Below are 72,089 nucleotides of genomic sequence, written 5' to 3'. Positions count from 1 at the left end.
TAGTAACTCATACTCTGTTAGGCACTTTCCTCAGGTCAAGTGCTAGACAGGAACCAGTATCCCAGGCTGTGCATGAGACTTCAACTCTCCATGTCCCAGCTTGGAGGACTAGGGACAGTTGCTTACCACACTGTCTCCTCCCTCTTCCTATGAGGTAATAGCAATGAGACTCACCTCCCAGAATTCAGAGAATGTATTGATCAGTGCAAGCAAGACGTTAAAGCACAACTTAGCATCGCACCTATGTATGGAAAAAGCTATTGCCCATAGGTTTTTATTTTCATCAGCTGATGCTCAACAACATTGATTATTAGTGAGAAACTGGCATTCAGATTAGCTCAATTCAAAGCAACTCGGTACATCAGCTGTAGGCGATAGCATGGAGGAAATGAAACTCTCATACATTGCTGATGGGAATGCAAAATGGCTCGATTGCTTTCGAAAGTAATTTGGCAATTTCATACAAAACAAAACAAAACAAAACAACACTTAGCATATGTTGCAACAGCTCTGCACAAGAGGGATGAAAAAGTATGTCCACATGAAAGTTTGCATAAAAATATACATTTGTGTGTTTTTACAAAAGAGAAAAAGGAAACAGACCAAAGGCTATCAACAGACAACAGACAAATTGTAGTACATTCATACAACAAAATAGTATTTTATAACTGGCATAATGCTATATGACTGTAATTCAGTACTCAGGAGATGAGAGAATTGTGAATTTGACGCCAGCCTGGGCTACATAGTGAGAGCATGTCAAGAGAAAGAGGTGGGTGGAGAAAAGTGATAAGAGATGAGAGAGCGGTGGGGGGGAGGCAGAGACAAAGAGAAAGGAGAAACAGAGATAAAGTGAGAAAAGGAGTAGGAGGGGCAGATGAACAAATGGACAGAGGGGGGGTATGGAAGAAAAGAGAAAGAGAAAGGAAGAGACAGAGACGGAGAGAGACAAAGTTAACCAGGAAGAATCTGAAAGCATTGTGCTAAGCAAAGAAATGTTGATATAAAAAACACATACCGTGTGATTTCGTTTGTACAAAGTCATTGAAAGGATAAATCTTTTTAAAGGTCAGTGGCTGTCTAGTCAGGGGTGGGATAAACTGGGGGTGGCAAATACCAGAATCATGCATGCTGTGCTACAGTTAAAGTGGATGTGCTGTGACATGTGTAAACTTTAATCTCAGTACAGTTGAATTTTAATTCCCAGTCAGGTAATGAGATGAGTATGTGATTTGTATTAGATCCTGAACCAGAGAAGAAAGGAAGGAGAGAGGGAGAGGAGTCTGAATGAGGCTTGTGGATTAGGCACATTTAAGTACCTGGGATTGGCATTACAAGGATGAGCAATGGGAGTTCACTGATCTTGATATTTATACTAGGAAGATACAGAAAAGTTTCTTGTTTTGAGGAAATGTTTTGAGGTAACAGAGCAGCGTGTCTACAATTATTAAGTGAGTCATGGAGAAACAGAATGAATAGCACAGTATTTGTGGTAAATAATGTAATTTGAAGAATTAAGATGAATGTATATGGGAATTCTTCAGACTATCATTGCAAATTTTCTAGGACAGTAATAGGAAATTATAAAAATCTGTTTAAGCAATCTTTAGGTAGTTGGAATTTTTAATTTCAGTTATAATTTCTCTTCTTAACTTATACAAATGAATGGGAGTGTCAAATCAAATTTATTGAACCCAAATACATAGAATACATAAATACTTGAGCCCCAGGCTGACTTAGAGGCAAGCCCAGGGGTTCCATGGAGGTAAAAAATAAAAATAAATAAAAATAAAAAACAGGGCAAGCTGCTGGTCAGAATTTGAAAACATGCCCTGTCCAGTAGATAAGAATGAAGGTGTAAACTCTGAGAAAGTCATCTTCTGGCAGAGCTGAGCTTCTGAGCTCCAAGGAAGTCACAGTTGCTTCGGAATCCTCCCACCAGTCTTGATATGCTGTCTCTCAGAGGTGCAGAGAAATCTTGCTTAAATAATAATAATAACTATTATTATTATAATGAGGAGGAGGAAGAGAAGAAAAAGAAGATGAAGATGATGACAAAGAAGAGGACTAGTTATAAGAATAATAATAAATATCTGTAACCAAAAACATGTCATTCCAGGAAAACCCAGAATACTCTCTTCATATAGAATAGTTTTGGGTTTTCTCTTCATTTTCTTATACTTTAAAGCATGCCTCAAATAAGAGTTTCTACAATTTTTAATTTTAATTTGTAAATTTAGTGATAATAATTTCTGGGCTGGGGAAATGAAATGCTTGCAAGCATGAAGACTACCTAAAATCCAGGATCAGTAGTGCACATTCAGCACCAACCCTAGGGGATGGGGTCCAGTCGTTTGCAGAAGGGTGAGCCTAGGTTCAGTAAGGGTGTCAAAAACTAAGATGGGAAGAAATAGAGGAAGAACCCAATGACCGACCGACCACCTCTGACCTGTGCAAATGCACACACTGGAGTGCACAGCTGCACACACATATCCACACCCTTGAAATGAATTTCCCACTCTGATATTCCTAAAGTCGATGGACTCTTACCTACCAATCAGAAAGAAATGAATGAGCATGATGCCATTTGTTTGCATTTCTGAATGGAAGGTTGTTTTACTCATCCAGCTCATACTAAAGTGGTTGGGTTGTCACTTAATCAGCAGGTCCAAGGAAGATGTTTAAGTGATCATGCATACATCAAAGTACAAAATGATAGCCCCAAAATGAGCAAAGGATTACCGTTTCTAGTAACAGAAATCCAGAAAATCTACTCAACCTTTCCACAGAAAACCCTCAGAAAACAAGAGCTGGAAATTTATTTTAAATGGTCTGCATGAAAGAACTGAGCAGAAATGCAGGACCTCTCAAAGTCCTAAGGAGACAACCAGAGAGGTAAGCTGCAGATTGATGCTATTTCCCAGCGTTTCCCATTCAGAAGGGATGACCGAGAGGGGGTCTCAGTGTCCATCCCAGCATCTCAGGGTCTCCCGAGGATGGAAGTGAAGGACTATGGAGCCAGCAACCATTGGGACCAAAACTGTTTTATCCTTGATGATTCTTTTGTCTATAACTCTTTTGCTATTCTAAGGCCAAAAGGTGTTGACTTCTGGTAATTAGCTCCTGATGTTAGCAGAAGAGGATTAAGACTTAATTACTTTGGTCTTTTTCTATATAACTCAGACTTCTCTCTGGCCAAGCAGGAGGCTTGGAGTTTCTTAACTCTTTGTGAGCCCGAGAGAAAAGAAACGAGAAGGAAAGGAAACGAAACGAAAGGAAACAAAAGGAAACACAAAAGGAAAGGAAAAAGAAACAAATGTACCGGATAAAACTGAAGAAAAGTGCATCACCATTTTTTGTCATTCTTAGTTCTTATACTTTCTCATGATAATTGATCACATGATTTTCCAAACACCTTTACAGTCCATAAGTTCATAACAAGCTCAAATTCATGTCATAAAATGACAGAGTTTACATGTTTACATGTCTGTCCATTACAGCTAGTACCTGACCAAACACTCATTATCTTTTACTAACTCCATAAGTTCATTGCAAGTTTAAATCAATAATTCTTATGTCATCAGCATGATTTTGTCAAAAAACAAATCATCTGCCTAGTTTTGAAGTTTTGGATAGATAAACCAGTTACTATTTTATTTTCTGTCCTCGCACCTACAATTAATTGTCCATTCTCAGTTTGTGATCTTTGTTTACCAGATAATGACCTCACAGATAACCTAGAAGGAATGTTTTCTCTTATGGTAAATTTGTCCCAAGCCTGCTTTCTTATCCTAGTGCAATCACCACATGACACATGAAGGTTTTCAGAGCCTTATCTGCAGCTTTTAGAGGTCTTGAAATTACTTGTATAAATTTAGGAATGTTATAAAATCATTATTCAGAATTATGAAATCACTAATTCACCTACACAGCATTGCTACATGAGATTACATCATCATGCTAACCTGCAGAAACTCTGCCCATTAGGGTGTGCTACTTCCCAGGAATCGTTAGGCTATGTAACAGTGAAGGGAAAGGCGTAACAGCAGCAAGAATCGATCCTGGGATGAAATCTCTTGGGGTCTTACCTCTGAGCTCACCCATCACAGGCCATGGAAAACAATGGGCCATCTCCAGAAAAGTCACTTGTATGCCTTTAGCCTTTCCTAGGTGGGTTCTGACAAGGGGGAGTAGCAACTGTGACTATATCACAGGGAGAATAGAGGGACTGGGCTTCTTGTGGGTAAACACCAGCCTGGTAAACTTTCCAGGGTCTTCTTTGAATCCACAAAGGGGAAAATCTGAAGGAAACATTCGTTGGGGCTTCTACGCCCTCTTACAGGGACTACAGATGAGCCTGTGTTACTCAATTTGTGACACACAAGTGCTGTCCTCCAGTGAGACAGTAGTTTTACATGCTTAGGAGAAGCAGACCTGCATCCTTTCTGGAAGACGGTATCTGTTTGGGAAGCCTCACATCTAATCAACAAATTCTCAACATGAAAATGGGTATGCAGTGGAAGAACAAAAGAAATAAATGACCTTGCAGGCTAGTAACAGACAGCATGAATAAGAACAAGATGATCAATAATTGAGAGAAAAGCCAATAGATCTATTGCTATGGGCATGCCAAGTCCAATCCACTGAAAACCTAAATAGAGTAGAGAGACTAGGTGCAAGAGTGACCCTCTCCCATCCATCTGACCCTTTGAACTGTGACATCTAAAAATTCTCCAGCCTGGATTCAAATCCAGACGGTGCATGAGACACCAGCTTCCAGGTTCTTACACTTGGAACACAGACTAGAATTATACTTTCAGCTCTGTGGCATCTTAAGATTGCTAACTAGAGATCTTGGAGTCCCTTAGCCTTCATAAATGCGTAAGCTAGTTCCTTATATTAAATACATGCATATCCCCTATTGGTTCTGCTTCTCTGGAAAATATAGTCTACTATGGATTCTGGTACTGATATCTCAGGATTTGCAGTAGCAAATACCTAAGTTCAAGGAAAATCTCTGGACCTGTGTACTGAACAAGGGTTAGAAGCTGAAAGAGTTCTAAGGTGCATGCTACAAAGATGGACATTAAGACTCAGAATAGTAAGGTCTCCAATGGACATGCAGAAAACACTATTAGAAACTGCAAGAAGTTTACCTTTACCACTGTGCCAAAAATATTACCTGTCCTGATTTTATGATCTACTGTTTCAAAAAGTAAAAGTTCTGAGCAATGAAATTAAACATTTAGCTAAAAAGTATTTTCAATGGGATGTTGAAAAGCAGCTTTGTTTCTCGGGGTTTCTTAGAGTAGAATAGAAGAAAAAGAAAGAGAGCAAGAGACAGACAGATAGACAGACAGACAGTGAGAGACAGAGACAGAAACAGAGATAAGACAGAGACAGAGGCAGAGAGAGGAAGAAGGAAGGAAGGAAGGAAGGAAGGAAGGAAGGAAGGAAGGAAGGAAGGACAGATAGACAGGCACGCATGAATTACAGGGGAGTTAAAGAGAAAAGAGCCAGAACTTAGACACTGATTATTTCAGACCTTTCTTATTGTTTATATAAAGAAAACAGGAGAAAGTAATGTTCTGAAGGAAACACCAACAGAGAACTGAATGGCCATTCAATAAAACACTTGTAAAGTTATGTGAGGAAAATGCTGATAGAGTAGTAGAAGGTGGAGACAATATGAAATAAAGCAAGTTGGAGACAATGTGAAAGCAAGACAATAATAAAGCAAGTCTATTGAGCTTCTTCAGTTTGATTAGATAAGGTAGACTTAGCTGTGGGAGTATGGCATTATTCAAAAGGAAAGACAATTCAAAAATACGGTTCATGTAACCATATAGTTAATTCTGAGATTACTACCCCAATGCCAGCAAGTCAGACAGCTTCTACCTGGAGGCTTTACTCTAAGACCACCCCCATGTCCATAGAATTTGAATTCCTACCTATACTATATACACAAAAATCTATTCAAGGTGGGTCACATCTTAAACACTGGGGCAACACTATCTAAAATCTTGGACTACAACAGAGATCTAAATCTCTGTAGCCTTGGATTAAACAACACTGCATTAGATATGACATCAAAAACACAAGCCATAGGAAAAAAATTGATTTTATTGCAGTTAAAGTTTTATGTTGAAAAAGACACTACCAGAAAACCAAAAGAACACCCAGAGAATAGGAGGAAATATTTGAAAAATCAGATAAGGAAATTGCATGTAACATACATAGAGTCCTTACCTGTTGACAATTTTAAAAACCAACTTTTTATATGCTAAGGATTTAAATAGACATTTGTGCAATAATTACCAATGGCCAATAAGCACACAAAAGGATAATGAAGAATCCCTAGTCATTGGGGAAATAATCACAAGAGATCACCTTACAGCTATTAACGTGGTGACAACGTAAAAGACAGATATAGTATGCATGCTAGTGACTATGTGGAGAAGCTGACACTCTTATATTTGTAGTCACAAATAAATAATGCAACTGCTTTGTAAAAACAGTACGATATTTCATTAAAATGCTAGACACTGAGTTGTCACTTGACTCACCAGCTTCATTCCTCATTATACACTCCCAACATGAAAACTCGTGTCCCTGAAAACTCACACATCAATTCCCATAGCAGCTTGTTCAAATGTGTCTGGATGCGTCCGTGGATAGAGACAACATGGTACACCCATACAATGAAGTACTATTTCAGCCTTAAAAACAAATCTAATCTGATACATGCTACAATATGGATGGTCTTTCAAAGCATTACAGTAGGTGAAAGAAGCCAGAAAGAATAGACCGTATGGTGTACAGGTCCCTTTATACACAATTACGGACTGTCAGTGAGGTTCTAAAGAGAAAATAAAGTAGAATACAAGGAGGTCTGCAGAGCAGAAGCTGGAGGGGTTGGCACATAGGGCGACCTTGTTAAAACACTGCTCATCATGGTAGTGGCTGGGGGAGAAACTCACAGGAAGCATACACACATTGCAGACATGGTTTCTTTGTAATTATGTATCAGACCAAAGTAAGCATCTCAGTAACACTGGAGATCTCATTCCATAATTCTCTTCAAAAACCAGAAACTTGGATTCTTAGTGCCTCTGTCAAATCTCACATTCGCTATTAAAATAAAAACTTCTGTATTGTGACTTACACTGTGAAGTTCACCCAAAAAAATATTCTGTACAACTTCAGGAAACATTTATGGTCCCTGTATTTAGCTGAAAGGATTCCTTTCTTAATCCTTGAGTCAATGGAGCAGTGAATGGGGCATTTAATGAGAGTGAACAATCGCCCCCAGGAATTGGATGTGTTCTGTGAGTAACCATGAGTAGGTTTAAGGCTCTATAACCTTGCCGACACTTACATAGTCCAGCAGCTGATGTCATCATAGGCAACGGAAACAAGAGATGACCAGACTGTTGTTATGGCCCTCTACAGAGGATGCTGGGGAGAGAGGCTGGGAGAGAGCTTACTATATCAACTGTTCTTTTCCATCTTTACTAATGAACTAATTTTCACAAAGACGCAAGATAATTGAACTTGGAGAAACAAGAGGTACTTGTGCCAGGAGATCCCCTGCAGGCTGGAACAGACTGTCTTTTACTATTCCAGCCACAGCAAGTAGAAGTCACTAGTGTTGATGAGGGAGACCTCATTGTTTCCTCATAACCAGCATTCCTCATAAACACTAAATTTACCCGCTGGCAAGGTTGCATCCAACGTATTGGTCATTCAACCCATCACAGGCATGCTTTTTAAGACACATGATGAGCAGTAAGCTTCTTTTTCCAGAACAACCCTCAGCAGGAGGCACTAAGATACACAGAAAGGCATAGCAGAGAAACCACCAGCACTACAATACTCATCCTTAGGTCAATCAGCAACTTCTCTTAGCCTGTATTTGCAAAGCAGGAATAACTATATGAGACCCATAGAATTATTACAAGGTTTTGATAGACACTTTTAGCTGTGTGTAAACACTGCATTCAACTGGTTGTCAACATTGTTGTCGAGCCGGAATCCTGCCTATCCTGACTGCATGTTAGCATCGTTGCAGAACATTTAGCAAATCCAATTCTCAAGCACTTACTTCCCTCAAACTCTGACCTGGGGTGGCATCCAGGCATCCTTAGTTTTTAAAATGCTTCTGGGTGACTGTAAGTAGCAGCCAGGGTTGAAAAGAGCTGGATAGAAGAGGTCTCGAACTGAGACTTGAAAATGGTTTCAACAGAATCACCTAGAAAAACTGAAATGAGCATTAATGGCAGGACCCCACCCAATCCTACTGATTCGGAATTTCTGGGAGGAACCCTAAAATCTGCATGAACAATCCCAAGTAATTGGAGTATATTATAAAACTTGAAACTAGGGAGGGAGGGAGAAGGTCATTGGAAACCAGTATGTTCTAAATCTGGTTGAAAAGACAGATCTCTGGATGCATGCCCAGAAAGGAGCATCTCTTTAAATACCATTTACTCTACTCTGTGCCTGGACTCAGGAGGACTATTTGTGTTGTTTCTGCCACTGCTACTTGATTAAATAATTAAATGTATGATACGTGGCCAAAAATCAGGGTGTATATGCTCATAAACCAACTTGCCTTCCACATTTCAACAACTAAAAACAAGATTATGGAAACTCAGTAGCTCATTCAATCAGGAAGAAACATAGATTAATAAGGTGTTGAATTCCCTATCTTCTCTCCTCTCCCTACCCCCTTTAAACTTCTTTCACAGCGTTGAGGAAAGTTTAAAAGGAAGATTCAGAGAGAGAGACAGAGGGGGGGGAGGGAGGGAGGGAGGGAGGGAGGGAGGGGGAGGGAGGGAGGGAGGGGGAGGGAGGGAGGGAGGGAAGGGGAGAGGGAGGAAGGTGTAAAGATTTTACTTCAAAAGATACTGTTTAGAGAGCAGCAGGGCCTTTCAGTGTCCAGTGGGCATGGCTGAGTGCAATTGAAAGACAAAATCAGGAAGTGTTGAATGCACCATAGAAACAGCCTCTTCTCATTTTTAAGGAGCCACACATATTCTTCTTCAGATAAGACACTGAGGGACTGGGGTAAAATCTTTGTATAACACTCACTCAAGGCACACAATAAGGTTGCCAACTCCATTCATCTTGTAAAGTTTCTGGAAAGCATTACACTTCTGAAATCCTATTATTTGTCAAGGATGCCTTTGATGCTTGTTTGTTTATTTGTTCATTTATTTATTTTACATCCCAATTGCTGCCCCGTTCCTCGCCCCCCTTCACACAGTCCCTCTGCCGTCTCTCCCTCCCCTTCCTCTCTGAGATGGCCCCCTCCCATCCTTTAACCCTAGCCCAACTGCAGGGCCAGGTGCATTGTCTCCCACCGAGGCCAGACAAGGCAGCCCAGTTAAAGGAACAGATTCCACAGACAGGCAGCAGCTTTAGGGACAGCCCCCTCCAGTTGTTGGAGGACCCACATGAAGCCTGAGCTGCTCATCTCCTACATGTGTGCTGGGGGCCTCGCAGGATTTGGCTGCGGGTCTGTGCTCTGGTTCAGTCAGCTGCTGAGTGGAGCCTCTCGGAGAATAGCTATGCTCGGCTCCTGTCTGCAAGTATAATAGAGTATCATTAATAGAGTTAGGGATTGGTGCTTGCCTATGAGATGGATCTCAAATTGGGCCCATTATTAGTTGGAGATTCCCCTGTCCACTAAAAAGATCACTAAAAGGCTATGCTTCTGAGTAATGTGTTATTAGTCTCCAGGTAGCATCTCTGCCTTGTGGGTTATGATTACAACAATTGCCTAGCATACTTCTTGAAGGACTTGAAGATCATTTTGACAAAAACACCAACTGTTCAGTTGGCCTACATGTATGGAGAGGGTGAAAAGGCTCAGTCTCTCTGATGTCATAGTCTCTTCTTCATCACCATGAGTTTCTATACTCAACTCTGTAAGCAGAACACTGGGTATTTGATAAATGTATTACCCAGTGTCGGCGCCTGCACTGCCAGTGTGTGAATATCGGGCATAGGTCTGCGGGATTGAAGGAAAACACGTACATGGGTCACCTGTACATGGGCTCATTGATTCCACTTCACTATTCCTGCTGCTCTTGTTGGTCATCCCATAGTACTGGCATCTCCATCACATGGGGGCTTTTCACTGCAACTAGGCTACCAATAGCCTCCCATCGGCTCCCCTCATGATACCAAGCCTCAACTTCTTTGCGTGATGCCTTCAGTCCTGGGCTGTCAATTGCAAACAAGGCTGTTCTTTTACCTATGGCCTTCCCTGGCCTCTCACAATGTCAAACCTCAGCTGCAATCCATGAACCCTTCATGCCTTCAAAACCAGTATCACCTGGGTGACTCTTACTCATTACTAAGTACAGTGCAGCATAAGTTACAACCTTGGTCAACTCTGGAACACAGCTTCTTTGTGCTCTTAGAAAAGACTTCCCAGAAGATTTCACCTCTGTAGTGGTGCTCTCTTCTTAATCACTGCTAATCTCTTAGCTCCAACTAACCAGCATTAATTATTCCAGTCATCCCTTCTATTCCTGACTCTAAAGCCAGAGCTACATGGCTGAAACTGCTGAGTTCAGCTGCTTCCTAGAGCTGAAACATGGCCCCCTTGTCCTCTTAGATTATCGACAGCTTTCTGTTTTCCAATTTCTTCATTGCCTAAGCTTGGCTGTTCTGGAACTTGCTCTGTAGATTGACCTTGAACTCAGAGATCTTCATTGCTCTATCTCCTGGGATTAAAAGTGTGAACTACCATGCTTAGACCTAAGCTTTTCATGGCCACTATACCTCAAGATCCAGATCAAAAGCCTGTGGATTGTAGTTCATTCCAGATTAAAATTCCAGATGAAAACAATAACCAAGTAAACAACAAGCCTAGCTGATGGAAGCTTGCCCCAAAGTCACCACTCCCTTAATCTGTTTATCCCCTCAATAGAGGAGGATTTAGCTACATTGTGATTCTGGTGCCCTTTTATTACTTGAACCATGCGTTTTGTATTTTTTTCTTTCTAAGCTTGCCAGCCTTCATCAGAAGACTCTTCATAACACTAGACCACAGCACAGAGTCTAAACTGGGTTGTTTTGAGACTTCCTTTGTCAATGCAATTAATTCAACTCTCTTCCTCTTAACCTTCGGCAGACTCTTCAGACAAGAGCAAAAAGCAGCCACATTCTTCATGAAAGTATCACAAGAACAGTCTTTAGGCCACATACTAAAATTCTTCTCCACTGAAACATCTTGGGTCAGGTCTGCACAGTCCAGAGCACCAATGTCTTCCAAATTCTTACTAGGATGGCTCATTAAGACTCACTTAAACTATTCCACTGATTTTCAAATCCAAAGTCCCAAACTCCACATTTCTCCAAATAAAATGGTCAGGCCCATCACAGCAATAACCCCACTCTTGGTACCGACTTCTGTCTTAGTTAGGGTTTCCATTGCTGTAAAGAGACTCCATTGTAGGATGATGTCATTCCGCAGGTGAAAGCAAGTACAAGATAGAACAAGACCTATAATTAGACAAGAAGGGAGGATGGGCCAGAGAAAAGTTTTAGAGAGAGGAGGAGACTGGAGACTGGAGAGAAGCAGCAGAGAGAACATGGAGGTGGATATTAAGATTGCTTTCTGCACATTTATAAGTTGTTATGAATATTGTCAAGGAACGGATGTGTACCGGGCTTTGTATGTCTAGGTAGGCAATTATATCTTATCAGTTGGATTAGAGGTTGTGTTGTGTGTTCTTTCATGTGGCAATTTAAAGAGTATGTGGTGGCTAGAGACACTAAGCTGCCACGGAATTGAGATGTATATTTCTGGCATTGTGGCAACCTACCTTGGGGACTAGATGGGTAGAGAGAAGCCATGAGCAGTGTGATATGGGATGGAGCAAAGCAGGTGGGAGGCTTTGCTGACTGAGATGAAGATATCCACCAGATACCTTGGGGTGCTGCGGTGCCAGATCTAGTGTGGGATAAAAGACAGTCCATTTTTTATAATTTTACAGCAACACTCCATGACCAAGACAAGTCTTATAAAGGATAACATTTAATTGAGTCTAGCTTAACCGTTCAGAGGTTCAGTCCATTATCATCAAGGCAAGAAACATGGAAACACCCAGGCATTAGATGGCACGGCACTGGAGAAGGAGCTGAGAGTTCTACGTCTAGGAGAAGATTGTCAGCTAGGAGGGTCTCAGAGCCTACCCCAACAATGACACACTTCTTCCAATAAGACCACACCTCCCAACAGTGCCACTTCCTATGGGCCAAGCATATTCATCCACCATAGTCACTAATTTGAAATTTATTCTCATACACCCATAGTACTGATTTATATTTGCTTAGAATCAAAATATGTGCTGGAGAGAGGACTCCATGGCTAGGAATGATTACAGCCCTCTCAGAAATCTCAGTTTGGTTACCAGCACCCACACTAAGAAAAACAAAAGATGTTTTTCTCTAATAAATACCAGTGAGGGTTTGCACCTCTTTTTCTGGGCCATTGTTCCTCTCTTACCCAGTCAAGCCTGGTTCCATAAAATATCTAAGAAGTCCATTGATTTCCTCATCAGACAAGACATTTGGCTGCACGATACAAATGGAACTGGACAGGTTCTCTGCCCAGGGACTGGGCATAGTTCCAAGTAGGGTTTGTTTCCAAAATGGCAACACTAACAAGCGCCTACATGAGGACCTCTATGGCTGGACTCTGAGAACGAATGCCTCTCTGTCACACAGTGCCCACACTCTATCTTCAGCAAATCTTGGCTCAAAAAGAGAGGCTTGCACTTTGAGAAGAATAGGGAAAGAATTATAGGGCCCTTAAAAATGGTTCATATTTCAGGTCCTTGGTCACTCCGAGTTACTGAATGGGAACCCTGAGGAATACAACGTAAATATTTGAATCTGTCATCATGGCATGGACCTTACCTTGGGGATATATTTTATGTTGCAATAAGAAAGAAAGTACATATGCACAAATTTTTAGAGATACATTTACAGCTCACAGAACTAGAAGCAGAACTACATGTTTCCCAGGGGAGTCTTTTAAACTTCCTCTCAACGATGACTCCCAAGCTGGTTATTGCCAATGAATGACATAATTGCTATCTCATTCTGACAGCACTTTTAGAGAAATTACTCAGATTGGCCCAGCAGACAGACAAGACTGGGAGTAGGGGAAAAGTATAACTCCTCTAAGGTACTATGTGCTCTTTTTTAATATTGTCAAATGTGTAGGCATTTATTCAAAGTTAAAAAAATTCACTACTCAATAATTAAAGTAAATAATTATAATGACATAGATTTCAACCTCAATACTCTTAATTGAATGCACTGAAAAATGAATAAAAATAATTTTAGGCTTGTAATACAAACCCTCCACAGGAAAAAAGGTAAGTCTTGTTTTCCCTGAATCCGCCACTTCCCAACTGGGCTCAGCTCCCATGGGTTCAGGTTCTGCCTCCTAAGCATTGTAGATGCAAATCCCTGGCCCTGACCATTCCTCTCCCCTGACCCCCATGCCCACGTCTTCATCCCGAGCAACTCTAGCTCTCTCTGAGATCCGCATGATGTTTGCCCACTTCCCACCTCTATGCTCCTTTCCAATCTCATGCTCTTGTGAACAGAGTACAGAGACTGCATTTGGTGGTGTGTATTGTTAGCTGTCACTTCTGCGCCCTGTGTGCAGGTTTCGTTTACACTCAAGGTCTCTCCTGTTAGCCTTAGCATGGCCAGAATTGACAAGACTGAAAAGCAGAAACTATCAGAAAGGGAAGAGGATAGAAAAGCCTCAGTTCTAGCTGGTATGTTAGTTCAGAAAAAGTTCAGTTCCATTTCAGACAGTGAAAAGAACACCCTTTCTAAACAGCATTGGCCTTGGCTTACTTTTGCTCTTCAAATTATAGACAGACCTGAGGACACACTTAGGCAATACAGAGAGGAGAAGCCAGAAGGTTCTCAGCAGAGGAGATCAGGAGAATGGGACATGAGGATAATGTTGGTTAAGATTCTTAACAAATCACATTAACTTCAGCTTCTGGGAGGCAACCAAGGGAATGTCTAGATTATTTTGGAGAGTTTCTCGGAATCCCCTTGACCAACAACTTGATGGGAGGCTTTCCATGTCTGGTATTGGGGTTTTGATAGACAGTCCATGGCTCTAAGAAGCATGGGGAGTGCATTATCACACTACTTGATCCTTTTAAACTACCTGTGTGTGTGCTCACGAACATGTGAACACACACAAACATATTATATATGGATGGATATTTTAAAGCAAGTTTACAAAGTAGTGTGTTTCCCTATAGCTTTTTCAAACATCCTTAGCGCGCTCGCTCTCTCTCTCTCTCTCTCTCTCTCTCTCTCTCTCTCTCTCTCTCTGACCCTGAGTTGTTATCCTTCCTCCTCACCTCTCCCCCACACCCTCACCCCCACTGCCACCACAAGTTAAAGTCTCCCTCCCCCCCCCTTTAAGGATATCCCATCTCAACTCCTTGGCCCTGCCCTCTGTGGGCACTTTCTACTTTCTTTCCTCTACACTTGATTTTAGGTGTATGCCCAAATCTGTGAAGATACCACACACTTGCAACACAGAACTTAGAACCTGGAGCTGGAGCTGGAGCTGTCTGGAAGACCCCACCCTCAGAGCTTGTCTGCACAACATTGGAAGGCGCTATTCAAACTGCAAGGGAGAAAAGCAATCTGTTATGCTGCCCTGGTCTAAAGCCCACAAACCATAGCAATGGCCAGTCTGGCAAGACATCCCCAGTGATGTGACTGATGGCATGTTTATCTGGGTGGGGAGACCCAGATGTCTAACTGGGCTCAACAGAGGTAAATTCATGCCTACTATAAACCTAGCTGCCTACCCTGGCTGCTGAGGCAATGGGCCCTGGAGCAGAGCTTACCTGTTATTTTTCCAAGCTGGTTTAGTTTTTAACTGCATTGAAATGCTTATCCTTATACCCACAGATAAGAGTAGCTCTCACCTTTCATCAAGAAGTCCCTTTGTAGGCTCTAGGGATCTCCAAAACACTGGTCAAAATGCAGAAAACAAGTGGCCACACAGTGGGGAATGGGGAGACACACAAAGTATGGATAATGCCACCCTATATCTGGGGCCCAGAGAGCATTGTGGAAGAGGCGGTGGAAAAGCTGTTAAGGCCAGAGGACCAGAACATCTGCTAAATAGTGTCTTCCAGAAGTGATAGGGAAGCTGTGCCCATGAAACCTCAACAGTATGACTGTCTAAACAACACCTGCAAAGCACCAGTCAGCAACACCTGCAGCAGCACCAGTCAGCAACACATGCAACAGCACCAGTCACTCAGCAACACCTGCAAACAGCACCAGTCACTCAGCAACACCTGCAAACAGCACCAGTCACTCAGCAACACCTACAAACAGCACCAGTCACTCAGCAACACCTGCAAGCAACACCTGCAAACAGCACCAGTCAGCAACACCTGCAAACAGCACCAGTCAGCAGACCCACACTAGAGGAAGAGCTCTAAGCAGTGAGGTGATGATAGCTCGCTCATACGTTTAATCCCAGCACTCTGGAGGCAGAGGCAGGCAGATCTGAGTTTGAGGCCAGCCTGGTCTATGGAGGGAGTTCCAGGACAGTCAGGGCTACACAGAGAAACTCTGTCTCAAGAAACCAAAAGGAAAAGAAAAAGAAAAGAAAAGAGGTCCAAGCAGTCTGTGGCTGCTGAGAGGAAGAATTAACCTTCTCCTTGCCCCTCATAGGCTGTCTGCCTCCTCCAAGGGGTCAGACATGAACACTCAGAATGGGCTGTGTGTATGTGTGAAGCAATAATTGTAGTTGAGGTCATGAACTTGGAAGGGAGTGGGGGAATCGAAAAGACGAGAGAGAGAGAGAGGTATGGGAATTATATAAATATAACACTCATGTATGAAATGCTAAAAAAAAATTAAATAAAAGTTACCCAGGTAAGTGTGGAGCGAAGGTGAGCCTGTCATGAAAGTCTATGATGAATTTTGGTGAGGTAGCTTTCTGACTGCCAGCATTCCACACCCACAAACTCCCGAGTGTATAATTCTTTAGCGCTCATCACTCCAGTCATGAGCCGAGAGAGCAGATGGCTGCAGCCTGTCATGGGAGAGTAGTAGGACCAGAAGATGCATACAGCCGTGTAAGCACGTGGAAGGATCAGGCCTGCGGGCCAGGGGGAAGGGTGAGTACGTCGAAGAGGCAGGCTGGAAAGGGAGATGGACAAATCCTTCCCTTCCAGAGTGAACAGCGAAGAGCTCAGCGGTTCTCAAGCTTCCTAATGCTGTAATACGGTTCCTCGTATTGTGATGACTCCCAACTATAACATTACTTTTGTAGCTACTTCTCGACTGTAATTCTGCTACTGTCATGACTTCTAATGTAAATATCCCATATGCAGATCTCACTACCCACAGGTTGAGAGCTGCTGGAGTAAGTGATGGGTGGAATTTACTTACCTAAAAGCAGAAGTGGAGCGTGTCATTTGGACACATGGAAGTTCTGTGGCAACTGATTAAATGTGATGAAAGTCCCTCAGAGAGGGGGAGAGGTGGAGAGAAGGAAGACACACAACTCAGGCGTCCCCGAGAAGACTAGTAAATACCCAAAACAATTCACTAAAACATTTACGTTGAAAGTGGCAAGGCTGAAGAGAGAGCTCAACAGTTAAGAGTGTGTACTCCTCTCACAGACGACCCAAGTTTCAGAATCCCCATGGGTTGGGGGATGTCATGGTGGGAGGTGTGGGGTAGGGAAGAGAGAGAGTGAGAAGCTTACCTATAACTCCAGCTCAGCTCCAGAGGGAGCCTCGGGTCTCTATGCCCACACATTAAAAGTAAAGTAAATCTTTGGAATTGGTGTATGATATTCATCCTGTGTCGATGGCATACTGTTTTTTAAAGCCCCCTTTTTATAGCTTGGTATTGCTATTACTTTTCCCAATGTGACAAGACCATATTGGACAACCACAGCCAGTCTCCTTCTGTATCTGTAACTTCCGCTTTAGTTAGAATCTACTTCTGGGTTAGAAGACAAAAAAGAAACAAACGTCCCACAATTTCTTTTAATTAGATTCAACAAAAGTCCTTAAAAGAAAAAGATCTTCAAAATCAATAAGAAACATAGTTAGGTTCATTTTTATTTTTATTTTAATCCACTATATACATTATTTCATTTATACACAGACACGTGGCTGCTGGCTCCAACCATGGAAAGGCTTCGGAAGGAGAGATGTAGGCCCATCCAGCCAACAGGTGCCTGGCATCCAACACCATGGTTTCCCCTCAATCCCATGGTTCAGTTCCCATAAATGCAAGGACTGGCCCAGAACTTCCAACGTCTGAGATGTGACTCAGTGGCAGAGCTCCTACACAGAATACAGGAGGCATTGTGTAGTAGCCCCAGCACCATAAAGCAAGACAAAACAGAAGCTTGAATGCTTAAAACTCGGAGCATGTAATGTCACATACCTTCTGGATCCATGATTGAACTCTTGCTCCGCCAGCAAGGATACAAGGACACATCAAACTTTAGGGTCTGTGGATGGTAAATTGTAAAGCTATGAACGGGATGTGCTTTGCAAGGGCAGCTTGCTGTCGTCAGTTATACACTGTCCGATACGGAAGCTGCTAGCTCCAAGGACCACTGCTCACCTGGATATGACTAATCTTCACCAAGATGAGTCATATGGAGGAGCCACGTGCCAGACGTCAAAGTCTCTACAACAGAAGACGTAAATACCTTCTCTCTTCTTATTATGACACAGCGTTGGGAGGGTAACATGGAAACATAGGTGAATTTAAAAAATCACTGAAATTAGTTTGGCTGGTTTGGTTGTTCTTTTGACAATGCTGGGATGAACCAAGGCCTTACAAATATTCCCCAAATGTCTCACCACTGAGCTACACTACGCTGCCTGTTTTTACTTTTTAAACAATGTAGTTTTAATTTTAATTTTGCATATGGTTTGTGCTTTTGTCTATGGAGAAACATTGTTCAGTTTCTGACTGCACTCAAGGAGCCATGGCCAGACATAACTCCCATCTTGTTGTCTAACTTGCATTTCTGCCCTGCTATTACCACCTCTGACGATTTTCTAGTTTTCTTTCCTTCTTGATTTTTTGACGTAGTGCTCCTCTGTGTAACGCTGGCTGTCCTAGAACTTACTTTGCAGATCAGGCTGTACTCACACTCAGAGATCCACCCGCCTGAACCTCCATAATACTGGGATTAAAGGCGGATCCCACTATACCTCTACAATTTTCAAGGAACCACAACTAACTACTCATTTTGAAATCTTTGAGATTTGGGAATAGAAAGTTGTAGTTTCTAAATTTTGCCAGTAGATGGGGCCATTACCACACTTGACTGAAACCGGAAGCCGCCAATTAGCACAGTTTGGAATTCTGTTTTGAACCAATTCGAGATTGCTCTTTAACCGACAAGTGAACAAAAAATGAGAAAGTGAAGGTAATTCGTACTAAATGAGATAATGAATTTCTTTAAGCTTTAGAGATGAACCCAATATTGGGAAACTGTTTTCATAAGCCTATAAATAACGAAAATGAAAATCAATATTTAAGCGATTTTACTTTTTTCTGGAACATCTTCTGAATTATAATTTAAAATTTTATAAAATTATTTAAAATAATAATTTGAGTACCTCTTCCTGATCGCTAGACACTGATAAATAAAATTACAAATTGTCCTGATGTTATTATTTATAAAGGAGCTTCGCCCTGTCATTTGTATAAAATATTTATAGCCAGGGAAGACTTGGTTGTCAATATTTAATGCTCTATCATAGTTATTGCAATTACTTGTATGAAGTTAATTGTTCCCAGATTCTGGTTCTTTTTGGAACCTTCTGGAATATTGGGATGATAAATTTGTTTCCTTTGAAATATTGCTGTTACTCGGAGCTCTTGCCCTGCTGTTCTTATAATAAATTGGGGGGAACTTGGGCAAAGAGACTCACTTGCTCATGGGATGTGGTGGTGAGAGAGGCAGCGATATGTCAGGGGTTATGGGTGAGCATCAGACGGACACAAGGTTGGTGTGCCTTCAGAGAATTTGAGTTTGGCCAAGTTGATGTCTGACATCAGACTTCCACCCTCTGAGAGAATGTCTCTTCTGTTTGAAGCAATCCTAAGATACTGAACTCTTTGTCCCCGACTAAGGAAAGGAAGTTTAAAAGAGTGGAAATCACTCACTCATGACACTTTTCTCTTTTAAGCATCAATGCACTTGACAAAGTATCTTTTTGTTTATTAATTTAGAAGTTCATTTGGGTCTGCAGAGATGGCTCAGTAATTAAGAACACTGGCTGCTCTTCCAGATAACCAAGGTTCAATTCTCAGCACCCACTTACAGCTCCCGATCTTTAAATCCAGCCTCAGGGGATCGGCCACAGTCTTCGGCCTCTGAAGGCGCTGCAGGCCTGCAATGCCCAAGACATAGGTGAGGAGCAGAGCACCCGTGCACATAGAACGAAAATAGATTTTCTTTTAGGTTATTTTCAACCAATCACAGAACTATTCCAGACTAACGGAATTAGGAAACTTACAAATCCATTGCAATTTCATTTATCTCCACATGCACGTAAGTGAATTCTTACATGATCAATAAAACCACAGAGATGAGGACGGCCCCACCCTATCTGCCATATCTCTATCTGCCTGGAGCTGACCGAGAGACCGGCCTCGCGCTCATGACAAGCTGCTCCCAGTGGCTTCCTGCACCCCTGCCTACTGCTCACACCAGCTTCTGCTGTTGGCCTGACCGGTTCAGGAAAACTAGACAGCACATGGTCCTCTTCTCACACTCGCTGTCCAGCGCCCCACGCTGGCTTTTTCTTCTCCCTGTTAGCCTTAACAAGGGTATTCCCAGCAGAGACGAACTTCTGGACTGAGTGATGGGGCAAAACGAAATGAACACTAACTTGAACGGTCTCCAGGGAGAACCCGTTCAGGCCGCAACCAGCACCCGCCTGCCCTACACCTGCACTCCACAAGCCGCGTCTGTGAACCCCGGCGTTCATGTGATCCTCTAAACTACAGATGCATCCCACCCCACGCAGCTCTTGTTTAGCGCCTCGTGTCTATGTTTTCCTTACCATGCTACCTATATCTTAAGTAACCTGCTATTTTAAATCGGTCCCTCAAAGCCAAACGTGGTTACAGTACTTGAGATCACCATGCATGACAGAGCTTTAGGCTTGACTCTTGGGGACCTAAATAGGGACAAAAGTCTTGGTGATTTTGAAGTGAGACTCAAGGACGACCACTTCAATGCTTTCAAATGTACTCTTACTTTAAGGCAAGATCAGTAACTCCTTCTTTATAAGGCTACTGCAAAGATGAGAGACAATTGGCTGGGTTTTGTAGCCTGGAGTGGAAGTTCAGTGAATGGAGGGGAGAGCATTCCACCTCTACTTTTACCTCTATGAAATACTTACTAGCAAGGGATAGCATTTTGTTCCTAGGAGAAAAATGCAAAATATTTTACAGCAATGGGCCAAGGGCAGTGATTCTCAGCCTTCCTAATGTTGTGACCTTTTAATATAGTCCCTCTGGCTGTGAGGACCCCACCCATATCATTTTATTAATGATTTGTAACTGTAATGTTGCTGTTGTGGATCGTAATGTAAAATTCTGATGTGCATGATGTCTGCTATGTCACACACACACACACACACACACACACACACACACACACGGGGGTCGGGACCCACAGGTTGAGAACCAGTGGCCTAGGGCACCAGCATGTCTAACCCAGTCTTTGATGGAGACTGTTGAGCATAAAAGTGTAGGGAGACTTACTCCTGGCCTCTGTTTGGAGAGCATTATTTTACTCAGGTACATGGAACGATGCGTTTGTGATGTATTGCAGGCAGATCTTGCCGTTATTTCTAGCCAATAACACACTTGGGTCCCACGGGTGTTTAGTTCCCACAGGCTCGAGCTAGTGCTGTGTTGTTGACTGAATGGGGCTTCTTCCGATCAGCACGTTCTTCTCATAGTTTAGGTTCCTCTTTGTAATCATGATTCCTGCTCATCATGGCCTTAATGCTCTGTGCTTCTGCATCTTTACCACATTATGGATTCTGTTGGAGGCTTCTTCTTTCTTTTAGTAAAACAGAACAGCAGGCACGGGTGTCCCATCTCTTGATCTCCTGGGTACCAGCATGACTCTCCGAAAGTTGTAAAGCTCCCATGTCTTGCTAGCTGGGTTTGCTTCTCAGGCTGACTTCTAGCCAAGTGATTTACCCCTCGTCAAGTTCACTCCCTGGTTTGGGAACTAGAATTTATTGTTGTCACTTCCAAGTCCTTTTAGAAGTATATTGTCTTAATACTTTCCCTAGCACCTCCATATCTACTCTCAATTCCTGTTCTCAGAGTTCATAATCCATCCCTAGTGTAAGAAATCAATGTTATGCAATAGTCTGTGACAAGAGTGAGCAGAGTGGTCCAGTGACTAGTGCCGGGATGGGCTGGCTACTCAGAGGAATCAAATCTTGAGCTGCCTTCTGTACCTGGGAGTGCAATGGAAACTGAGTTTTCATATTGTAGCTGAGTTCTGAGGTGGGGTGTCCTTTCAAGCACACCCCTTCTAACTCTCTAAGAAAGGCTTTGGGCTATCAAATTAAAGTCTGGATTCAAACCTAGAACTTGAGGATTCTAAGCCTAGAGAGACCCCTGTCCATCACTCCACAGTGAACAGGCATAGCATATAAAATCACATCACTGTTATTTCTAAGATATATTTGTATTGTAATACCCATGGGTTACATGATCCATATACAGTGCTTCTCTTTCTCCTTTGAGAAATTTAGAAGGACCTTGGAGGGTTACATGCTTCTCACATAATAATCAACCTAGTATACATCTCTTAATAGACATGTTGGCCACTTGGATCCATTACAGGATACTTTATACTCTGTGGTCTTTGAAGAGATCCGGCTTATGAATAAGCTAATGTCTCCAACCCCCTCCAAAGTATATATCTTGACCTAGATCTGCCATTTTGGGGGCTCTTATAATATCCATTTTCTAGAGTTTCTCACTTGTTTCTGGCACAGTAAAACTTCTTTGTGTTGGGGCATTTCTTCCCTTAATAGGGATAGTATACTTTTTCTTTTAAGAGGGAACTTGAACCTTTTGCTTTCATTTAAAAGATAGGTCCACAAACACGAGAACTGAACAGTGCTGTACTTTCGTGCCTTTATGTATAATGCTTCTAGGCCTGGCATCCCAAAACTGTGTGTTTAATAACTATGGACACCTCGCCAGAGTAATGTATAGAAAGCATTTATGATTAACTCTAGGAGCCTCTGTGTGTGTGTGTGTGTGTGTGTGTGTGTGTGTGTGTGTGTGTGTGTTACATGTGTTTGTGCGGGAGCATGGGATCATGATATAGAGATCATCTGTCTTCTCACTGAACCTGAAGGTTGCTGATTCAGCAAGAATAGCTGACCAGGAGACTCAGGGACCCGCCCATCTGTGCATCCTCAGTGCACCAAACCACACCTACAGTTTTATGTTACTGTTACGGATCTGAATTTCAGTAAGCAAATTATCAACCAAGCCATCTCCCTGGCCCACACATAATTTTATAGACCTGAATTTCTCTTTACAAAACCTATTGGCAATGTTGCTTTTCAGACTACTATCTACTGTCATTTACAGGTCACTGGATGTGTCTTGTGTGATACTCTTTGTGCTGGTCCTTTTTTGTACTAGTTTGGGTAAGCTGTAGAAATATCAGGGTACCAGGAGCAGAAGTGGGTTTTTTTTCTATGAAAAAACACAGCCATTTTGCAACTTCAAAATATATCATTGGCCAGGAATTCCCCTTGGGGATAGCGTGCTTGGCATCAGATACCTTATTTTCCCAGGATGACCCTAGGATATAATTTGGTAATGAGATCATTTGGCAACTTGGGCTTTAATAGTGAAATTAGATAATTGAATTGGCATTGGTTTTTAACTTACACTTAGTTCACCATCGTGGACTTTGGCCAAGATTATGAATAAACATTTGGGCTTTCAGAACTTCCATTTTGTCATTGCAATTTGAATAATAGGAGAAGAAAGCTCTCCTTGGTAGCACTGAGTGTCTTTATGTGAACAAGTAAATTCCTTCATTGTGCCCACTCTGCAGCAGGCACAGTTCAGGGCCAGCCTTTTCTGGAATCATTAAATCTGGGCATTTCTCACCACTTGTTTTTAACTCCTTAAAGCATCCACTTTGTCACTTATCTGGGGATGCAAAAGCTGCTTTCTGCTTGGTTTTTTTCAACTGTAATGCAGATTTTCAGAACAACAAGACCACGTTTGACTTCTCTTTGGTATCTGTTGGATACCAAATTCAACTGCAGTGTACCCATCAGCATCTCAAACAGCACTGGCTGGCTATTTAAAAATTATCACTGGTTCAGGAATAGCTGTGTTACCAACTCTGATGTGTGTTCTTGGAGTCCTTTCCACACTGAGCACTCTCCCTGGCCTGGAATATTTCCTTATAGGTCACATGGGTGTGAGCACTGCGACTACCTAAGATTGACCACTGGAACCCACAATGGATATAGAAACCTGCCTCCTACAAGAGCAGAAGCATGTACATGCACACATACACACACACACACACACACACACACACACACACACTCCTACAGATACACATATGCACACACATTATGCATTCATGTACATATAAATGAAATATATTTAATATGATTACATGCTACATGCTTTGATCTAAAATCCAACCTAATTACGGCTATCATAGGAACAGTATTAAAGCCTTCCTAAGTTAAAGCCCTGACCGTAAAGTACACTAAAACATCTGCTTCGAACAACCTTAAGGTTGTTGGTTTGGAGTTTTCCATCTAACCTGTCTTCAAACATTTTTTCTAAGATTCTAGTTTTGTTTTTCATCATGTGAATCTACTTGCATGGGCATGTGCCTGCAAACGCCGGGGACGTGTGGAGGTAAAAAAAAAAGGCACTGGATTTCTCGGAGCTGGAGGTACTGGTGGCTTGGAGCCGCCTGGTGTGGGTGCAGGAAACTGAACTTAGATCTTCGGCAAGAATGGTACTCATTGCTTGGTCGTCTCTTCAGTCCCGCAAATCTATCTTCACGTGTTACACACAGAAACTGAGAAGTCATGAACACACAGACCGCTTGTAGTCCTAGGTTTCATCAAGTTGCTGTTTGCCTCAGGGAGCACTCCTCTATCTTCCTATCTCCTCAGCCTAGAAGAGTATCCTCACTTAAAAAGTTACCAAAGGGGCTCCTTACTCAGTGCTCAGCCAATGAAGCCTCTTCTCCTGTTCTCTATAAACTACAGTCAGTTTGTGCTTTTCATGGGAATAATTAAGTCATTTTTAAAAAATGTTTATAGCTGCTGGAGAGATGGCTCAGTGGTTAAGAGCACTGACTGCTCCTCCAAAGGTCCCGAGTTCAATTCCCAGCAACGCATGGTGGCTCACAACCATCCGTAATGGGATCCGATGCCCTCTTCTGATGTGTCTGGACAGCTACAGTGTACTCACATAAAAATGTTTATAGTTGAGGACTGGGAAGATGACTCCGTGGTCAAAAGTGCTCGTCGTTTTTGCAGAGGACACAAGTTCAGTCCCCAGTCCCCAGGTCAGACGGCTTATAACCACTTGGAAGTGCAGCACCAGGAGATCAGCCTCTTCATCTTGCCCCCTGCACACACATGCACATTTCCACATGCACGAACCCCATGAAGTTGATTTTAAAAATCAAACATCATACCCTGTCTCCAAAAGACAGTGTTTACAGAGTCAAGAACTGATATGTGTTGATCGACTTTAAAAGCAAAAGGGAGAGGTCAGCACAGCCCACAGTTGGACAAAGACTTGCTTGGCGTGGATACAGGAGATCTCCTGAAAGGAGATCCAGGGCTGCACTGCTTTAGAAAGCCAGATTTTACTCTTTTCTGGTATACATATAACTGCTACTCTTATGTTGTGTTAACTTTACTTCTGCTTAACCCTGTTGAGGTGACCTGGTTTAAAAACCGAATAGAAACGTGAATCAGTAACATGTACTACAGTTCCTAGAAATGTTCGCTAAGCTCAGATAACAATACACAAAATTGTGTTGCTCACACAAGTAATCATTAGCTTAGAGATGACACTGTCACTATCTGGACAGTTGTGCTATCCAGTGCCGGAACATTCTATGACTGAACCTAGGCTCCACTTCTAAAGCTCTACGCTAAACCATATGTGGAAGTTGGGGCTTTTTAACTAAAAAATTATTCCATCCCAATATCTGTCCCAGTTTCTTTCCTGGGGTTGTGACAAAATAATCAATAAAGGAACCTGAGGGAGAGGGGGTTCTGTAGGCTTAAAGTGCAGAGTCAGCAGCAGAGGCTGGAAGCAGCTGCTCACTTGTATCCACAGTCAGGAAGAAGAAAGCAGGGAATCCTTGTGCTTTGCTCACTTTTCTCTTTAACTGTTCATACTCTGAGCATAAGAAATGATGACACCCACAGTGGGCGGGTCTTCCAACCTCAATTAACTTAATGAAGACCATCTCCACAGGCATGGGCGAGGCATATTTCCCAGGTGACTCTAGATCTCATTCTGTTGACAACTGGGATTAACCATCACACGCTCTCAATCCACAGCTTTATCTTGAGATAGTGACAGTTACCATAGTGAATTTTCACCTGTATAAAGACAACAGGAAAAGTCACTCTGAAGGTGTGCTCAATAGAAAATTAAAGCTCCTTTGTCCTTTTTTTCCCTGATATACAACTGCCAACCACACCCCTATACAAAACCCTAATAAACTTCAGTAGGCAACACACTAACACACACACACTCTCTCAAAATATATTAAAGTAGAAAAGAGGCTATTGGGAAAAGGAAGTGGGTGTAAACATGATAAAATATACACTACATACATATATGAAAATGTCATTGTGAACTCCCTTGTTATAATGAGCATATTTAGTGGGAATTTCGGCTACTCTGCTTTATGCTCCAGCAGATTGCACATGCACACCTGCCCATGAGCTATTTTTGGATTTTCAAATGAAACACGCACACACATTAACCTATTTTTAAAATGCTACCTTGGGCTGGAGAGATGGCTCAGCGGTTAAGAGCACCCGACTGCTCTTCCAGAGGTCATGAGTTCAATTCCCAGCAACCACATGGTGGCTCACAACCATCTGTAAAGAGATCCGATGCCCTCTTCTGGTGTATCTGAAGACAGCTACAGTGTACTTATATATAATAAATAAATAAATCTTTAAAAAAAAAAGAAAAAGAAAAAAAAATAAAATGCTACCTCAAAGGCCGGTCACTCCTAAACTTCCCCTGCTACCTAAAGCCCAATCGGGGAAGTGGCCGGCAGCCACTGACAGGGCTGGTTGGCTTTATCTCCTGCCGCTGCTGTGTCCCATCTCCCTTCCCTGAGTCATGGTGGTTCTGTGCTGTTCCTCTCTGAGTCCTACCAGAGTAACTCTAAGTGCCTTGCCCTGTGCCTGGTCACTGGCCATTGGCATCTTTATTGATCAATCAAAACCAACTGGGGACAAGGGCCTCCAATGTCTGGACATGCAGATTACCAATTGAATCAAAGCATTTGAACCAATCTCCAACAAATAAATGTTAATTAAATATTTGAAAAGCATTTTTGAACTTCTGTGTGGGCTGGAGAGGTTCCCAGCACCTTCATCAGGTGACTCCCAACAGCTGATACTGTAGCTCCAGAGACTCAAGTGTCCTCTTCTGCCCCCACGGACCCCTTCACACACAGAAACACACGCATGTAAGTAAAAAGAAATGCTTTTTCAACAATGATAGGTTGATCACAAAACCCATCCCTCACCTCCCACGCCTCCTCTGGCTGCATAAGAAAAAATGAGGGCCTGGAGAGATGGTGCAGAAGTTAAGAGCACTAGCTGCTCCCCCAGAGGATCTGGGTTCAATACATCCCAGCGTCTGTATCACAGTTATCTGTAACTGCAGTTCTGGTGATCTGACACCCTCTTCTGACTTCCACAGGCATCGGGCAAGTATGGAATACACAGACACACATGCAGACAAAACACCCATCTGAGTCAATAAAATAAAATACTTTACAAAAATAAAACAACCTAAGTGAGAGACGGCTTGGCTTTCCCAATACTTTAGTGTATTCAGAAAAGTATGCCACTCCAAGTGGGCCAACAGGTTTCCAGCCTGAGAATGCAGGTGAGTCACCTCGTTCACAGACCAGCCCTGCCAGCACTTGGCCTGTTTACTAGTTCTATCCCCAGCCATAGATGAGATGGAAATTCAGCAGGCAGAGACCTGACTCCTGGGTATACATGGATGACTGTGCTGGCTACAAGGAGGGTCTTACTGTTCTGTGCCTCCTTTAAATCTTTGCGTTCAGCCTAAAATGAATTCTCTCTTTATGAAACTACGTTTCCTGTAGAAGTCCTTCAAGGGCTGAATCCACAAAAGCCACCCTGAGCTCCCCCATTTTCCAAAATCCTTACGTCTAAAAGTGTTTCTCTGAAAGGTTTCCCTTGAGGGAGGGGAGTTTCTATGTGCAATTAACATTAAGTAAGCACACAATCTGTAGGTATATGTCAATGTAAGGGCAGAGGGAGTTACAAGACATGGAAGGTTTAGTGCCCAGGGGATGGCAGTCTAAACCAGGGACTTTGGAGATTTTGTGCCTAGAAAGGTAGGATATTGTACCAAAGTGAGAGTAACAGATTTTTCTTATTTGTGATATACAAGCTCTTAATGCACAACATCTAGGGAATTCAAGTGCCAACATATAGTGAGAATGAAGATGTCCCCAAGGTGTCATAGGACATGACACTGGAGCAGGTGCTTGAAGAATCTTTGTGTGCTTATTTAACCAGCTGAGTTAGTCAAAAGCAACTGAGGAACATGAGCTACTATTAACCAAAGTTCTGCCCATGAGTCAGGGCAGAAGGTCTGTACTCCAGGAATGGGGAGTATCCTATTGGCTCTATGGCCCCTTTCCTAAGGTGTAGAAACAAGACGCCTATTCATCCTATTACCCACTTTCTCTTGGTTCATTCTACAATCCCTACATCCATCTTCATAAAGCCAATATCCCACAAATCACAACTTCACCAGAAAGAGAAGGACTACCAAAGCAGGGCTTCCACAACCCCAACGACCTTGAGGAAAAGCCTAGCACAGGAAGCATGAGGCGCTAAGCACTCACCAGTGCCTGCTGATATATTTCTAGTTTAATTGCCTGCCACTCTTTTTCCAAAGTATTTTTGCTTCCTGCGTGCCGGCCTTCCACAAACACGTTGGGTGGCTTTCATCTGTTGTGCATTTATTCTTGCTTTGACTGCTGTCTGAAATGGCCTGGTCTGTGGAAGTCAGTTTAAGAATTTGAGATTCAGCTCACACCTCTCTAGGGCATCCTTGCCCACGTGATCAGAACTGAGCCTCCTCTCCGGGGTCAGGGTTCTTTCAACCTCTACTTGTTTGCTGCAGTTCTCAGATGAGATTGCCCTTGCGGATAAGTGACCTGAGTTTATTCTCCAGCTGTGCAATACCTTCCATCACCCATTTAGCTTCATTTATAAAAATCAGACACATTTCTCACAGAATTCAGTAAGATAGAATATATAGAGAAGTATTCTGTAAACTTTTAAACACATAAAGAATTTCATTTCCATCTTACTTTGATTGAAAAGTTTTTCTAAACACTGTATCTTGACTATGATTTCTCATTCCCTAACTCCTCCCAGGTCCCTTCCACTCACTCATCTCTAGGTTCCGCTTTCTCTCTTTAGAAAGTAACAGGCAGAAAAAGAATCCAGAGAAATCCACACACACATTCTATAAAAACACAGAATTAGAAACTGTAGTATACAGGAAAAAGACAAGGTAGAAAAACATGTTTAAAGTATGAGACAAAAAGTCTACAAAAATACCACTGTGGGCCTATGGCCTGTCCTTATGTGTGGTTTATATACCCAGTAAGACTTCATTGAAGAAAATTAATTTTTCCTTTGCAAGTGGGCATCAGTTGCAGACAGCTTCTTGCTTAGCGGTGGGAGCCCACGTCCACTTCCCCCTGTCAATGCTGGGACTCCATCTGACTTGAACCCTGTGCGTGCTGACCTGGTGTCTGTTTTACGTGCCTCAGTCCTTTTGTGTTTGGAGACCTTGCTTCACTGGAGTCATCCAACTCTGGCTCTTCGTCTTTCCTCATCTTCTAAATAGATTCCTGTGTCCTGAGAGGAGGGGCGTGACGAAGGGAGTCCATTAGCTCTCTCTGAACACTGACTATTCAGTTGTTAGCTCCCATACACTACAAGGGGAAGCTCCTTGATGATTGGAGAGTGAATCACTGATCTATGGGTGTAGCAGAATGTTGTTGGAGTCATTTTTATTGCCATGTTCTTTTATCACGACAACAGTATTTAGTTTTCTCCTAAGACCGTGATTATCCAGTCTAAAGTCCATGGCTACCCAAGCAGTTCGAAGCTTGGGTTCCATCTCATGGAGTGGGCCTTCAATCCAATCAGAGAGTGGCTGATTATTCCTACATTTGTACTAGTACTGAACTAAGAGATCTGCAGGCAGTTCACCATTGTAGGTCCCACGGTATGTAGCTGGCTCAGTGGTTACCTTTCTCCTCTGGTACTGTGCAAAGTACTTCCCAGTACCGTAAATACTAGTGAGAGGTCAAATCTTTTAAATTCAGACTCCATTTAGAGAACCTGACCTAAGTTTAAACTCAGGGAAGTAACAGGCTGGTACCTACCATTAGTCTCCAAGTTGCCTCCCTAGCTCAAGGCTAATCTCCAACAAGACCAGCGTTTCCAGGTTACACCCTCAACAAGACCAGTGTCTCCAGGTTAGTCCCCCAACAAACCTGTACCCCCAGGTTACAACCCCACCCCCTGCCTAATGACCACCAATGCAGAGGGAAACAGAAATTAAGTTTATGATATGACTCTCAGAACCAGCTATTTATGTCAAAGGCCACAGTAGCTTTCCAATTAGAAGCTCGGACATGTACTCCCTGCCTGCTGCTTACTACAAAGCCTTGTCCTAGACACTCCAGCCCCCCACTCCGGTTCCCCTTCCCGCCACATACACTATGGTGTGCTGGGGATGGGGGTGTGTGTGAATAGAGCTAGCGCCAATAGAGTAAAGACCCTTCTGCGAGTTGCATCAGATTGGCTCCTGTTTTGCGGGGGCGGGGGGGGGGGATCACTAACATTTCCCTGGCATTATACTAGTCAGTAGGGGTGAACGTTCCATTTACATTATATATGCACAATAAATATTTTATTGTGTTAGAATGTAAGGAGCAGATAGCAGTTATTTCAAAAAGAAAACATAGTTTGAAGTGTTTGCAGGAGAGTTGCAGAAAATTAAAGAATTCCAACACATTTGTCACTCAGCTTTTTCTACTAGCATCTTAAATGACTGCAATATGCTTATTAAAGCTAAAATGTTAATACCAGCTACATTAGCTGAGCTACACACTTTTCTCACACTTTTATCCGTTCTAACTACCAATGTCCCTTTCCTGCGCCAGAATTCAATCCGGAATCCCAAACACGCGTCAGGCCCGACTTCCGCACCGTGACTTCCTGATCTCATTTCGCGAGAGCTCATTTGTGGCGAAACGCATCCTGGGTGACTGGTTAGCGCGTGTGCGGATGACGAAGCGGAAGTGCCCGGGCCGGAGGCGGGACCAGAGCCCTAGGGGCTCGGAATTACGGAAGTTTTGTGAGGAGGGTCTGGTGGCTGCTGGAGTTCCTGGTAGATTTACTGCTCTAGAGCTGGGACTGCCGCTGGGGGTCTCAGAGCCGCCAGCCTCCGGAGCGTTGCGGCTGTGACCCGGGCGCGACTCGACGGCGCTGCTGCGGGCCGGCCTCGTCTGTAGGGGACCCTTTGGATCTCCACCATGGCGTCCACGAACACCAACCTCCAGGTACCGCGGCCCTTCTGGGCCCCTCTAGAGAGCCGGAACCCGCGGGGAAGGGGTGGGGGCCCGCGGTGGGCGGAGAAGCGGCCGCGTCCCTCTCCTGGCGGAGGAGGGCGGAGCCGCGCAGACCCGACCTGGGCGAGGGGTACTTACCAGGAGTGGCCGGCTTTGGCATCTCCTCAGTCTCACAGTCTGTGGAACTCTTGATTTGCTTGTGACATTGGAAAACAAAACAGCGGAGTTTGGAACTGGGCCTGTCTCCCCAATCAGGAAACTCTCCAGTCTCTACCAGGAAGAAAGGAAAAGCTTAATTTTTTTGTTTTCAAACCACTACTCTGGACCAATTTAGAATAAGGTGCTCTTCTCGGTTTGTTATGCTGATGAACAAAGACGTCCAGGTACCTAGTGAAGAGAATAGTCCAAGAAGCTTAGGTTAGAGCGGGCCAGTACACCATCCCGGTGAATTCATTAAGAATATGTCCTTGTGTATATTCTCCCAAATTACTGTATTTAAGATCAGGTTGTATTTTAATCTGTATCTTCACTTTCCCGCCCTCATCACAAAAGAAAAAAAAAAAAAAAGCAGTGTTTTCTACATTCGTTTGGGATTCCTAAGAGCTAATGTTAGAAAAAGGTTATTGCTGCTTTGTGGAACGATGTTCATTGACAGATGTTTGTGACTGTCTCCATCGTCCTTGGTTGGTCAGTGGGGTCCAGAAGGTGGCTGGGTATCCCAGACTTCTAGCGCAGTAGGTTAGTTAGTTTGTTACCAAGATGTAAAACAAAGTATCCTTCAATGTTGGTCTTCTGGTAGTCAAATAGGTATTTGTTCAGGGTCTAGTATAAGTAACAATGATAATGTTAGTGTTGATTTAAGTGCGTTTTTTCTCCATAAGCCTTTTCAGCTTTATCAATCAGGAATTTTAGATGAAGAATTATTAAATGAGTAATTTCCCCAAGGAATAAAGCAGAAATCTTTGTAAATTTGTATGCTTTTAATCTAATACAGAATGTGAATAACTAAAAAAGACAACAAAATCCCACCACAATTTAAATACAGTTCCATAAGCTTATAACAGAGTCAGAGGTCAGTGTGAGCTAGCATCCAGGAAGGGAATAGCTCACTCTTCCAGGGATAAATAAGGCATGTTTCTCTGAGGTGATTCATCTTAGATAAAATGAGCCCTAACTGTAATTGGCTCAGTGTTTGATGTGATCTCATTGACTCCTCAGAACAGTTCTTCAAGGCCAGTGGTACTCCAGTTTCACAGTATTAGAAACTCGATCTTATTGAGGGGGTGATGTGCCCAAATCATGCTATAAGTCAGTGTTGGTGTTAGTTTTGAATCCAGCTCTGTGTGCTTATAAGCTTGTGGTTTTCTTTGACTGTAAAATTCTGTGTACTTGCATATGAATGCGCGCGCTCTCTCTCTCTCTCTTTCTCTCTCTCTCTCTCTCTCTTTCTCTCTCTCTCTCTCTCTCTCTCTCTGTGTGTGTGTGTGTGTGTGTGTGTGTGTGTGTGTGTGTGTGTGTATACATGAGTATGTGCCATAGCATTTGTGGGTGGTCAGAGGACAACTTCGAGGAGTTTGTTCTCATTTTCTGTTGTATGGTTCCCAGGAATGAAACTCAAGTCATTAGTCCTGGTGGCAGGTGTCCTTACCTACTGTGGCATCTCACTAGCCCCATGGCTCTACTCTTTCCCAGTCGGAGTGTTTATGTTCTTTATTATGTATGTAAAATAAATTACAGTGTATTTTATTTTATGTGTATGGGCATTTTGCTTGCTTTACGCCTATGTTCCATGTGTGTTCTTAAGGCCCATGGTGGCCAGAAGAGGACATTGAGTTTCCTGGAAAAGGTGTTGTAGATGATTGTGAACTACCATGCAGGTGCTGGGAACTGAACCCAGGACCTCTGGAAGAGCAGCCAGTGTTTTTAACTCCTGGGATATCTCTCCAGCCTCTAAATTACAAAGCTTAATCAAAGTTTTATTTTGAAAGCCAGATGGAGGCAGGCAGATCTCTCTGAGTTCCAGGACAGTCAGGGCTACACAGAGAAACCCCATAAAAAAAGTTTTATTTTGAGATAACATGCAGTTTTCAGAAGTGAAGAGAAATATCCAGTGGACCCTTCCCCCAGTTGCATGTTGTAAAACTGGTACATTATCATATCAGGATGTTGATGTTGACACCCTCTGCAGTTCTTACTCATCCCCCCAGTTTGACCTGTACTTCTGTATGTATTTGTGTGTTTTCCGTGCAGTTTGGGAACAATTCAGCCATGAAATCACTGAAGGCTGTCCGCAGCATTCACGTAGGTACAGGTTTTGTGCTAACATAAATGTCCCTTTTCTAGAGGATTGTCTAGGAGTGCAGTTCTTTGTTTATATTGTTAGTAACATATTTTGTTAAGTAAATACGTGCTAGTTCTTCAGATGCTAAACCATTATCCACCAGCATTGATGTTGTCACTGGTTTTAATTTTAGCTGTTGTGATGGGTGTCTGCTTTTTTCACTGTGGTTTTAATTTGCATTATCCAAATGGCCATGTATATGGTCTTGTTGGTGAAGTGTATTAGTTAACTGGGTTGTTTTTAAAATGTGTGAGGGCAAGTCAGAACAGCTTACAAGAGTTGCTTCTCTTCTACTGTGAATCAGTCTCCTGTTCATTCTTCTTCTGTTGAATCAATTAGGCTGGGCAGCAAGACCCTTTATCTGCTGAGCCATCTTCTTTTTAAACTGTTCTGTCTTCAGGGTCCCTTTATGTGTTCTAGTAGATGTGTCACAGCTTCTCTTGGTCTGTACTATGTCCTTTCATCATTTTATCAGAATCTTTCAGAGAACAATCTTTTTAACTGACATCCTCCGTGTTAACATCTTTTCATTTTACACATTATGCTTTTGGTATACTTTTTTGGGGGTTTTGTTTTCTAAAGGTTTTATATTTAAGTCTGCCCATTTTGAGTTAGTTTTAGCTGGACATATCAGATTAAGGTAAGATTCTGTTTGTCCTCTCATGGATGTCCCTTTGCTGTACCCCTTTAAAAGCCTATTTCCTCATTGTAAACTTGGTTCTCTATCATTTTTAAATAGTTGCTTGGCTATATTTGTATAGTTGGTTCTGTTTCTGGGAAGTCTTCTTTTTTAAATCCCTACAGAAGTTCTTACCACAGAAGATGTGAAAAGGTTGAAAATAAATCCAGATCAAATCATCAACAGATGCCCTTCAGATACTTTCCATGTTTCTAAAATTTTATAATATTATTTTAATGGCCTTTTAATATTATTTAATGTGATAATATTTTGTTTTATTAATGTCTTTGCTCAGTATAGTTTTGGGAACCTTTCAGCGTATTAATATCACATTGCTCCATTGTTTATGCTTTAGGCAAAGCAGCACCAAGGTTTTTTCAAATGCTTTAGGTTTATGTGTATAGGTCTTGTGCCTGCATGTTTGTCTGTGCACTGTATGTGTGCTTGGTGCCCACAGAGGCCAGTCGAGGGTGTTAGATTCCTTGAACTGGAGTTATAAAGGTTTATGATCTGACATGTGGGTACTGAGAATTGAACCCTGGTTTCCCAAAAGACTAGCCAGTGCTCTTAAGCTCTAAGCCATGTCTCCAGTCTACAGCACTTAACTTTTGACACTTTCCCTAACTATTTCTTTGTAATTAAATCTACTCTGCTCCCCCACCCCCACCCCTTTATGTGGGTTAGGGGATGTCATTTGCTTCAAACTTAAGATTTATGCTTTCATTTTAAGTTTATTGTTTTGCTTCCCACACACAGAAAGCAATAGATCTTGCAAGCAAAGCAGCCCAGGAAGACAAAGCTGGGAACTATGAGGAAGCTCTCCAACTCTACCAGCATGCTGTTCAGTATTTTCTCCATGTTGTTAAATGTAAGACGTGCTTCATTTTATTTAAACCTGTACACTGAAAGGGGGAAATGTTACATTTCTAAAAGTTGAAATACAAAGCCACGAGAATTCTAAAGATTTAAACCACCATTAAAAAGAGACTCCTTTCTTCTAGCTTTTAGTACTATTACAAATGTGCCAGCTGTTGTAATTATTACTTTATATACCAGTATTTTGTTGTGCATTCAGTAGAGAGAACGTTATTTTATGGGTAGATAATCTAGCTGGATTATATGATTTGAACAACCATTTTCTAAGCATATGTTGAACATTATTTTCTTGTAAAAATAGGTTGGGAGGTATTAAGTTTATTTAACAAATGCATATTTGATGTTTATTATGGGCCACGCTTTCTTCTGGGGACTGGATATTCAACACTGAGAAACAAATGCATGAAAACCTGTAAGGTCCATCACCAATCTTAGTGCCACTGGGTTATTTGATGTTTTTAATTTGAACATTTCCTATTTAATTGTGTGTGGGGGGCTGTTAAAATAAAACTGAGAATGAAATACAGCACGTAAGGGACATGAGGACAGTTTTATGTGTTGCCTGTATTGCTGAAGTCCACATTTCAAAATAGCTATGTAATAAAGTTACTTTGTTGGTAGTCACATAATGTATGCAATTTCCATTACTTTGTATACTTCAAAATAAAGCAGAGAAAGATGTTAATGGAAATAGTTAACTACTGCTTATCATCATCTTTTACATCAGTACTTTATTCACTTCTGTTGATTTCCTCTATCAATATATGCAAAAAGTATACAGAGAGCAAGTCTAGCTTCCACTTTCCTAATCCTCCAATTCCCAGCTTTTAGTACTCCCTACTGTATGTACATTCAGAGTTCTGTTGTTTCTCTTGTGATTGGTTTTATGTGAGATAAACAGTGTTTAGCTGTCTGCAAATGGTTAAGGGAAGAATTTGAAACCTATAGACTGTTACTGTATTGTCACTATTATATAATATTAACTTAAAATATCTACTATTTTGCTGTGATTTTTTTGTTTTGTTTGTAAACTCAAAACTCAATGTTGGCCTCCAACCCTGAGTAGAAAGGAATAGAAAAGGGTTGATGATCACTGGATACAGTGAATTAGAGAAGCTTTGTCCTCCCTCTTCCAACACAGAAGTTGGTTGTTAAAGACTGTATCTCTCATTTGACTCTTCTCTGGATGATGTGATAGAATACCCTGACAGAAAACCAAGTTAGGGAAGGAAGGCTTTATTCTGGTTTGCATACAGTTAGTTCTAGAGGGAATCCAGCCCATCATTACAGGGAAGGTGAGGCAGCAGGAGTGAGGCCAGCCTTGGGATCAGGAAGTTAACTGACTGCTTCTCATCAACTCATGGGAGATGAGACAACAGGAAATAGAGCCAGGCTATAAAACCTCAAAACCCAGCCCAGTGATATATTTCTTCCTAAATGTTCTATAACCTTCCTATTTAGCACCGCCCACTGTAGACATTTGGATACATGAGCCTGTGGGGACATTCTATATCAAACAAAACTAATGAAATAGTGTCTCATTCCCTTCTACAGATGAAGCACAAGGTGATAAAGCCAAGCAAAGCATCAGGGCCAAGTGTACAGAATATCTTGATAGAGCAGAAAAACTAAAGGAATATCTGAAGAAAAAAGAGAAGAAGCCACAGAAGCCCATGAAAGAGGAACAGTCAGGTCCAGTCGATGAGAAGGGGTATGTATTCTAAAGTGTTAGATTTTGTGTCCTATAACTTTTCGTTTGTGAAACGTTCATTTGTCTAAGCCAGGGATTTTCCAGCCATGATTCATGAGCCTAAGTGGATTTATTGCCTATTTTAATCATTAAGTTTTATTGAGACTAGCCTTGCACATCCACTTATATATTGTCATCTCAGACTGTTTTTGTCCTTTAACAGAGTTGGGTGGTTACAGTAGAGATTGTGTGGCCAGGAAACCAGAAATATTTTCCTTCGAGCCTTTCAAAGACCAGAGTTTGCTAGTCTGTGCCTACTGCACTCTCCTGCTTTCATTCAAGGTGTTTTCAAGTAATTGGAAAAAACACCATGGGCGTGACACCAGCACACCCCTGGCTGTCAGTAAGACTGAGAGCTATTGTAGGAATAATCTGTGAATTACATTTGACCCTATGCACAAAGGGAAAATATCAACAATGACATTAATTTTTATTTTATGCAAAAGTGTGTTTACTGTAGATTTGCATTATGTCATCATGAAGAAAGCAACAGCATAATTTTTGAAGCAGTGAGCCCCAGGCGTTGAATGCCTTCCTAGATTCATGAGGTGTCACAAATGTAGAGTGTTGAGTGGATGCATGTCCAGCTCTGCTAAGCAGGGAGGACTTATTCTAGCTACATTTGCCCTTGATGGTTCTCGAAATGGGTGGGCAGCATGGTCTCGAATAACGTGTTAGGAAAATGAGATTTTCGGTTGATGTGGACTGACTGGATTTGAAACATTGAGGATCCGGTGGGTTCTGGAGCCTGTGATGCTCACAGTTCATGTTCTACAAGGTACATGTGCTACCCAAAGGGACAGAGCTGTTTAGGCTGTGCTCCCCTCCCATGCATGTTCACGGTGGAATTTTGCCAGTTTCCTAGGCATTGCCTATTTTAAGGATGGAGGGCGGGGGGCAGCTATAACAATTAGAGTTATAATTCTTAAAGTACGTGGCAGAGTCTGAGGAAAATTAGAAGCCTAGAGTTTTATATTCTCTGTTAAAATCCAGTTGGAAAAATACAGTGGCAGCCAAGAGTAGTTTATATTCTGTACATGCTAGTTCCCAATGTGGAATGCACAGAAAAGGAAGAATTTAACACATCATGAGTATACAGGGCTTCCACATCTATCTCATGAGCATCTTTTCCTGTCTGCTGGGACACATGCAGTATTAGTGAGGACCCTCTAGTCATCTGCTGTGCTATGGCAGCCAGACAGGGGCGAGCCAATCTTTCTTTTATAATACATGTCTATCAGTCTTGGTTATAAGCAGCAGAACTCACTTTGGCTGATTCAATATGTTCGATTCAAGATGTTCTGGCAGGGATTATATTATAGAATTTTGAGGACAGAGAATCAAAGTTGGGTTCCCATCACTAAGAGAAATAAATACCCAGGATTCCATTTGGGGACAGAGAGTTTTAAATTCATGCTTGTGGTATTTTATGTTCAAGTAGAGATCTTGCTGCTGCCACCTCTCCCACAAGACACTGCTAGGGCTCAGAAATACACTGTAAGGCCCCTGCCACATTTTCCTCAGGGCAAACCATGGTCTTACCTGTAGATTTGTTCTTCACACAAGCAACCTTCACCTCGGAAGAACTCAGGTCTGCTGAGGATGAAGCTCCCTCCAGCGGCAGTGTGTATTGATGATCTGTACAGCATGAGATAGTTTGAATAGATTGGGGTATCAGTGACTCGGTAGTTACTTCATCCTACAAATAACCAAGGCTTTCCCACCCTGTTACAAGTCCTGTTGAATTGTTTTAACCCTTTGTGTGTATTAAAATCTAAAAGTTGGCAGAACTTTTCTTCTCTGGATCACTTTTCACCCAAAATTGTAGCAGGAACATTTTTCCATTACATGTTTCTACAACATTGGTTTTAAAAGCTGTATTGTATTTTGTGATATGCTTTTATTGAACATAAATTATTTGTTTTTTTCCACAATTGTACTGTAGATGTTACTGTCCTTGTAGTGAACTTTAAAACTTATCTCCTTAATGTAAATCCCTAGATGTGATATAGTGCTGTTCTAGTTTGCTTCTCTACTGCTGTGCTAAAATATCATGAGCAAAAGCAATGTGATTGGAGAAACGATTTGTTTAGAGGGTATAGTCCACCACGGAGGGATTCAAAGGCAGGAAGGACTCAAGGCAGGAGCTGGAAGCAGAGAGTGATGGAGGATGCTGCTTACTCGCATGCTTTCCCTTGCTTGCTCTTCTTTCTTGAGTCACCCTAGGTCAGCCTGCCTAGGGACGGCACTGCCCAAAATGGGCTGGGCCCTCCTATGTTTGTAAGTAATCAAGATACTGCCACACACGTGTATTTGAGGTATTTGAGGCAGTTCCTCAGCTAACCAACACAAGTAGGTTGGCCTTTTTTTTTTTTTTTTTTGAGCTGAGGACCGAACCCAGGGCTTTGCGCTTGCTAGGCCACTGAGCTAAATCCCCAACCACCCCCCCCCCCTTTTTTTTTTTGAGCTCATAAGATTTTCACTAGGAAGTTTTATCTGTTCGTGGGACCCTCAGGCTAATGATTACATTGTACATAATTATGTTTTGTGCCCTTTTCTCCTAACACAAAGTCCTGTTAAGTTATAGTTTTTGCCTAGTCCTGAGGTTTTTCATAGTAGCTCATAATTTTCCTGTACTTTCTTTTAAGTCCTTTATGGAATAGTGTGGGGCATACACCTGTGGGTACACATGCACAGGCATGTCAGGAGGATGGAGGTGTTCCTGACTCTATCCCACTCTTGTCCATTTCCAGGTATACTTACCTATTGATTATTCGCCTATTCCCTGTTTTAATATATTCTTAAGTGCATTATTTGAAACATTAAAGTAAAGATAAATTTTGCTGTCAATGTCTTGTGTAAACGTTTCAGGTTGTCTTTCCTTCACTTTTGTATTGTGTACTTAGCAGTGAGTGATCTTTTGCATATATTAAATTCTTTTCATTAGGAATGACAGTGATGGGGAAGCAGAATCTGATGATCCTGAAAAAAAGAAACTGCAGAATCAACTTCAAGGTTACTTTGGATTTCATTTTAAAATTTACTCTTATTGAAAATATTCGTGGATTGTCTGATTGAAGAATTTTGTTTCCCTCTTTTTCATTGAGTTTCAAAAAATGGCTTTAGTTGTTGGTGGGTCATAAAATGGTTTGGTTCTAGATTAGAATTTATTCTCAAGGGTTTCTAATAGTTAGGATTTTTTTCTTTAACGGATTACAAAAAGTCTACCTTTAAAAGGCAGCCAGCAGTTACTGGTTTTTTTTTTTTTTTTTTTTTTTTCACTTATTTGCCGCTTGTAAAATAGGCAATATTGCCCCTATTAGCACAGGGCAAGGCCAAGGAGCAGTGTGGCTTAGGAGTTAGGTCCATCCTCTGCCATGGCTGCCACTGACCTGTGGCTTCATTTCCTCCCTGTTCTTCTCCTCCACTCCCCAGTTTCACAGATATGCTTATTTTGTTACACGTTGTTTTCTCTTTCTATGCAGTGTATATATCAAGTCCCTTTGATTCTGGTGTCCTACAGCGTAGTGGCATGATGGAGTGGCTACAAATACACATCTGGGGTCCACTCTGAGGATTTGCCACCTAAAAGTTTTCTAGGTTTGCACAAGTTCCCCAGCCTCCCAAGAATCTGAGTCCCCATCTTGAAAATGGACATTTCTTGCAGGAAAAGGAAATCAAGGCAATGTAAAAAGATCTTAGTAAATTCTTGAGGCCTGTTGATGAGCTCAGGCTATCTAAAAAAGGATCCACTTGATTGCTGGTTTCTCCAATTGTTGAGACGTAATTGTTATTTTGTAAGCTAGCCTATGACTTTCCAAGTAAACTTTATGCTTAGGCACGGTGAGTTTGCAGGTGACCATTGAGTCACCTAAACAATATTTAACTAGAAAGGATTCCCATCTATATTCCCATTCTATTCAGTTTGGTTATTGCATAGCGAGAGTGCGTTTGTGTGTGTGTGCACATGAGTGTGTGCATGCACATGGGTGTATATACATATATACACATATACTTAAATGTATTATACAGAGGGGTGTGTGCGTGTGTGTGTGCGTGCGTGTGCGCGCTTGCAGAGGGGTGTGTGAATGTACATACATAAGCATGTGTATATGAGTGCGGAGGTGTGTCTATATGTGTACATATGTGTATGTGTCTATGCATGTGTGTGTACATGTGTGTAGAGGGGTGTATTTGTATGTGTATATCTATGTGTGTGTGTACATATGTACAGAGGGTGTGTGCATGTGTTAGACTTTTAACCTTGCTTATACTACTTTCTTCCTTTTGCCAGTATTTCTGTCTTACCAACCCCACTGGGTTATGTAGGAAAATATTGTAAACCTGGTACACTGAAACCTGTAGGCTAGAGAGCTGAGTTTTTTAGGTGTTGGCTTTTGTTTTTAGATTTACTCTTGTAATTTTACTTAGGTGTGTGTGTCCTTATCTGTATGGATGTGTGCCGCATGTGTGTGCATGCCCACAGAGGTCAGGAGAAAGTGTCAGGTCTCCATGGAGCTGATAGTACCAACAGTCGTATGCTGGACCTGGTAGTGTCAACAGTTGTAAACTGCCCGAGGTGGGATCTAGCATCCAAACTTGATTTCTCTGAAGATCATTATGTGCTCTTAACACTTAGCCGTTTCTCCGGCCCCTGAGAATAGGCCTTTGTTGCCGCTCGGTTGGTTTGGTTTGGTTTATATGCTGAGGACTTTGGTGGCAGTAGGTACAGTTCCTAAAAGAACTTGGAGTTTACACCGCTGCACCGCACCATGTGCAGTGATAGAGCGCTCACTGTGCACACTGTTTGACACGTGTGCACTAAGTAGCTCTCTCGAGTTATAGGACAAGAAGCTGTTTTCTGTTTGCCTTACTGATTTGGGTTTGCTTTCTCCCTGTACGTCTCCGTATCCCTGGTAAAAGGTTAAATCATATATTCAATTTGGAAAATTAGGGTTTTAGCAGAGATTTTTGTAAATTCCTATCAACTATCAATCCTAAGACAACTTTTAAATATAGAAACCTTTGGAATCTCAGTATGAAATACTATGAATGGAGCTTTAGTCTTTTAAGGGGGGGAGGGGTGCCTCTCCCTCTCTTTTTAAATACACACACACACACACACACACACACACACACACACTCACACACACTGTCTCATATAGGCCAGACTAGCCTTAAACTTCCTGTAGCTGAGAATGATGTACAATTTCTGATCCTTCTGTCTCCACCTCCCAAGTGCTGGGAATAGAGGTATGTGCCACCATGCCTAGCCTTTGTCCATCTTTTAATGATTTGTTAAGGGATTATTATTCTTATTTGTTCCAACTGGGAAGATAGTTTAGTCAGTAGAATGCGTGCTACACAGCATGATGAGAACCTGAGTACAAGCCCCAGGTACAAAGGCCGGACTTGATGACAGACATGTCATCAAGATGTCACCCTACAGCTGAGGAGGCAGAGTGAGGTGCATCCCTCAGGCCTGCCAGTCTCTGCCCAGTGAGTCTCGCAAACAAGACGGGTGGCTCCTGAGGAACAGACCTGAGGTGGTTCTCTCACATACACACACACTATCACTTTTTAAATTTTTATTTGTGAAATAATATTTTAATATTTTACTCATGTTTTAGACTGTGGGATTTAATATATGATTGTTATGACTTAAAAAGGATTATGATTTAAATTTTCTGTTTGCTAATGTTAGCTAATTCAGGAACTTGTTAGGTTAAATGTCTTTGATTTTTTTACATTTTTTCTGCATTTATTTAATTTACATGTATATATGAGTGTGGGTGTGTGGGTGTGCACGTGAGTGTGTGCGTGCGTGCATGTGAAAGTTAGAGGACAACTTTTAGGAATCAGTTCTGTTCTTCCATCCTGTGGTTCTGGGGATCACACTTGGATCCACAGGTTTGGCAGCAAGTGTGTTTAGCCACTGAGCCATTTTACTAGCCCCTAGGTGACATTTAAGTATACTATGCAGTATGATTTTAAAAGTACATTTATATTCTTGAGGATAGTCAATTTTATTTTTTAGTAGTGTTACCTTTTTAGTTTTGTAAGCCTAAGTTTTGTTTAGCATTTAATCTTTTATAAAATTCCAGTCACCTTTAAACTTAAATATTATATATATATATTAGATAATGTGGAAATGAGCCAAATATGGTGATGTTCCCCTTTAATCCCATACAGCACTTGTGAGGCAGAGGCAGAGGCAGGTAGATCTCTGAGTTTCAAGGAAAGCCTAAAACATAGTGAGTTCTAAATTGCCAGAGCCGCAGAGTGAAACTCTGTCTCAAAAAAACGAAAGACGGAGGAAATCTGTTACTTATGCTTAGTGCAGAATGGAAGTGTGTGCAAGCTTATGTGTCCCCTTGTGGCATGTTGGGGAGGGAGTGCATGGGATGTAGAAGCCAGTGATTGACTCTGCTGCCTTCTTGATCATCCTCTACCTTATGTATTGAGGCTGAGTATCTCACTCGAATCGAGAGCTCACCAAGTCAGCTAGTCTAGTTAGTTGCTTGCTCCAGAGAATATCCCATGTGGCCCAGCCTCCCAGCTGGCATTTCCATGGGTGCTGGGAATCCTAGCTCCAGTGCTCCACACTTGTTTGGCAAGCACTTTACCCAACTGAGCTGGTTTTCCAGCTTCTCATGGTTTTAGATTCCATGAAAATCTCAAGCTAGCCAGATGATGTACATGGATATAGTGGATTTTGGTACCAAAGTAAACCTTTTTGATGCAAAACTATAGTTTTATTTAATTTTAGTCTAATAACTAAAGATTTTTATACTTTAGGAAATTTAAGTTACCAAGTATACTAATAGATGGTATTTCCTAACAAGAAGAAATTGGCTTTAAAAGTAATTTCATTATCAATGATTGTGTAAATGGAGATGTCTGTGCCATCTGTGTGTGTGTGTGTGTGTGTGTGTGTGTGTGTGTGTGTGTGTGTGGTATGTAGAGGCCAGAGGGTGACTTCAAGCATCTTATTGAGCCAGTACAGCTTGGCTGACAGCCAGTGAACTTCCTGTTTCTGCCCCCACCCAGCCCCAGATGGTGTTACAGAGGTGCACCCTCACAGTTTTGACATGGGTGCCAAGGGGTCTGAACACATATCCTCACACTTGCAGGGGCTTTGCTGACGAGCTGTTTCCCAGCACAGTGGCTGCTCTCCTCTTAGAGCACTAGTGATTCACAGTAAAGCGGGTCCTATATACTAGAAGAATGGGAACATCTGATGAAAGTAGCTGGGAAAGTCTTCTAATAAATTGCAGGCTTTTTTTTTTTAATAACACTGTAGCTTTTGAATATACTGCTTTGAGAAACTAGCTCATTCCTTTAAGTAACTTTGTAATTTTTTTAATGGTTCTGTTTAAAAGCCAGACAAAAAGTGTGATAAACTCAAGAAAGAACTGCTGATCTTTAGGGACACATTTGTCTTTTCTGTCACCTGCTTCTCCCTCATTTCTATCCCTTCTGACTTTGCTCTGATTTCTCCTGTCTTTAGTTAAAATCACTGAAGTGTATGTGTGCTGGTATTCTCTCCTGAGAGTGATAACAAGAGAAACAGTAAACCAGCCAGCCCTATTGGGAAGTACGTTGATGGCCCCGAGCCAGTACACAGCTCTAATACCCACTGTGTCACCTGATCCTTGTGATAGCCTGTCTGTGTCGCTTGGCCAGGTAGGCCTAGTGTCATTTCACTAACGAGGTGGCAGAAATTAGGCATTGAGTCAGGTCCATAGCCATACAGCCATCCACCTAAGTTCCTGCTTCATGATGATTTCTAACTGCTTCCTTTTTGCATTACTTTAAAAAGGTTTTAGTACTGAGAGCTTTCCCAGACAGTTTTGCACTGTGGATTTTAAATGTTGCTTTCTAGCTTTGCTGAAATAAACTTCTTCTATTGAAAGATAACCGATATTTTGCAGGTGCCATTGTTATAGAGCGACCGAATGTGAAGTGGAGTGATGTTGCTGGTCTGGAAGGAGCCAAAGAAGCTCTTAAAGAGGCTGTCATTCTGCCTATTAAGTTTCCTCATCTGTTTACAGGTGAAATGGCTTCTAATCAACTTTATTTAGAAGAAACCAGTGGCTGCGGTAGAGCACTTGAGTCATGCCAATGGTAGTAAATCTAACTCCTCAGAGATGTGTATATTTGTTAGTGTACATTGCAAAATAGTCTGTCAGCCGATGAGGCTTACGGTAAATCTCTGGAATGCTGCATACTCACTAACATACAGTGTGTGTATCCATATTAATAAATCTAAATCCACATGATAATTTGTTGAAACATGTCTATGTCTATTATAAGGATCAGAAAGAAAATTATAAAAAACATACAGTATGAGTCCATGTTTGTTAAATAGATGTATACTGTTAGAAGTAAATGTCAATAGATTTTAAAATGTAGTAAGTGCCTAGAAAATACAATTGCAGGTGAACTTTAGCCTCTGAATTTTATCTGAATTTGTGCAGTAGTCATGTGTTAGTTTTCAAAGTGTTTTCACTTTTTTAAAAAGAGGAGTTAAGGATTAATTTCCTGCCTCAGATGAGGTGCACATCCTGAAGGGGCAGGGAAAGCACTCCTTACCTCTCAAGAGAGTTTGCTGACCCCCAGCACCGGGGATAGCTCAAGTTCAAGCTACAATGGAAGCAACCATCTGCACTGTGCTGGACTGTTTCTTCATGTTGTCCCTTTTGTGACTGATGTCCTCTGTGCCTGTGATAAGACTACACCCACAATCTAACACAGAGGTGTTAGGGTTTTTGTTTATTTGTTTGTTTGTTTGTTTTAAGATTTATTCATTTATTATATATAAGTATACTGTAGCTGTCTTCAGATACACCAGAAGAGGGCATCGGATCTCCTTACAGATGGTTGTGAGCCACCATGTGGTTGCTGGGAATTGAACTCAGGACCTATGGAAGAGCAGTCAGTGCTCTTAACCACTGAGCCATCTCTCCAGCCCCTATTTGTTTGTTTTTTAAAAAGCAAGTTGATTCCTACTGCAGACTGAACGGGTTCAAACAGTGATGCCACAGAGAGCAGATGCAGCAAAGAATCTGGGCTGCCTCTTACCTACCTCACTTTCGGGTGCTGCTCAGAGCTCAGTCCTCAGGACGTACACAGAGGGACATGCAGGACCTTTTAAGTCAATGTGTCTATACCTGCTTCTTCTCCAGAGATCAGCACTCATCATTTCTAATACAGTAGATCTTCCCTGTATTTGAGCTTCAAGTTTTCTTTTTTTTTTCTTTTACTTGGTTATAATTATTTTTAAAACTACTTACTATCTATGATGAATGAAAAAGTGTCTATCAAACATATTTAAAAGATAATCATTTAAAAGTATATAGTACCTAAAATCATTTCCTGTCATACTAGTGTTATGTGCATCAACTGAGCAGTACTCACTCAGGGCAGAATTTACTTAGAGTTGTTTGCATTTAAAAGAGAAAAGCAAAATTCAAGTAATCAAGTCAATCTGAAAGTCAAATACTTGAAAAATCAAATCTTCCATAATCAAGATATTAATCTAGTTTTTCATTAGTTATATAGAGACTAGTCTACAGACACTAGGTACCTATCTGCAGTTTATGTAGACTTTTAAACTTATATTTTATAATTCTATACAGCCTGCTGTGTTTTAGGCAGCACAATCATTTCTGATTACCAAATTAAGGCACAAAATGTTATTTTCCCCCTTGTTTCTTTTAAGTAGCAGTAGGACTTAGAACAGTAGCTCCCACATCATTACCCAAGCATTAGCTGCTGACAATGCCCTGCCTGTGCTTCCTGGTAAAGCAGGAACTCCTTAGAGCTCCCCACAGAGTGCACACCTTGTCCTTCCTCCATAGCTGTAACCATTTAGAAGCCAGACTTTGTACAGCCCTGCTCTGTGGCTGCAGTTTTCCTGCATTATTCTAGCTTTGAACAGTACCCTTTGACTGAACTTTGTCCTGTGAAGCAGACATCCTTTTGTCTGTCTGTATGTCACCCTGTCATCCTATACATTGGCTGAGCAGATGAGTGAACAAGTAATGAACTTTCTGTCCCGTGAAGCACTGAGTGCGCTTCTGCAAGTGTCTCGAGAAGAGCAAGCCGTATACAATTAAGGCATGTGTTAGACCTTTTTAAACGATTTTTTTATTCTTACTGATAGCTTTCAAGTGAAGACCTTTTTATGGTATTTTTTGGTGTGGCTGATGTCTGAAGTAAGTAAAATGAATAGTCCTGAAATTCTCATGTTCTTTTGTAATGCAACTTGTAGGGAAGAGGACACCTTGGAGAGGAATCCTATTATTTGGGCCACCAGGAACAGGAAAATCCTATTTAGCCAAAGCTGTTGCGACAGAAGCAAACAACTCAACGTTTTTCTCAATATCTTCCTCCGACCTGGTGTCTAAGTGGCTGGGGGAGAGTGAAAAGTGAGTGGTGATCGAAGGGCTTTACACTGGGCCCAGAGGCGGTCCCTAGGGCAGTCTGTGGTTCATGGGTGTCAGGGACCTTTGCTAAAAACTCAAGGGAGGAGTGTAACAATGGGTATTCATCCCTCAGTCAACCTCCGTACCTAGCTGGGAATGTGTTCTGTAGGAAAAAGCTAGTAAGTATGTGTATGCATTTGTACATGTGTGTGCATGCACGCGGGTGCACGTGGCTGCTTCTGTAACTTAGAGGATTGCCTAGTTGTGATATATTATTCTCTACACCAGCAGCATGACTAGGTGGTAGGCGTGCATGGTTCTTACAGCTTTTGTATATTGCCTTGATGTGGTCCTTTAATGCTTTTCAGAAACTGAGCTTTACTCATTCTTCTTAGACTGGTTAAGAACTTATTCCAGCTCGCCAGAGAGAACAAGCCTTCCATCATCTTCATCGATGAGATTGACTCTCTGTGCGGTTCCAGAAGTGAGAATGAGAGCGAGGCTGCACGGAGAATTAAGACTGAGTTCCTGGTTCAGATGCAAGGTAGGATTGCTGGACTGTGACAAGACGCTTTCCGGTTCTTCTTCCACCATTGGTGGGGGAAAGTTTAAGCAGAGTTCTCTAGAATATTATTCTTTTCGTTAGTTTTTGTTTTGAGAGAAGGTCTGGCTGGCTATTAACTTCCTGCATAGACCAAGCTGGCCTCACAGAGACAGATCCACCTGGCTCTGCCTCTCTAGCATCGTGCACCACTGCTCCCTGCGAGAAGCTGTCGTCTTTTTAAATTATCTTACAGGGTTCACGAATGTTATTAGTAAAGAGGTTAATATCTCTACGAATTTACCATGAGCTTCATGAAAGAACATTTGGTAAAGAATATTAATAGTCTTTGCTTGCTTCTTCAGACGATTTGACTGATACCAGAGCAGCATGGTTCTTGATTAAGTTTAAAGTTTTTGTAACGATGAAGATGAAACACTTCAGTGTTATGTAAAGCACTACCTTTCTTAATGGAACATACAAACGGCATGGAAAGTGGATTTAAAAGGGTGTGTGTGTGTGTGTGCGCGCGCATGCGCACGCACGCACGTGTTAGGATTTATTTTTAGCTGCAAAGAATGAAATTAGGTCACTTGCAGAAAAATGAATATAAGTAGAGATAATCATATTAAGCAAACTAAGTCACCCTCAGAAAGACAACTATCTTATTTCCTCTTATTCGTGGTTCCTAGATTGTAATGAGATATGTAAATTTACAGGTCTCTATATTGCTGTGAAAGTTAAATAAACTGCCTCGGGGAACAAAAGAGACTCACTGGGAGGGAGAGATGGGGCGCTGTATGTGCCGAGTGCCTTCCATACTTCTTTTAAAATCTCCCTCGGCAATAGTGTCATCTGTAGTGAGGATGCACCAGGGACCAGAGTATTGTTTGAAATATTGCCCATTTCAATGCAGGAGTTGGTGTGGACAATGATGGCATTTTGGTTCTGGGAGCTACAAATATCCCCTGGGTGCTGGACTCTGCAATTAGGCGAAGGTATGGTAATAGATCAACATCTTACTGCTAACGGCAGGTGTACCAGTAGTTGGTAATTTTTCTTTCCTGTAAGAGCTTACTTTGATGCATTTTCAAAATCAGTTAATGACTCCTAGCCTCATGTCCTCATGTTGGTTGTGAGGAATCCCTATTTGTTTCCCTCTATAATGACAATAAGTGCTCTCTTGGAGCCTTCCACTTTGGAGAACACATTGCTTGGCATCTGCTTAACTTTATTTTAGTACATTTAGGAAGATTGATGCTTCAAGCTGACAAGAACAGTTTTGGGTCTCAGTGACAGTTCTTCATATAAAGTGTTGCTTACTCTGTAGCTCAGACTAGCCTTGACTCAGAGCATCCCCTACTTTAGCCTTCTACGTGCTGGGATTACAGGCCGGAGCCACCCTGGCTAGGAAGATAAAGTTTTAGTTTTAAAAGAATAAAGATTTATGTCTGGTATTGGGCAAATTAGCAGTCACCTAAACACCAGCACTTGGGAGAAGACAGGAGAGCCAAGAACTCAAGGTTATCCTCAGGTTTGTAGCACGTTCCAGACCAGCTCGGACTGTATGAAGCCCTGTTTAACAGTAACAAGAGTCTGTCCTTTTTTTGTTTTTTTTTTTTATGTGAAGATGCAGCTTCAGCTGTAGGAGCAGTATATAGACTGTTGACAGCTCTGCAGCTCCCTGGCGCATTCTTTAATTGCATGACAAAAGGAGCAGTTGAGTGCACTTTTATCCCCTTCATTTCTGTAGATCTGACAGCGTGCTAGATTAGTGCCCAATACCTCCAGAGGAAGTGTTAGGCAGGGTTCCAAAGCCTGGTTCCAAAGCAAGCCTAGCTAATAAAGGTAGGAGAAACTTTAAAAATGTCACTGCCTCAGTGGGTCTATAAAACATTGTCCTTCACTGCTTCCTCTCTCTTTCCAAATGCCTGAATTTAACAAAGGCAAGTAAAAATACTAATAAACTATTATGTTGTATATAGTGCAGGATTATTCAGAATGAACTCATAGTAAAAAGAACACTTTGTGTAATGTTCATTCTGTAAGGTTTTAGGGAGGTTTACTATTTTGAATTTAGAGAACTCTGGTAACCCTTATTTTATATTATGAATCATTACTTTTCATCATAAGTTCAGAATGAAGTCTTGTGAGATATGCTTTTATGCTATAAATTCCAGACATAAACACAGCCAAAAAGGACCCACAAGTTGTTTGAGAAAGAGTAAACCCCTCAAAACTTGTTTGCCGACTATTTTGCTTCCAATTTTAGTTTTCAGTGTATTATAGATAGTCTCCCCTTAAGTAGGTATATGTGTACGCATGAACACGTAAATATATGTGGATTTCACTGTGGTGTTGGTCACCCTATCTTAGTATAATAGAGACTATCTGGCATTTTTCTAAACGTGCTTAATTTTACATTGAAATTAAGCCTATATACTTAACATCATTTGTATAATATTTTTTCTTATTTTAAGATTTGAGAAACGTATTTATATTCCTTTGCCTGAAGCCCACGCTCGGGCAGCCATGTTTAGACTGCACTTGGGCAGCACTCAGAACAGCCTCACAGAAGCAGACTTCCAAGAGCTTGGGAGGAAGACAGATGGCTATTCAGGAGCAGATATAAGCATCATCGTACGGGATGCACTTATGCAGCCTGTGAGAAAAGTTCAGTCGGCTACTCACTTCAAAAAGGTAAGCAGCGTTACTCAACCCTCTCATGTGCTCTTTAAATGGGACTGTCCCTGGCTTGTTTTCCAAAGGAGTTGAAGTGCGTTCGGTGTTGTATGATAATGTAATAGGTATGTTTATGTAATAAATATATTCCTGTTGCATTGATAATAATTTCTCCATTGAAGATTATTCATGGTCCTAAAGATTGTGTTTTCTAAAAAGTAATTTGAGGTGTTTGTGAGTCATTCTGCTAGAAGTACCATAGCTTACATGACTGAGAGCCTGCTTTGGGGATAGCCAGAGCAGCGGGGGCAGAATCTGCTACATGTGCACCCTACCAAAAATGTAGATGCAGTACATGCTCAGCATGTCCTTCCCTGGCCACCGTTCAGTATTGTGCTGTGTCACAGAGGAAACGAGGTGCATGGCGAGGGAGTATTAGCCGTGAATCTGGAACGTGGGTGCTAACACACACAGTCCTGTATATTATAGTTCACTTGGGCAAAGGTATAACATTCTCTTAAATAGAGATAGCACTCTTTGAATACTTATTATTGTAAGGATCTTGTGAAATAATATTTACACACAACACTAATCGTAATGTCTGACAATTCACTGTGTACCTTCTCTGCCATTTCCTCTCTAATGTGTAGTACTTCTGTACAGAAGCAGCTTGTTAGAGAGAAATGCGGCTCAGAGTTAAGTATATGCCATAGCCATCTTATTTGGTTTCAAGTTCCCTCTGCACTTAGAGACATATGTGAACATGAAGCCAGGTCTTTCTTAATATCATAAAAGATAAAGCAAACATAATTTAAAACATCGTAATTACTAATGTATATTATTTGTACAGATGAATGACTTCACTGTGACACATGCATCACACACGGATAGAATGTACATAGTGTCCTTGATAATCTGATTAGCTTTAACAGTAGGGTTTTGGGTCACCATCTGCAGTAGATATTTCCAATGCTTCCATCCTTCTCCCTTTGAAAGTGTTACAACTAACAAGAACGGACATATTTGCCTGTTTATTTCAGTTATTAGTACAGTTTCGAACATACTAAATCTGAGCACAGAGTTCAATCAGGATGCAGTCCAACAAAAATAAAGACAAAAATCCTGCTCTCATGCAGGTAGGGAAAAAATAAGTGTGAGTGTGAGCACAGTAGGTTTGTACACAGTTAAGGAAGCAAGTATATTTTACACCTATTCCACCCTGAAGTAAAGTTGATCATCATGAAATAGACTTGAAAGCAACCATCTAAATATTTTTTTTTAAAGATTTATTTATTATATATGAGTGCCCTGTAGCTGTCTTCAGACGCACCAGAAGACGGCCTCAGCTCTCATTACAGCAGATGGTTGTGAGCCACCATGTGGTTGCTGGGATTTGAACTCAGGACCTCTGGAAGAGCAGTCAGTGCTCTTAACCACTGAGCCATCTCTCCAGCCCCCTAAATATTTTTATATGCAACTTTGTAACAAAGGTTTGTTTTCTAGTTATTGCTAAAATCTTGCTTAAACTGTTAGGTTTCATGAAATGACATAGACATTAGTAAGCATGTGATTTGATTTCTATCCTAGTTTTCTATTGCTGTGATAAAACAATATAACCAAAAGCAGTCTGGGGAGGAAAGGGTTTATTTATTTGGCTTACAGGTTCTGCTTCTACCCCATGGTGAAAAGAAGTGGGAGCTGGAACCTGGAGACAGAGACTGATGCAGAGACATGGAGGGGTGCTTCTGACTGGCACTCCTTTCTATAAGCACAGGACTTCCCACAGTGGGCTCGGCCCTCCCATGCAGGTCCTAATCAAGAAATGTTCCACAGACTTGCCTGTAGGCCAGTCTGGGAAAAGCATCTACCTTGTGTCAAGTTGACATAAAGCTAACTAGCACAGAACATAGATGTTTTAGTTACTTTTCTATTGCTCTGAAGACACCATGACCAAGACCAGGACAGCTTATGAAAGAAAACATTTAACTGACGGCTTGCTCGCAGCTTTCAGATGGTGAGTCCATCAGCAAACAGGCATGACACCGGGGCAGTAGCTGAGAGCTTACTCTTTAATCAGCAAGGCTGATAGAGGAGAGAGAGCTTGTCTTGGGCTTTGAGGCCTCTAAGTCAAATCCCAGTGACACACCTTCTCCAGCTAGGTCACACCTCCTAATCCTTCCTAAACTGTCTACGTCTGGAAACCAAGCATTCAAATATATGAGACTGTGGGAGCCCATCTTACTTAAACCAGAACACATGGGTTTTTTGTTTTAAGTTTTCGTTGAGACCTAAAGATTGAATAAGACTAAATTATCCTGTAAAATATCTCAAGTTTTCAGCCATGAGAAAGAGCAACTTGAGAGAATTTTGTAATGTTTGTTTTAGTTTATAAGGTAGGTAACTACCATTTAATAAGCACTAGAGGAAGAAAAGAGAAAAGGGAGCCAGGAAGAACTGTTTAACTTTTCTGATGACGGAAATCATAATTCTTATGTCATTTACTCAGATAAATTCAAGTTACTGTCATTACAGGTTCGTGGGCCCTCAAGGGCTGATCCTAACTGCATTGTAAATGACCTGCTGACACCCTGCTCTCCGGGAGATCCAGGGGCTATTGAAATGACGTGGATGGATGTCCCTGGAGATAAACTCTTGGAGCCAGTTGTTTCCATGGTAGGACATGTTAAATCTTTGTACACTAATTTGTCACTCATTTCTATAGCACTAGAGAATGTTATGATCAACTCGTGTATTTAATACTTGTAGAATTCTAAATATTAATTTTGCTTAGATGTAAAAATAATCTGAAGTTTTGAGACTTGTGTTAATGAGAAGATTGTATTTTGAAAGCACAATTTTCTGACTTTAAGTCATCCACAAAATTTTTACATATATTGCATAAAATATTGTTAGGACTTAAATAAAATATGAATTTTGCCCTTGAGTCTCACATGTTTAAAAATAACCAGAAACATCAACACTTGTATGATACTATACGTAGTATTGTTTTATTTTACTTCTTTAGGATACATAGAAAGTTTAAATAATGGAGTTCTTTACATTTTCAACTGAAAACATTAAGCTTTTTTTTTTTTCAAATACTATATAGGACTTTGGAAAGATTTTTCACTGTATATATGTTTACATTGTAGGAATTAAAGTAACTTTACAGATTTCTTTTGTAAAGTATATCTTTGGAGAACTAGGGTGCTGCAGAAGTCAATTTGGTTGCTGATAAACAGCCAGAGTCAAACTGTTTTGGCCTTAGCTGCCAGTTTTCAGAGTGCCTTATGGTAGCTGGACAGAAGCATGAGGAGAGGAGACTGATTCTCACACAGAGAGCAAACATAGTCTGCGGTGTGTGTCTGTGTTGGGGACACAGGCATTCAGTGCTTGTCTGAGTGTTCAGAAGTCCCTTTACTGAAGTCCTTCGTAGATGACATTATTGTTTAAGTTTTTGCATTCTGTCCTGCTTTGAAGAATTCAAAGTAACGTAGTGGTTCCTTTTTTCATTTGTGATGTAATTTTATAGGAAACATTCATTTTTAATAACTTTCTGATGGTGTATTTTCACTGTTTCACTATTAGTTTTAACTTTGAAAAATATTCTTATTACTATTCCATTTAAGTACAATCAAATGACTTACAGAAATGTATTTTTGTACTAAAAATGAGTACAATTAAATATGCCTAAATTCTCTAATTCACAAACGTTGTCAAATTGTAAGGAGAGGAATATAGTGATATTACTGCAAAGTACAGTTTATAGTGTTCATCGGAAGGATTAGAGTAATATAGAGGGTTTTACTATTATTGAAAGTTAATAGACTTTCAGAATTTGCTGCTTCAGTTACAGAATTCCACAGAGACTGTAGTAAATTATTAATTGTTTGTGCAATTACCATTTTTCTTCTGGGAAACAGACCTTAGTGAAGGTAAAGAGTTAGACAGGAACGAGATGATGGCCAAACGGCGGACGGCCTTGGTCCCAGCCGGTCTTTGTAGGAGGTGGTGAGCATGGGGAGGCACACTGGGGAGTGGCAATGGAAGTTGCTATGGAGCTCATGACACAGCAGGTTTTCCTAGTCCACTGTAAATTCACAATTAAGAAGGACATTTACCCTGTATCAAGCCCATTGTTAATATCCTCTTTCCTTTCTCTGACAGTGGGATATGCTGCGGTCCCTATCCAGCACAAAGCCCACAGTCAATGAGCAGGACTTGTTGAAACTGAAGAAGTTTACAGAAGATTTTGGCCAGGAAGGCTAACACAGAGACAGCAAGAACATGTTTATGCTGCATTTCCTCTCTTTTGTAGGTATTTTGCCTTTCTCGGATGGCATTCAGATTATTTCCAGCAAAACTCATTTACCCAGGGAAACATACACGTCATTTGGTGTCCCTTAAGTCTCTGTTGTCCTTTTCCTATACTACCTGTTAAGTTCTCCAATTCACAAACATTGTTAAATTGTAAGGAGGGGAGCCGGGGCATGTGGAACAGCAGAGTGGGGACAGCGAGGAGCCTCACCCTGCTTCATGGACAGCAGCTAGGATTCTCATGAGCACTCACTCAAAGAGCAAGGCCTTTCTTTTTCCTTTTTTAAAAATGAAATTGAGACAGGGCTAAAGCTAATGATATATAAATGTCTTGAAAAAATCTTTAAGCATTTTACCAATGTAAAGTTACTGCTTTATTAAAAATTAAGAATGGTAGAATCTTTACTCTCAGGGATGGGCAGCAAAACGTAGAGCACTGTGAAGAATTTGGGTCTGTGGCACAGGCAGTGCTCGTGTTGAGTTTGCAGTGGGTTGATTTCTCCTGCGTAGATTAAAATGATTCCTCTAAAGCGGGCTTTTATAACTCCATGACTCCTTCCACTGTGCACTTGAGACTTTCTGAATCAGTCATCATCTTTGCCTTGTCTACGTCAGTGTCTTTTGTAGCCAAGATTGACCAAGAGAGGTGGCAAAGAAGTATACAGTTTTTGAGAATTGTCCTGAAATACTGTAATGGGAACCTTTAATATGAAAATGGCTTCCTTTTGACTTTGGGATGTTTCCTGTGGATGATGTGGGTATGTGTGTACATATATATACATACTTTTTTAAATATAGGCTAACAAGAGTCATGTCTTTCACTTTTAAGTTCAGGGAGCAGTTTGTTCTAACCACACAGACATTCTCAGTGTGGTATTTCATGGAGCTTTAGAGACAAACTGGTATCTCATTATGTAATGAAATATAAACATACCATCATGTTATTTTAATGTCTTCAAATACATGATCTGAGGGGGGTGTGTCACACACTTGTGTACCAACTCTTAGTTGTGCCTTGAACATTTGCATTGACTACCTGCAAACAATTACTAGGTTAACTAGAATTGCTATGCAGTTCTATCTTGCAAGTGCTACACAGTAACTGCAGTTTAAAGTATATTTGCACATTTTACATGCTATGCTATATGATTGCCTTTGGGTTTTCTGTACAGATTATTTTTGTTGATATTCAATGAAAATTGTAGGCGGGAAATATATTGTTCCTATGTGAAGTAAATTGCTATAACCTGCTTTTGGCTATCTTTTATGTTTCTTTATTTTGGGACCTTATACATAGGAGAAAATGTCTAAATTGGTTAGATAAAAAAATAGTTTATTTTTATTAATGAGCATATATGGAAGAATCAAGTGTAGAAATGTAAACCTATAATCTCAGGAGTTCAAAGCTAGTCTGGGCTCCAGAGCAAGACCCTGTATTTAAAAGGTCATTAAAGTTATGTCTTCAATAGCTACTGTGCAAAAGCTGGAAGCTATATATTGGCAGAACAATACTGAATTCTTTCTAAAGAATTAATTTATGTAGCATTTTAATCGGTTGTTGATTTAAATTTTAATTAATTAATTAAATTAATTAAGCCTCAATGCTTAACGTTCCCAAAGAAAGACACACACAGCTTTTATATTTTGATATGCCTTAAACAGTGCAACAGTTGGGCCACTTCCTAATCTCCGTGTGGTTAATCCGTGTTCCTCTGATAATCCTGACCTATCACTTACTACATTCTCTACTCTCCCCTGGCTGGCCTGGACCTGGCTGGGCAGCCCTCTGGCCACACTCTCCCCATTCCTTCATTGCAGCTCTGCCTCCCTGTCCTCCACACTCTGCCTGCACGGCAGATCTCCTCTCCTGTCTAGGGCTCAAGCCCTGGGATCCTCAAGTCCCTCTTCTGTCTCCCTGCCCAGCCATTACCTGCTGGCATCTTTATTTACCAGTCAAAACCAACTGGGGGCAGGGTCACCCACTGCAGACTCTGTGTTGCAAACAATTTTGAGGACCCAAATTAACATAAGAATGTGAGCAGCTTTAGGCCAAACCCACTACAGTCAGTGTTCTATTGCTGTGTAGAGACAACATGGCCAAGGCAACTCTTAAAAAGGAAAGCATTAATTGGGGCTTGCCACTGTTTCAGAGGTTTAAACCGTTGTCATGGTGAGGAACATGGCAGCATGCTGGCAGACATAGTGCTGGAGTAGAAACTGAGAGTTCTGTATATCTGCAGTCAGCAGGAAGAGAGAGCCCACCGAGGCCTGACTTGGGCTTTTGAAACCTCAACATCTAACCCTAGTGATACACTTCTTCCAACAAGGCCACACACACCACCTGGCCTTCTCAAGTAGTGCCACTCCCTGATAACTAAGCATTCAGATACAAGCTTTTAGGGACATTCTTACTCAAACATAATCTGTGAATAAAGTATATATAAACTGTCTCGATAAGTCTCTGGTTAATGAGAATTAATATAAAGTTATTTAAATACATTTGAAAGTGAGAATTTTTGTGAATCCAAAGTTCAAAGAAATTCTATATAATTTGGTTAAATACATGAGCAAATGGTAACCATAGTGTTGACAGTAAATGCTATAATTGCACTTAATTTTACTTCTTACAGACAAGGTCTTACCTGGCTGACTTGAACGTCATTATGTAGGCCATGCTGGCCTTGAACTCACAGACATCCACTTGTTTCTGCCTCCCAAGTGCTAAAGACATGCACCACTATGCTCAGCCCCTCACATTTGATTTTTATATCTTCTTTAAGGCCTCTGTGTTTCTGTGATGTGGAGTTATTGCTCCATTCCATAAATCTATTTTTAGGGAATAACTTTATTTATGTAATCTAGTTAGTATCTTTACACTTTTGGAATGGTAAGATTTGCTTTATAAGCTATTTCCGTGTATTTAAAAAGAACATTAAATTGTGTGTATGCTTTTCATGCTATGGTGAGGAGAGCACTTGTGGAAGTCAGGAGACCTTTGTGGAGTTGGGATGTGTGGATGTCGGGATGCGTTTGTGGAGTTAGTCCTCTCCTTCAGCATTTGTGAGTTGAGATTGTCAGACTTGCCTGGCAAACGCTCCTGTGCACTGACCTATGGTGACAACCTTTTCCGTGTTCTCTGTGTAGAAAAGTAGTGGAGCCGGTGCGTACATGTTCTTCTGCTTCTCAGGTCTGCGACTGCTATGTAGTTTTAGGTAGACATTTTCTGAGCCATCAAGAAGACTGTTGTGGCTGCTCATCTTGAGCTGCACACCACATGGTTAAAAGCGTTATCCCGGGGCTGGGGATTTAGCTCAGTGGTAGAGCGCTTACCTAGGAAGCGCAAGGCCCTGGGTTCGGTCCCCAGCTCCGGAAAAAAAGAACCAAAAAAAAAAAAAAAAAGCGTTATCCCGCTCTGAGGAATCGCAGACACTGATTGTCCAATACAGCAGCAGAGAATTGACTGCTGAGTTCACTGTCTGCTGGCAGGAAGCCAAGATGGTACAGCTCACACTGAAAAGCACCCTTTGCCACTGCCGTGAGATAGAAGAAGTGAAGCTACACCAGGGGTCAGGCATTGCCAGTGGGTTTCTTTGGTTGGGTTGGGACTTGACGGAGTTGGGGCTCTTTGTTTATTTTGAGATGGGATCGCATCCCCTCTTGGCCTCCCAGGTGCTAGAAGTGTAGGCACCTGGTACCAAGCCTGGCTCATAATGAATGTTGCTGATTGCAGGAGATTTTTGTTTGTTTGTAAATACTGCGCATCAGGTAAAAATGTGTAAATTTGAAAAGTAGACAAGCGTGTTGCAGTGTGTCTTTTGAACTTCATATAAAATATAAAATGTAGAGCAAGCACCTTGCCTAATAACTTTAGCACACAGCATGCTTAGCCTAAAAATTCTTACCCACTTATCAGATAGAAGGGGCAGTGGAGGGAGAAGCTAACAGTACTTACAACTAATGATAGGAATATCAGTGAATATATGATAGAAATTAATCTCAAGCTCTGGGATATAACAGAAGAGTAAGTGTGTGTGTGTGTGTGTGTGTGTGTGTGTGTGTGTGTGTGTGTGTGTAAAATAATCTGTTTTAAGACATAGAAAAACAGGATCACAAAGTTACTCATCCGACCAATGTCTTTTGAAGAATTTCTGTCCATCCAAAATGCCTTCCTGGTCTGAGACATGCTCTGGCCTCCACTATGGAAACTCAAATGGGGAAAACCTTTTTCCTTCATCACTGTCCAAGGCTAGTCAGTGCAGCCATTCCAGTTTTCACTTTGAACATCTAGAACAAAGAAAGGCAAAGCATTGAAAATAGGATTGTATTTTTGTGGTGATACACACCTTCAATCCCAGCATTCGGTGCAGGGACAGAGCAGACAGATCTCTGAGTTTGAGGCCAGCCTGGTCTACAAAATGGGTTCCAGAGCCACCCGGCCTACAGAGAGAAACAGAAAGAGGGAGAGAGGGAGGAAGGATAGGATAGGATTATGGTTAGCAGTAGCATCTAATAGGAAGCCTTTTGGCAGCTATAGTAGAATCACAGTGAAAACTTGCAGAGCACCTGGTAGAGGCTGAGGCAAGGATAGAAGCCCAGGGATCTCCCTTGGCTGTCTTCAGCATTTCTGGTAGTCACAGTACTAAAATAATCTAGGTGGTATTTAATCAATATTTGATTTTGCAGGTTTATAATTTGTGTTAGTCATATATCCAGACTCACCATGTGATCCATAGAGACTTGGATATATGCATTTGTAGCATTGAGAAGAATCTGACTGAGTAATATGAGGAAGGTGTGTGAAAATGGATCATGTTTGTAGTCAGCCTGGAAAAGGAGTTTTCAAATGTAGAGGCATAGAGTTGGCTTAGTGTTTGAGAGCACTTGCTGTTCCTGCAGAGGGCTGGAGTTTGGTCCCCAAGCACCCAAATGTTAACTTGCCACCATCAATCCGTAGGCACAGGTGTGGTGCACATTCCACATTCATTCAAAATATTCATATATATGTAGTAAATATTTTTAAAGATTATAATTCAAATACTATTTCAACATGGGAGCAATTAGTTTCTGCACTATGTTGTAGTTTGAGCTGCTAACAGTGGTTTTAGGCACTTGCTTGATGGTTGAAGAAACTGAACTTGACAGTGTATACTCTGAACTCCAATAACATAATGTAAAAACAAGTACTCAAAAACTTCAGGGACAAGAAAGCTAGAGGAAATTGATTATGTCATGTCACTGGCAAAGCCATTATACTTCTGGGAGAAGACTCAGAGTCCATCCCTACATCAGCACTTAGCTGGGTAAACAGAAAGGTGAGCAATGTGTCTAAGGTCAGTAAATCAATATAGAGTATAAGAAGGCATGGGTTAGCTCAGTTACGTCAGCGTGTATTGTACTGTACTTCAAGCAGTCCCAAACCCTGTGGGCTAGTTGTTGAAGGAAAGCTTTTCCGCTCTCACTAGAGTCCCCTATACAGTTGCTTGCCTGAAGCAGTGGACTAGCGGAGAGCAGAAGCTCTAGGAGTTGGCTCCACATCCTCCTCCATAAAGGCTCAAGGCTTCTGCCAGGGATCTTCCTAGACACACAATGGGGGCCTGAGAGAAGCCATTGCTGTGTGGTTGCTGTGACTGAACATTGCCGAGCAAGTCCAACACACGTCAAAGTGGAGCTATACACCCTTTGCCAGCAAGGCTCAGAAGTCACTGTCACCATACCTTTGGTTGAAGTAGTCACAGAAGCCCACCCAGTAGCAAATGGAGAGAACAAGGGTCCCTCCCATCTGTCACTGGAAGAAAAGTGTGGGTTGGAGAGCAACAGTGGATTTCCCAGTCATATGCAACATGAAAGTGTTTATAAAGTGTCCTGCTTTAGCAACTGATCTGAACCTCTTCTACCAGTGACCAGCACTTGCTGTGTCTGCTGGGAAGAGAACACAAGGAACAAATCAATCAAGATATATGACTCATTCTACCGAAAATGGGCTGATTTCTCCAAAAAGCCAATGTTATAGGGTAAAATAGGTTAGTGAGTCTCATGCTCACTAAACACAGTTCAAGACAGCAGAGTATTTGAACCTTGATTGGATACTGATTCATAAAAAGGAAAGGTGGAACTGAAGAAATGTGAATGTACTATTAAGTAACATTACGGAATTGTGAGTTCTCTCAGACATGCTATTGCTGTTGTGCTTGTGCTGGTGAATGTCATTTTAAAAAGCCTGTGCCAAGTCACAGAGGTGAGGAATGAGAGATGAATTATCATGATGTTCTTAACTTTGAAATGACTACACATACACATTCTCTCTCTCTCTCTCTCTCTCTCTCTCTCTCTCTCTCTCTCTCTCTCTCTCACACACACACACACACACACACACACACACACACACACACCCATTACCTCCCTCCCTCTCTCAAAAGTAGACCTCCTTAAAGCAAATGTGGATAAACTAGACTGGAGGTTTGGAGGTCAGGAGGTTGGTGCTTCCCTGAGGAATGCTGGCATTGCCTCCATACTTAGCACGGGATGTGAGTCATCTGAACAGGTCCATGCTGCCGTCCTCCCTACATGCAACTAAACACCGTTCTTTTCTAAAAGCCAAGGCTCTGACTGTTAAAATTCCTTGGAAGTTACCAGAACTGTAGTACTTCCATACTTAATCCAAAGATGTCTATAAAATTGTCAGTACATTCTGAAAGGCTTGAGACAGCAATGATTCCACAAAGTATATCCATGTGTAGAAAAGTCTAGAATATTACAAAGAATGCTAAAATTGAAAATATCTCAAGATGACGAGGATGAAGCAATAAAAATCCAAGTAGAGTGTGGGTTCGACATGACTGGGATCATCTGTCATAGCTGTCAGTCTCCAAAGCGATGTACAAACATGGACAAGCTCCACTCCTCAAAGAGAAAAATACTCATTTCTTCACATTCCTGCTGTAGGTTTCAACACAACACAGGGTAACCTTGGACTTTTATTCTGTAGCTGTTAACTGAGTCTTCCACAAGGTATGGTAAGTGCAGGTTCAATTTAGGAAATGGAATCGGGAAAGAAGTCATAGTTACAAGTGATCACTAAATCAAGGTCTGCTATGCTAAAGGAAAGCTGTTGGACACCTTACCTACACACCTCTACTTCAAAGTGCTGTACCAAGTGGTAGAAGTATATACATACAGTTTTGAAAGAAAACTCTCCACTGCTCTTCAGATATCGCCAACGTTTAATTGCACAAGCACAAATAAAGCTCAGCTCTCCCTCCCTGCCAGAAGCAGAGTAGAGGAGTCTTGCTGAGCTGTGTGCAGTAGTTCATATGTTTAATCCCAACACTTGGGGGGGGGGGGGGCAGAGGTCAGTTGCTCTACCTATTGAGTAGCCAGGGTTACCTTTGCTGGGTAAGAATGCTTGCTATGCAGCTATTGAGATCTCAGTCTGAATCCCCAAGGACCCATTTCAGTAAGCCAAGCATGACTCATATTCCTGTAACCGCAGTGTGAAAAGGCAAAGCCAGGTGGATCCTGAGAGCTTGCCAATCAACCAACCCAGCCAGAATCTACAGCTTTCTGATAATGAAACACCTTGCCTGGAAGGCAGTCAGATAGGCGAAGACACCATGTTCCTCTGCTTTGTGCCTGTGTGCCCCTGTCCATGCATGCTGCACACACATACATGTACTACACACAAAAAGAATATCTGACAAAATCTCATGTCTTGGTCCTTTCCCAGACTTATGTCCCTAACAGTTTCTCTGAGGCTGAGCCTCTAAGTGCAAGAATGCAGCAGCTAGGGCAGGAGAGGGATGACTCCAACCCTCAGATAAACAATATTGTTTTCAGATGAGACCTGCATCCCCATTGCTGTCTGCAAAGTTCCTTTTCTCCACTGCTCTCCAACAATTTAGCGTCATCTTTTTAGTGACAGCGGAGGCTAAGAGATGGAAAATTTGTATTTTATAGACAATTCTGCTTTGTTTATATGAGGCAGGGAAACATAACAGCCTTCAAATGAGGAAAGGAACAAACACAGAAAAAAAAAAAAAAAACCTGATTATTTTAGCAAACCCTACCAAATACTGTAAAGTTAAATCAGGAGAAGTCATGAGAAAAGTCTTGGGCCAAAATTTAATGGAATTTATCTCAGGGTAAAATAAATGACTTATCTTTTCTTGTTTTCTATATTTCATGGAGTTTATTTTGGTAAAAACTATGTAGTAGAATTTGCCATTGCAGTCTTTTTATGTGTGTAATTCCTTGGCTTTCAGTACATTCTGTATTGGTCAGCCATCAGGATGAATCATGTGTAAGACTTACTCTCATCCCTACCACTCTCAGTCCCTGGTAACTGTTATTCCACTGTTTCTTAAGAATTTGTTTGCATCATGCTAAATGAAATAAGTCATACACTTAAGGCCACTTGTAGAGTTGGTCCTTGGTTATCAATGGGTATGCAGGTATCTATCTGAGTGCCTGTTTTCAGTTGTTCTCCATCCATACCCAGCAGTGGATCTTGTGGGTCATGTGTGTTTCTGTTTTGAACCCTTCAAGGACCCACTAAGCTGCGGCCCAGTCGCTGCAGCACTTCACATTTTAATCAGCAGTGCGTGAGAGGTCACGTCTCTTCATTCTTGTCAGCATTTATTGTCCATGTTGTTTTATTATAGACATCATGATAAATTCAAAGCAAATTGTTCTTAACATCAGAAAAGGCTAATAGTTTACAGCAACCAAGAGCAAGGTAATAGTAATCTTTGCTTGGTTATTGGCAATAAGAATGCAATCCAATAAAAGTTTCTGCTGTTCATAGTCTAAGACAGTTTTTGCTGTAGGTTACTTTTGTCTGTTGTGAGGCAATTTTTTTTTTTTTTTTTGGTTCTTTTTTTCCAGGGCCTTGCGCTTCCTAGGTAAGCGCTCTACCACTGAGCTAAATCCCCAGCCCCAGTGAGGCAATTTTTACTATAGTTTCTTAACTATGGTTTGCTTTCCATGATTTTTACATCAATTTGGATTTTTAAAAACCTGTCCCTTAAATATATATATATACATATATATATATGCATATATATATATATATATATATATATATATATATATATATATATATATATATTCATTCCCTTTAGTCTTGTGCCAAAGCTGAGCCCTTGACTTGCTCAGTGAGCCTCGATGGGTCTTGCAGGTTGTTACAGGAAGCATCCTGTATGAACATAACAGTGCTAGTGTGGCTAACCTGAGGCTCCCACAGGCCAGATCTGTTCAATCAATATCGTACACATTCCTACCCTCTTCAGAAAAGAACCCCAGACTGCACTACAGGACAGTTCAGTACTCCAGGAAAGTAAGAAATCCCCTAGGATTTTACAAATTGTTCTTGTGTTTACCAAGAGTAAGTGTGTATGCTCACACTTACACACCCTTCCCACACCTCTGTAATTAGGTCTAGAATCTGGCCATGTTTGTTTTGCCTTTTTTTTATAATCCAACTGCTAAAATCTGAGGACAATATAAATCACATCTGGATTTTATAATACCTAAGAAGGGAAGCCACCAGGAGTTTGGATGCAAAAGAGATTTGTTACCAAGACAACAAGGAGTGTTCCCCAACTGTCAATACCTAGCACCTTCATACAGCAACGGAAACAAATCACCCTTGGTATAACGCTAGCCAAACAACACCTCCTGGACATGTCACCAGATTCCCCACTAATTTCACTGCTGTGTTCCAGGATCTGACCTGGGACCCAGAACTTAACACATTTGGACATGAATATTTCATTATCTGTTAGCTTAACTGTAGCAATGCCCAGTTGAGTGAAGACCACTGCCTTGGGATTAGAAAGTGATAGGGCTGTAGGGCCTGGAGAGGTTCCTGCTGTTCTCTTGACTTTGCACTGAAATAAACTGACAAAAAAGAGTAAAGTTTGCAGGGGAAGATACTAGCATCTCACCATGGGAGCCAATCCCAGGGATCTGGTTTCCCAAGTGGCAGATCTGTTCTGAGGCTTCTATTCTTCCCTGATAGCAGAGAGGAGCAGAGGGTGCAGACTCTTGGAGGAGTGGTAATTTATTACTGGGCAAAGGAAACAGGCACTGCCTTTGGACCTTGAATAAGCCCACCAGGTTGCATAATGGAAGTCTGTCCATGTGTGTCCATTTTTTCAGCCTTTTTCCAAAGACATGGGCTTACATTCCCTTTTGCAGTCTGTTATGAATACAGATAAAATCCCAGAGGTTCTCATGGGTAATCTGAAGAGTAAGCCTCTCTTTACAGCAAATAGAAAACCACATTGGACACAGTGCAAAGGTCTGCATATCGTGGGGAGCCCCACCCCAATGTATACATCTTTATCAACACCTGCAGCATCAAGAAACATGGAACAGGGAGTAGAAATATTTTAAGAGCTATGCTAGGAAGTCTGGTGAAACAACCTGTCATAGAAATGGCTACATAAGGGGGCTAGAGAGAACCCAACTGCTCTTCCAGAGGTCATGAGTTCAATTCCCAGCAACCACATGGTGGCTCACAACCATCTGTAAAGAGATCCGATGCCCTCTTCTGGTGTATCTGAAGACAGTTACAGTGTACTTATATATAATAAATTTTTTAAAAAATGGTTATATAAGACCAGAACAATGACAATATCAATAGATTTTCTATTGAGGACAGGGGAAATCTCCCGGGGTCACTCCCACTGCTGGACAAAGAACAGGCAACTGGTGACTGCTGAGAGACAGACGGTTACCATGTTCTAGGCAGGAGCCCCTTAATTTATTATCTAATACAAAATAGTCTTGAAATCATATACACACAAAGGACAAATAGACTGAGCAGGCTGCATTTATAGATCTTTTTTTTTTGTTGTTGTTCTTTTTTTCGGAGCTGGGGACCGAAGCATTTATAGATCTTACATGTAAACACATGTAACTGGTAATCGGAGAAGAGGCTGTTAATCTGAGAGACGCTAGAGGGAGGAAAGGTATCTATTTTAATTGAAAATAAACTAAAAAATCTGCCCATTGAATAATATAACAAAACTTACCACACCATATTTTTGGAGAATCATTTTCCAAGCCCCAAACGAATCTAATGGGAACCTGTAAGCTCAGGGTGGTATAATGCTGCCATATTTTGGTCATGTGATCATGGAGAGCTGCAAACTGGATATAGCAAGAACCTAGTAACGACCACTGTCCTTTGACATTTTTGAGACAGGGTACCATGTAGCCTAGGTTATCTTGGACTTAAGGTATAGCTGAGACTGACCCTAATGACTGATCCTGTCCCCTTCACCTCTCAAGTGCTAGGGTTTTATGTGTACACCACACTGTTTACTCTCAAGTGTGAGACTTAGTACCTTATTGTGACACAGTATCATAGGGTGTTCTTTACTGGGGTTGTAATACTCTGTGGATAGCCAAATGTATTGGGAAATAGAGTTTAAAAGCCTCTGGCTCCCTAATAAACCCTTCAAGTGTTGGAGGTTTGTTTTGCTGAAGTGAGCTTTGCCCAAAGGCTAGATGTTAGCTACTTAGCCAGAATTCACCCTTATCCAGGAATTAAGTTTTGGGAAGGTTTTATAGGAATGTCTTTGTTTAAAGGAGGCTGGCCAAACAGGACTTTAGGGCGGAGCCGATGCCAGCAAGGTGAGCCAAGTTGTTTAGGTGGCTCTTTTGTGCTCTTTTGCTTAGAGATGGACTTCCACTGTATTGACATCTTTCAGTCAAGGTTATATACTTAGGCCCCAATCAAAACTTTGGACATGGAAGTGCTAGTGGGTTCCTCTGCTTACAGTACTGAGTATATTACCATAAATGTGGCTTGCCAGAGCTTCGTGAGAGACTTTCTGAAAAACCACAGCAATAAAAAGGACTGGGCCTCACTGCCAGATTCCAGCTCTACCCAGTCCAGTTGATCATGATCACATGACCAAAGCTATCTGGCAGAATGATACCACCTTAGGCTCGTAAATTCCCCTTGGACTCTGGGTCTCAAAGAAAGACACTTCATGAGGGGTCAACTAAAGCAGCACCCCAAGTCCATGGGAGGCTACAACAGTAGCTTTGTGTTTGAAACCTCCAGGCTGCGCTGTGCACTGTTTCTTGGTACACTCTGAACTTTGTCTTTTCCCTGTCAAAAGGATTCATCCATGAGTGTGTCAGCTCTGCTGAGGCTCTGGGAGTCCATCCAACAAACTTCCTTTCAACCAGAGGGCTTGGGGGCCCTTCAATTTGCAACTAGTTTTACAAGTCCCGGGAACTGTTCCCTCAAATCTACCAGCTTAACTAATACTGGGCACAGATTGATGAAAGAAAAAGATCAATTCCTTTTGCTAGTTGTAAACACAACTACATTTCTCAAAAGAAAGAAGAAGAAAAAGAAAAGAAAAGTAATAAACATATTTACCAAGAAACCAAAACCCACAAAAATCTGATGCATCCACTGGAAAGGTTTTAATTATCCAGAGGACAGAAGCCTTGGAGTGGAGGGTTGGAAAGTCAGGAGTTCACATAACTGAATGAAAAGTTGTGCTACTCCTTAAGAAAATGATTTGGCAAAGCCCTTCAGATGTTGTTGCAGCGTGGCTTGGGGGCCAGTAATTGACAGAGAGCCAAATCGTGCACACAAAAACTTATGTGTGAAAGTAGACTCTGCCATAGATTTGAGGTTTAGGACCTTATCATGACACAGTATCACAGTGTTCTTTGGTGAGAGTATAATATTCAACGACTAGCCAAATATATTGAGAAATAGAGTTTAAAACCTCTGGCTTCCCATGCGTCCTCCAAGTGTTGGTTTGTTTTGCTGAAGTGAGCTTTGCCCAAAGGCTAGATGTTAGCAACTTAGCCAGAATTCACCCTTATACAGGAAGTAAGTTTTTTATTTGCTTTGGGGAGGTTTGATAGGGGTGTCTTTGTTTAAAGGAGGCTGGCCATATATGACCTTAGGATAAATTAATTCAGTGAGTGTGATGGTGTTAGTGAACACCAGGACATACTAGTGGAGGTCAGAGGACAGCTTGCCATGTGAGTCTGGAGGGATCCAGCACTTTCTTCAGGCTTGCTAGCTAAAGTCCTTCCTTTTTGACCCAGTGTCATTGTTTTTTTGGTTTGTTTGGGTTTTTTTTGTTTGTTTGTTTGTTTGTTTGTTTTGCTTTTGTTACTGTTTTGATCAAAAAGTGATGAGTGAAAAAATGATCTAGCCTACATTAGGGTCTTCAATAAAAAGAAATTACTGATAGGTACACTATAGAAGAATCTTAAAAACAGTATGCTAAGTTAAAGACAAGAAAAATAAAAAATAAAAGAAAAGAAAAAACAAAAAAAAAAAAAAGAAAAAAAGTTAGGCACTGCAGAGGACATGTTATTAGAACTCTATTTGTATGAATAGACAAGTCCAGAGACAGCTTTGTGATTGCTCATAACTGTGCACCGTTTAAGAGAAAAGGATCTACATGGACTGACCCTGGGCTCCAACCTCATAGGTAGCAATGAATAGCCTAGTAAGGGCACCAGTGGAAGGGGAAGCCCTTGGTCCTGCCAAGACTGAACTCCCAGTGAACGGGATTGCTGGGGGGAGGCCAGTAATGGGGGAAGGATAGGGAAGGGAACACCTATATAGAAGGGGAGGGGAAAGGTTTAGGGGGATGTTGGCCTGGAAACCGGAAAAGGTAATAACAATTGAAATGTAAATAAGAAATACCCAATTTAGTAAAGATGGAGAAAAAAAGAAGAGAAAAGGATCTATGACTGCTAATGACTACAGGATTGCTGTGGAGGGCAACAAAAGATTGTGGCGATAGTTTAGACACTAAACTAAAACTACTTTAAGATGTTGGAATTAAATCTCCGCAACGGCGGCTTCACACCCCCGCCCTCCCCCCGGCTTGCATCTGCCTTGGCAAGGATGTATACTGTTTTCAGCGAAGTTTAATTATCAGAAATCGATGTCAAGGCGCAAAGCGAAAGGGAGCATTTTCTGAGTGTACCAGAAATACACGAACTGGAACCTGTGATTTCAGAGTGAAATCCCAGGACTTCACCACAGAACAAAATCCATTGTTCCAAAAGCCACCGTTTGCAAGCCTCCCAAGACGTAGGCTGGCGGGCCCAAGGGAGGCGGGGTACCCGGAGCCTACGCACACACAGCCTGCGCAGCCGCAGCCAGATGCAGAATGGGGGCGGGCCCGAAAGCAAGTCAGACGGCGGAGGCCGCCCCGCCCTGGCTCCTCCTCTTCCCCTCGCCGCGGTCCCGCCCTCTCCCGCAAACCCAAACACTCCCGGCTGCTGGTGCATGTGATCTCCCAGTAGACGCTCGGGCAGAGAGATGTTGCTGCTGGCCGCCGCCGGCCTCGTGGCCTTCGTGCTACTCCTCTACATGGTGTCGCCGCTCATCAGCCCCAAGCCCCTCGCGCTGCCCGGCGCGCACGTAGTGGTGAGTGGCCTCCTGTTGCTGAGCTTGCCGGGGCTGCTTGGCCGGCTTGGGCCACCGAAACCACGGTCCCGGAAAAGGACGGTTGAGTGGGGCGGGTTACCTGCTCCCTTCGCCCCGGCACTACCTTGCCCTGTCCGACCTCAGGAACCCGCCTTCCGGGGCGCCGGGGTATAGGGCAGTGCCACGGGGAAGGCACCAGCCGAGTTTCCAGGGCTCTGGGGTTCTGTGCTGCTCGCTGATCCCCGGAGCATCCTTGTCTGTGACTGTTTGGATCTTCAGTTTTCCCAATGAGTCAATAGAGAGACTGAGAAACTTTACCAAGGACACGACAGTCGGTGACTAGCAGGATGAGGGCGCAAACCCGGATGGGAGCAGCCACAGCCAGGGAATCCTAAGGAGCCCAAAGCAAGGAAGGGTCCGGGCCTCGCTGGCTGGTCCAGGCTGCTGAGACTGTAGGGTGTCAAGTGCAGAGACAAAGAGCCACCAGAGGGTTCTAGGAAGTGATATATATATAACTGAGGGGTGACCTGGCAGGTTGGGCCAGCAGGCTTGTCTCTGAACTCAGCCCAGGCTCTGCTGGTACTGCTCAACTGCAATCCTTTACTCTTCCTGGCGTCGGAAGGATGAGCTAACCAGCTTGGTTTGTGACTTAAGATGGAAGGAATTATGAGTGGTTTGGTTTGTTAATGTCCGGCAGCCCGCGCGTTCCTAACGTGCAGGCTTGATTATGCCTCCACCCCACAGTTCAGCTTCAACCCCGGCATTTCTCATCGGTGTCCTGTATAGACCTCAAAACCGGAGGCAAGGAGTTGTGTCTAAGGACAGCTAGTATCTAGACCGGCAGCATGCATCTCCTGGTGCCCTTAGATGACTTCTGTGAGTTCATCCAAGTGAGTTCCCACTCAGTTGTTTCAGGATAGGGTCGTTATTTATCTTAGTGTGCTTCATCCCAGATAAGGGTTTGTGGATGACAACATGCGTTTCCATTCATTTGTCTTTTGTAAAATTACTGGTCTATTCCAGGCTGCCGCTAAGCATGATGTGGAAAGAATTATTAGAAAGAAAAGGCCAAACTTTACAATCATGCCAAGTTTTTAAAGTTTTACATCCACAAGGGAACTTCTCTTAAAAATCGTGGCTGAAAGGGTTGGATTTAGGGGCTGGGGGAATGGCTCAGTTGGTAAAGTGCTTGCCATGCGTCCTGTCCAGAGTTAGGGCCAGAGAGCCACAACACTGGGGCCAAGACCTGGGGATCCCTGGAGCTCACGGGTCAGCTTGCCTAGACACGGGAGTGAGCTTCGGGTTTAGAGAGAAAAGCCTTGTTCAAGAATGAAGGCACAGGGTGACCGAAATGTCAAACACTGCCTGTTGACCTCTAAACAGGTGCACCTACATACACACAAGGCTAAATAAACTCGTGCTTGGGTAGAGTAGTGGCCCAAGGGAGGAGAGCCAAAGTCAGAAGGAAAACTGATTCAACATTTACAAGGTACTCACAGCTAGCCTTGACACTCGTTCTTGTGTCCCCAGCCCTTGTCACTCTCACCCGGGAGGTGAGGGCTGTTTCAGTAGACACTTCCTTTTTTCCAACATATTATTTTTATTGATTCCTTGGGAAGTTTACATAATACAGTCAGCAGGCTCACTTCCCAGCCCTCCCGTCATCCTTCTTTCATACAATAAAAAATAATTAGCTCTATGCATATATGTATACCAATATAAACAACATGCCATGACTTATTCATAGGGCGTCACTATCTGTCTTTTTTTAATATTCAAAGAAGAGTAAAATGTGATTTAGTTGAGATCTGGGATCAGGAGAGTGAGCTCAACCCTAACTCTGTCAGCATGAACAACTCGTGATATTTTCTGCCTCGTTTTTAGAGCAGTTCCCATCTGCTGGTGCCCTGTGTCTGATCACAGCAGCGAAGGAAGCTGTGCTGGTCTTCTCACCACTGGATGCTGTTTCAGTGTTTCCCCCTTTTGGATGACTGAGAGTAGTGCTTCTAGCAGCAGGGAAGCTGCCTGTGCCCTTAGGAGCTGTGTGCTGTGGTTAAAGAGACAGTGTCATTTAAACGGTATTTGCCGTATCACAAGGAGTGAGAAAGGAAGAGAAACTAAATGGTTATCTTCTGTACCCACCGTTTGGTAATAGTATACATTTAACATTTTCTCAGCCATTGTGAACAGCCCTGTGACAGTTCTAATAGCATCCAGAGGAACATATTTCAGAATGAGCCTAACCGTATTCTTATATGCCACTCAAGAATTAGCTGCTTTGGCCAGATCATTTTTAATGCACCTTGATCCAAAGACTAGGTCTTACTCCTGTGGTGAGAAAGTGACACTATTTCCTTTTCTGAAACTTCTGGCTTTTGTTTACATAATAAATACATCAGAGCATAAAAGATGTCTTGGCAACCTCATTTCTAATTCCATCAGTTTACTGAAGAATAAATAGGGAGACGTTTATTTGTAAGCTTTGATGTTGTTTTGGTTTGTTGGTTTTTTCATGGAAATGGCATTAGACAATATTCTGCAAACTAAGGAAAGTATTTATTTAGTGCCTGCTTGTGCAGACCCCGTATTGTGTGATGAGGGAGACGGGCTGGCTTGGTGTTTGTCCATAGGAACTGTGAGTTCAGCCAGGGGGCCAAGATATATCTAAATCGCGTGCAGGCTACATGGTGACCAGCCGGGAGGAATGACTGATGTGTTCAGGAAAGGCTCTCAAGACTTGGAAGAACTGCTGTGGGGTGATGTGTGTTACAGGGAGGCTAAACAGCCTAAGACAGAAATTTTTTAGAGGCCCTGCCGAGAACTGTGAAGAGTGAAAGTTCATAAACCAAAACAGCCCATAAGCTATCCTGGTATCAGGAGCCTCGGAGACTACATTTAGTCAAGGCGACAGGTGTGCTTTTGTAACAATCCTCAGTAGACATTTGATTAACGGTCGACCTGGTGCATCTCTCCATCAGAACCAAGGTGAGACTAAAGGGAAGTGAGGTATTCTCAAGTACACAGAGAAACATATCTGTG

General features: G+C 41.9%; 2 protein-coding genes across 3 annotated transcripts in view; both read left to right on the top strand.

The window, feature by feature from the left end:
• Positions 1–30,785: 30,785 nt before the first annotated feature.
• Positions 30,786–55,876, top strand: Vps4b (vacuolar protein sorting 4 homolog B). Its single transcript, NM_001025716.1, has 11 exons — positions 30,786–31,000; positions 34,786–34,897; positions 36,460–36,616; positions 39,603–39,670; positions 44,590–44,709; positions 46,932–47,088; positions 47,481–47,629; positions 48,543–48,624; positions 50,107–50,326; positions 52,841–52,981; positions 54,476–55,876. The coding sequence occupies exons 1-11, from the start codon at positions 30,974–30,976 to the stop codon at positions 54,575–54,577; spliced, it is 1,335 nt and encodes a 444-aa protein (NP_001020887.1). The 5' UTR covers positions 30,786–30,973; the 3' UTR covers positions 54,578–55,876.
• A 12,978-nt stretch (positions 55,877–68,854) lies between these two features.
• Kdsr (3-ketodihydrosphingosine reductase) overlaps positions 68,855–72,089 on the top strand; it is a 34,679-nt gene continuing 31,444 nt past the window's right edge. The window contains exon 1 of one of the 2 annotated variants that reach the window (XM_039090876.2): positions 68,855–69,050. In XM_039090876.2, the coding sequence (XP_038946804.1) occupies positions 68,943–69,050 (108 nt within the window). In that variant the 5' untranslated portion in view covers positions 68,855–68,942. The remainder of the gene's footprint in view (positions 69,051–72,089) is intronic. The other variant, NM_001108342.1, reaches the window with a different exon arrangement.

Source organism: Rattus norvegicus, chromosome 13 (genome assembly GCF_036323735.1).
Source record: "Rattus norvegicus strain BN/NHsdMcwi chromosome 13, GRCr8, whole genome shotgun sequence".
Classification (NCBI taxonomy): domain Eukaryota; kingdom Metazoa; phylum Chordata; class Mammalia; order Rodentia; family Muridae; genus Rattus; species Rattus norvegicus.
Note: the sequence above shows the minus strand (reverse complement) of the source record. Positions and strands in the feature narration are given on the sequence as shown.

Bases quoted from the DNA above. Each gene is read 5' to 3' on its own strand.
- Vps4b (NM_001025716.1), top strand. From the start codon at position 30,974: ATGGCGTCCACGAACACCAACCTCCAG. The intron at 36,617-39,602 runs GTATGTATTCTA...TCTTTTCATTAG, and splicing joins GGTCCAGTCGATGAGAAGGG to GAATGACAGTGATGGGGAAG. The intron at 52,982-54,475 runs GTAGGACATGTT...TTTCTCTGACAG, and splicing joins TGGAGCCAGTTGTTTCCATG to TGGGATATGCTGCGGTCCCT.